Consider the following 70,041-nt stretch of genomic DNA (forward strand, 5'->3'; position numbering starts at 1 on the left):
ATCCAAGATCATTAACCTTTCAAGGATTTATCCAAGTGTTTTCGAGAATTGTTGTACACAATGCTGCAAAATATTGTACAATTTCTAGGGTAGCAGTTACACCAAATCATATTATTTGCAGAGAGGCAACATATGAGCTACATACACACTGCAGGTGCAGCTGCCCATAATCATAATGAGAAGTAGCTGAGATCGGGCAGGTTGCTCCAAGGTTTAAGTCAAAGGATCACTGCAGGCATGTGTGGAAATTTCTCCTCTCTTTCTCCAATCCTGATTCAGTCCTTAGTAATAAATTCTAATATGTCTTGCGTACACCTCTATCCATAAATCTTAATGATGCAAAGAGCACTTCTAAATATTAAAGCTGCCACTGTAAGAATTCAGTATTACCTGCTGTTTATGATCTGACTCCTATTTACAAAAATCAGGCAAGGATATAACTTATTTTCTCAGCTTATGCTGCAGGAATAATCCTGCCTCACGCTGAAAGGGCAGCAGCATATAAAACGAATGCCAGATAATAATACAGATGTTGTAAAGCATAGAATATAAAGTTTTTTCATTGCTTGCAGACTGCATACTTCTATCTCAGATTCACTTCTCACATGCTCTATGATGTGCATTGCTCTCTTGTTCAAACCCTAATAAAATAAAAGCTTTTTTCTGCTCCATCAAATCACATTTTCTGCTAATTAACAAACACTATATATAGAAGAATTATAGTTTCCTTATATTTCCATCAGATTAGCTTTGAAGCAAATGACTGAATTCAGCAGCTGCAGTCACATTGAACTCATAAATTGTTATGCATATCAGAGAAACCAGCACAAAGACATGTATTATTTGTTCAGAGTCAAGGATTTGCAAAAATAAAACAGTGACACATACACAGACACATTTGAGTTTCTTTAAATACATCTGATAGATAGATAACATTACTGATTGCATCAGTGTGGGCTCTCTTAAAGTTCCTCATGGCCTCAGTTGCACATATCCACAGTAGTGACAGAAAGAGTCACAGTCTGCATGCCATAATTGCCATATGTACAAGATTGGACACGACACCAAGTAACATGTAAAAGCACTGACAGGAGGGTGGTGGCAGAATTAAAAAAAAACATCTGCCACAAAATTGCTCTGAAAAAGAACTTAATACATCTCCTTCCACAGTGTCACCTGCATGGCTCCTTCTTGCTTTTTAAACTCTCTTGATTCATTGCAAACATAGGTGTCCTCTTATCCCGTCTACTCCTGCTGCTTTCATTTAAGGCCAGGTACATGGTGATTCATGCATTTTGGCTTTTCATCCACAGACAAACTAAGTTTAGGTCACTAGAAATGGACCTTTTATAAAAACTCCTATCAGAGTGAAGACGTTCAGACACTCTTTGGCCACAGCGGCTTTATTTGCAGTGTAGACAGACAGGAAACGGGGGAAAGATACAGGGAAGACACGCGGGAAAATCGGCATGAGGCCGGGACCCGAGCCCCCACCGCAAAGCGGCATATATATGTGGTCGCCTGCTCCACCACTGAGCCACCCAAGCGCCCAGGGTTGGTATGCTTTTAACAGTTAATGGGGCGTTTTTTTAGTGGACAGATATGTTTTTTTTAAAGCTGTACTGTTGAGAATGAAGGAGATAAACTGCGCTTGAAAACCTACAGTATAAACGTGGACTAGGCTAAAGTCTCTGTCCAGCTCCTTGGAAGTCCACTGATGACTGAACTACTCTGTTGGTTGTTGTATTATTCTTTGTGTGCCCATCTGTTTATACAACTGTATGCAGTTCAGATGCCATCAGAAAGGAAATCTAGACAAAATCCCAAAAAAGAAAAACCCCACAAGTTTGAAATTAGACACTTGTCCTTGTGCAGTTCAAATCTTATTTGTCAAAATTAAAGACCTCCTATTATTTATCTTTCCACTGTAATGTGTTAGTCATCTAATCTGAAAAATACCTACAATTGGTCAAGTTTGCTGGTGCAGGAGCCCAGTTCCCTGTCAGACTGCTTGCCTTCCAATATGCAAAAAAAATATGGTAATTTTTTTTTAGTCTTAATAGGAAGTAGCAGACCTCTGAACTGGGGCTTTGTTTTTCATTTGTTTGTATTTTTCCATCTTGACATTGAGCTCTTTCGGCCAGTGTATTCTCACTGAGGGTTGTTATCCAGAGCACTGAGCTCTCATTTCATCTGTAACACAGACTGCCACTGAAACATGGCATAGGCTCCACTGGAGCTCTGTTAGTGCGTGTGCACGGACAGTTTGTAGGACTATGTGAGCATCTGTATATCCCTCCACCTGCGAGTTGTTGAGTGGAAAGATGCCATACTGCGAATAAGATGGGCTTGTCAGCAGCTGCGTTGTGGCCCATTGAACATCCCTTTTGAATGCAGCCAGCTCATCCCTTCTCTTTCCACCTATCCTTTTTTTCTTTCCTCATTCCATTTACCCTCCATCGCCTTATTCGCCCTCCCTCTTTTCTCCATAAACCTTTTCTACCTTTTCTTGCAGTCTACTCATTGTCCATCTTTCTTCATTTTACCTCTTTTGATACATCTGGCAGGCCTTCCCATTGATTCCCTTTTTCCAATGATTCTTCTTTGTGTAGTTTTTTTTTCTCATTTTCATGATAGTGCACTTATACTCCCTTCTTTCCTAGCCTCTCTTTGTACTTTCCCCCCTCTCCTTGTCTTATTGTGTATTTATTCTGTTCCCTCTACTTCTGTATTCCTTTGGTGTGTACGACTTCTGCTTCTTATTCTTTCAGTTTGGTTTTGTTTTGTTCTTCTTTATTTTTTTTATTTTGCTTCTTTCTCTCATCACTGTTTTTCAGTGCTGTGCTGTTTTCTTCTCTCTGTCTATGCCTTTAGCCATTTTTCCCATTTTCCTTTCCTCCGTTCACCTGTGCAAAAGAAAAAAAACTCCAATGTAAACCTACATATGCAGGAAGTACAAAAGGGAAAAAAAGGAGGGCATCAGAAATGATGTAACAAAACACAGTACAGGCTAGAACTACAACTTGGTATAAAAAAAATTTTTAAATTACAATAAAAAAGCAAGTCATGTGGTTTTTCACCTTAAAATTTAACTTAACCCTCGTAATGTCCTCCAGATTGTTATACAGCTTTTGTCCTCTGGGGTCAAAACCCCTCATGCTTTGACTGTCTTTTACCCCAGAGGACAGCAGATGTTTTTTTTTTTTAATTAAATTAAATTGCCTTCAAATTTATTCTAATCATAAAGATCAATAGTAGTGACATTGCAACACACCTTTTTCCAAGTTTCACTAATGCTCGGTGAGTGGTTGGCAAGCTGCTAGTGACCAAGGCAATCATAAGGAGATTTTTGGTTCAGCACTTTCCTTAAAGCCAATTTTATCTAGTGGCAGCCAGCAATCACTCACCTACAGGTTGGGGAATACACATTTCCTTAGTGACTGGATCTTCCTAGAATGGTCACCAACCAGTCTCTAGGCCTGTATCTCTGGATTTGAATACCACTTAAGTACATACCTTAATCACACCAAACCTGTGTTTGAAAAGAAATGTACAACTACCAAAGTTTTAGACAACCTGACTTTTTGATAAAGTACATGGAAAGACCAATGATAGGCTAGGGAGTGGTGGAAAAGAATAGGTGTAAATGGGTAATTTAATGGGTAATTAATGTCATTCAGGTCTCTGTCAATATTAATTTGTTTTTTCAGACTGTCTGACTGGATTATCACAACACTTTAATGAGCTATCATTATCTGAATTCGTGACACCTGTGCTTTCTCTGCTATTAAAATCAAAATGTGAGGCATTTTGATTGCAAAGGGCGTTAAGTGGGAGGAGAGATCTGTCATAGCAGCATATCAAAATGGCTGATGGCTTCACTATGCTAATTGGTAGGAAACAGGCAGAAGATCAGTGGGTTGTGTCTCTTTTAGGCAGGTCCCCTAAAGTAAACTGACTTTTCAATTATGTTGAGTGTTTCAATTCAATTCAATTCAGTTCAGTTTTATTTAATAGCGCCAAATCACAACAAGAGTCGCCTTAAGGTGCTTTATATTGCTTTATATATTGTTTCCACATTAATAATAATTGTACCATGTAATGTTTCCAAAATTGATTATTCTACTATATGTTTTTTTCTGATTCATAATTTACTGAGTTGGTCCATTAAGCATCAAGTAAATGGAAGTTCCCAGCTATAGTGACACATTTAAATTGTTTGTTCATGTGGATAACAAAAAGAACCAATAAATTAAATTTGTTTTCTAATCGGTGACAGATAACAACACAATCCCTACATTTACCATCATGCTTTAAAAAAATGCAAAATGGTTATAATAATAACTGTTTGTCAGTCAACTGAGAACCTAATCATTTCTAAGCAATTTCCATGGGACTGATTGTGAGTTGTAACAAACACAGAAAAATGGATCTCTGAATATTTCCACCCATTCTTTGCCTCACCGTCTCCATTTCCTTCTCCTTCTTTGTTTTACCCGCACCACCCACCCCCAACCTTCTGTCTGTGTATTGTCTAAGCTGGCCTTTTGGCTCTGCTTTAATCTGCTTCTGCCCTAACATCAGTCAATCACCAGCATTCCAGCCTGCCACCTGTCTCAATTTCAGTCAGTACATTGTGTAACATTTTACCTTCAGCTGGTCCTTCATCTTTCCTCCTATCTCTTCCCCCATCTGTTCTCTCACCTGTCACCTGTCCCTCGTCCCAAATTTCTAATGCTTTTTCAAATTTATCTTAAGTGTTCTAGGAAAAGCATACACTTCCTAATGTCTACATTCAACACTTCTATTAATGAAAGTGTCTGTTAACTCTCTGTGTGTATTTATGCTTTAAGTACATTAATAATTTGTTTAATATTTACATAGTCCTGCCTTCCAACCTATCTATCAATTTAATCAAGATCAGCATTGACCATAGAGGTGGGTGGTGGCTGACTACTTTATCCATGTTATATTATCATTATGCAGAATTGGAAAATTATCTATTTCACATATACTTGACCTTGAACGAGGCCAGTGAGATCTGAAGCGTACGAAGGGTGCGGACAGCAAATAAAGCTATCCATCAGGAGGGGTGAGGGAAACAGAAGCGGAGCTGTTTGGGGTGAAAAGAGTGATGGGTGGAGATGTGGGAGAAGAGAAATGAGGGAAGGAGGGCTGGCAGACAGGTGAAAAGACAGAGAGGGCTGGTGATGGGAAGAGGGCAATCGGTGGGAAGAAGGAAAGGATGGGGGAAACAAAGCAAGAGGAATGAGGAGGGAAGAGAGCGAGAAGACTGCTTTAAGGAGATTTTTAGATAGAGTAGATGAGACAAAAAGGGAGTGATGATGAGGAAGTCACAGCTATAAGAGCAAGAAAAAAAGAAAATGTGAAGAGACCAGAAATGCTTACAGGGTTTGTTTTAGCCCGATCTGATTAATGAGGTTGTTTACTGGCTGTAAACAGTGCAGGATGTAGAAAGTACAGATCAATTGAATGTCACCCTTAGAGAAAAAACACAGCACGCTCCATAAAGAGCAATACTGGCCCCACCAACTCTGCTCCATAAAGACCTATAAGAGCAAGGATGTAGAAAGTACAGATCAATTGAATGTCATCCTTAGACATACTGGCTCCACCAACTCTTCTCAACCATAAACACCTGACAGAATCACAATACACCTGACAAAAACACGAATCAAATGACAGTGTTTTTTTGAAACACAGATCACAGTGTTTGATTTATCTCAGATTGTGCCTCCTTTACTTTTGGCGTTAGTGTATGGGTGTAAGTATGTTGGAGCTCTGTTATATGAAACTTGACCTGTTTATGAGGCACTATAACACAGGATTTATTCTAAAGGCTAAATGAAAACCTAGCAGGAATGGGGCCTACGTTGGCGTAGGTGGATGGATGGAGTGATGAAACGGTCAAATGCAAGGGTCAGTAATCACAGACTGGTGCACTTTTCCAACATTACCAAACCCAATATTTACTATGTGTACTGAGCACTTGACATCAATACTGCCGAGTATAACAAATGTAGATTTCATTCTGTGCCAGCTTTCGATACACTTGTTCTCAGAGAAATTTAAATCAACAGAGAAATCCATTTTACTACTGCTCTCCTCACAGCTTACTGCCATCAGGGTTGTTTGTTGCTTTGCCAAGTAAAGCTTAAAGTGTGTTGCAAGGCTATTGACTGCAGTGCAGCCACAACTCATCAACTGAAACTATGCCAAAAAGGCCCAGTCTTCTTAAAATGTACTATTGAGTAACATCCTCGAGTCCCAAAGTGTTGTGAAGTGGGATTAGTTATTTCTGACAGACAGTTGTTGCAAAAAATTATGCAACAAAATACCATGTTCTGAAAAAAGCTCAAGGTTTTGCTTACAATAAGTTTAAATTCTGACAGCTTACAGTGAATTTCTCCAGTGCAACCAAGGTGCAATTTATTTGTTTTGTGGTAAAAAAAAGAACAAAAGTTTTGCAAAAGGACAAAATTTAACACAGCTTTTTTTTTCTTTTCTTTTTTTTTACCATTTACTTCACAACTGAATACAAACAAGACTATTGAGTCACTTACAGCTCACTAAACATCAAACAACTTGGCTTAAACTAGATTTCACCAAACCTACAAGTAGGTTTGCAGTAATTGCAGTGACACTATGAGCTCTACCATGAATTACACTTTGGGAATTTCTGCTTTAAAGACAGAAGGTGGCACTGTATCTTCCGGTCACTAGGGAAAAATGTGTATTCTGCAACCAGTTGGTGTCTGGTTGCTGGAGGTTGTTGGATTTTGTCTTGTGAATAATGGAGCAGCCAAAAGTATCTATATATATTAGTTTTTTAGTTTTATAAGGCAAGTCTTTATAGAACTTGCTTCAGGTTTTCACTTGATGTGTCTTAATTGTATAGACGCACAGGGAGGTGCTCCAAATTTCATTGGCAACCTGTACAATGATAAATAAAGGTATTTTATTCCATTCTAATTTATTCCAAATTTAAAATGGGAGCACAGACAGGGAAAATATTTCCCACTGGACAAAACTGCTTTGACTCTATCGACTGTAATTTATCAAGGTGCACTCATTGACTGTATTCATGCATCTAGCAAACAAAGATACCTGCTAATTAGTGCTAAATGACATGCTAATAAAATAGAAAAAAATTTACTCACCAAAACTGAAGCAGAAACTTAATGGATGGGCTGTATGAGAGAGGTTTTATTAGTCAGATAATTACAATTAAAATGATCCAAACAGCATCAGCATCAAAACATGGTAAAAGGCTGCAGTTCCTGTCACTCCAGTTAGCAGACAGCTAGCAGCTAGAGCCATGTGGGTCAGCATCCATGTGTCATTTAAAGAGGACACACGCAGAAGCCCATGCACCTAATAATGCAAACTTTAAGACTTATGAAAATATAAACGGCCCCATACTACCACGGTGAGTCATAGAATAATGCACCTCTGTGCAGTTTTTTATGATGAAATAAAATAGTTGTAGAAACCAAAACCATTTCTGACCAAAGTTATAAACCTATTTATTTCTGTTGTAACGTTGAGCATTTTAACGTGAGGGTCTGTGAGGACTGCCTTGCTTTTGATGTGAGTTGTTTTTGTCTTTTACATTTGTCCTTTCTTTTGAGGCCATTTGGTATTAAACTTACAAACAACATGTTATAATTAATCTTCACCTCACTTTGCCAGATTCAGTATCATCTCGCTCTCTCTCTCTTTTCTTTTTGTTTTTCCAGCTTTGTTTTCAAGTCCTTATCTCCCCAGATACCCCCCTTCTTCATCCCGTATATCTCGACTAGCTGTTCACTTATCTTGGTCTGCTTTTCAGTGTTGCTATAGTTACTGATGTTAGAGAAAAGGACAACTGGTGTGAAGTGGCAGGGGGGCCGTGAAACTGAGCGATTTAAATGAAAGCCAGGTTAGGACCTGCTGGAGTGCTACATGTGATGCCCAAGTTTAATGCACACAGTGAAGCATACAAACATTTAGAAACGCGCAAATAAATACAAATAACGGGAAAGGTCAAAATGTAGAGGGCGTTAATTAGCACTACATTAAAATAAGTGCTGTCTCCTGTTTTGTTACCAGAAAGGAGCCACTTATCTGGAGTATAAAGTCGAAGTGCATTGTATGTCTGTATACGTATGTATGACCTTGACCATGTGTGGGTGGAGGTGAAGATGGAAGGCTTTATTCTGCTGTTTCTATTGTTTATTGAACTCAAATATTAAGCAACACTCTTTCATCCCCTCTGCCCCATCTGCCCATTCCTCCTCCTCCTCTTTGTCTCCTTTGCCCTTTCATTTTGATGAAACACAACACTTTTCATTTCTACCCCTCCGTTCCACCTATATCCTTACCTCCCACTTTGCTCTCTTCACCATCTCTTCTTGACATGCTTTCCCTGTTCACTTCCGCGCCATCTGTCTGACCCTTTCCTATCAGTTCTTCTTTTTCTTAACCTCTTTCTGTGGTCTATTTCTGCTTATACATTTTCTCCCTCTTTCTGTAATTTAGATTTTCATCACACTTTGCTCTCTGTCTGTCTCTCTCAGACTCACTTTCATTTTATTTCTTTTGATGACTATCTCTCTTTTTCACTTTCCCATCTTTGTCTCACAAACGTCTCTGTCTCTGCACTGCTTCAGTCTCTTTCTGGCTCCCTGCCTCACAGACTCACACAGTTCTCCCTATTAGCATTCCCCCAGGGTGGCTAGACTCCACAATGTGTCGTGTGTCACCTCACCAAAAGGCAAACAATAAAAAAATGAAATGTGCCTTTGCATGGAGGAGAGAAGTTTTGAAGAAGAATGAAGGGAGACGGGCAAGGGGGAGAAAGGCTGTAATTGAATGAGACAAAAAACAAAAAAAGACTGGCCCGTGGATTGGAGAAGCACAGACAAATCCATATATATGAATGGTACAGAGAACAGACAAACGGATGCATACAGTATGAACAGTGAGTAACTACCCGTTTTCCTCTTCCCCAGTAAAAAGCAACCCTGCCCAGGTGGGCTGCAGTGCCGCTGCATCAGTGTATTCTGCCAATCTATAAAATTTGGAGAAAACCTGCAGGGAAAAAGTGATCCCCTCAGCTTACATTTGGATCACAGTTTGTTCTTTTAATGTCAGACATAGTTTGGTTTTTATCAGCCTAAGAGTTATGGTTTAATGCATGAGCGAGACGAGGCAGATTTCTTACAAGTCAAAGTTTTGTTGAAACAGTTTTATCAATTAATTGACGCTGACTTTGACAATCTTAGCAATTTATCAAGAAAAACATGCAACACATCCTCTCGGGTATATATTTGGTGCTTTCCTCTGTTATATGCCACAGTAAACTGAATGCCTGAATTTTAAAAAGGAAAGGCGAAGCAGGCAAACTCAGACCCTTGGAAATTGTGACAGGAAATTTCACTCAAAGAGAAATTGATGATAATAATAATAAAAAACACCAATTTGATACATATTTAAAAGGATCGTTATTTGCAGTTTTGCTGTTGCAGTTGCATGTAATTGCCTCTGAATGTGCGATTACACAGCATGCTGTCAGACTTTTTTTTTTCATCACACCATCTCTGAAAGTACAATATGAACAAACGTACCAAAGGTACTTTTCAGATCTGCAGTTAGCTAAACAATGACTGGCACAATCCTGAGAAATCCTGTCGTCTTGTAGGGTATTTATGAAATGCCCAAGAAGTGTATGTTAGCTGTGAATACAAAATGCGTGCATTATTCCCTGTGAGTGTGATCTAGTTTTGTATCTAATTTGGACCTCATTCTTGTCTTTTTACAGTAAAACTCTGGTGACAGTCGCACTCCTTTCTCATTTGCTGGAGAAAATATGTATACTGCAGGAGAGCCGTGTCCTAACTGTTTGTTGCTCATATTTTCATAAAAGTGCCCACAAATAGGCATATGTTAGGGTAATACACACACACATTCGTGCATTCATCTTGTCTTTAAACTCAAAATCAAGCATGCATTCAAGGTTTCTTTTTCTTACACACATACACCTCATCGAACATAAGAGATAAGTCACACTGTGATATAGAGGGGGTGTCAGCGTGTGCATCATGTGATGTAATTCAGCAGCGTGAGTTAGTGACAGAGTGAGGAGGAGAATGATGGTGGGTGATGAAAGGGCGAGATAAAAAGAAGATGGCCTGAAAACACAGCACATGAACGCAGAGAATTGTCACACGCCTTCTCTCTTGGGGCCCAGAGATCACCTCATCTTCCTTTGAGGCACTTGAAAGAACACACAACGTCCAAGCAGGTCTCTCAGAGATAAACGCATACACACAACGATGCTTCTCCCAAATTCAGCAGCACACAGACCACCCACATTTTGACAGCCACATGCAGGCTTACAGAGATTGCAACTACTATAAGCGTGTCTGCCCCACTAAGCTTTATACCTGTATGAGGCTTTAAATTACAACATCAATGTGTCATATTTTATCTTATTGGATAAGTGGAAGAGAATAGATGGATGGATGAATCTGACACATTTGACTTCAAACAGGAAAGCTGCAACCAGGAGCAACTTTACAAACCTGGAAAAGCAATGGGGCACCGATAGTGTGTGGTTGTTTGTATGCTGCAGTAATGTGCCCTCCTACAAATGTTCGTGCCCACACACACTCACATACTGACCTTCAGTGGATACCTTAGTAGACAGGTGGTGGTGCCATTGCCTGTTGCTAAGCAATTACCAAGTCCATTACCCCTGCAACATGTCCATAATGTACATATTTTTGTGTGTGTTTTTATGTGAGCTTTCACTAAAACAGATACAGTCGAGTGTTTCTTGCTACAAAGCACTGACCTTTCTGTTATATAACTGCCTCTTAGGTCAAATCCAGTTGTTAAAGCTGTTTTTGGTAGTTGCAAAACAGATTCAGTTGAATTCATGCCTCCTTCTGAACTTATTTAAGCCTTTTTTTGGTCATATGATGAGCAAGCCTGTAACACAAAACACTGAGATGATAATGCACCATAAAGCTCCAGGTGTCTACAGAGCTAGCTGATCATGCTCTTTGGGTTTATGGCTTCCACATTTACAAATCTGACCCATTGCTAATATAAAAACACCACTTAGGTGCAGTTTTCAAGGATAAATGTACATGCTTTTGGTATCTAAATATATTACTCAGACTACATGTATTATACACTCACCGGCCACTTCATTGGTTACACCTTGCTAGTTCAAGGTTGAACATGGTTTTGCTTTCAGAACTGCCTTAATTTTATTGTGACATAGATTCAACAAGGTACTAGAAACATTTTGGACCATCTTGATATGATAGCATCACACAGTTGCTGCACATTTATCAGCTGCATGTTGCAAATCTCCCATTCCACCACATCCCAAAGGGGCTCTCATGTGTTGATATCTGGTGACTGTGGAGTACAGTTGAACTCATTATCATGTTCACAAAAACAGTTTAGGGTGATTTGAGCTTTGTGACATGGCGCGCTATACTGCTGGAAGCAGCATTCTGAACGTGAAAATATCCACCCCATCATTACACCACCACCACCAGACCAGTGGATCCATGTTTTCATGTTGTTTACATCAAATTCTGACCCTAGCATCTGAATGTTGCAACAACAATCAAGATTCATCAGAGCAAACAACATGTTTTCTATCTTCTGCTGTCCAATTTTGGTCAGCCTGTGTGAATAGTAGCCTCAATTTCCTGTTCTTAGCTGACAGGAGTGCACGCGGTGTGGTCTTCTGCAGCTGTAGCCCATCTGCTTCAAGGCTGAACGTGTTGAGCGATGCTCTTTTGCATGCCTTGGTTGTAACATATGAGTCACTGTTGCCTTGCTGTCAGCTTGAAGCAATCTGACCATTCTCCTCTGACCTCTAGCATCAGCAAGACATTTTCACCCAGATAACTGCCATTATCGGGATATTTTCTCTCTTTCAGATGATTGATTTGAGTTTCAGCAGGCCATCTTGACCTTGTTACATGCCTAAATGCATTGAGTTGCTACCATGTGATTGGCTATTAGATGTGAAGCAAAGTCATTCCATGCCTTTCCTGCATTCACTGTTGTTTATTTCAAGTATTATTCTATAATATCTTAGGATCTTTTTGATTGTTTGTAAGAGCATGGGAATTAAGAAGTGAGATTTATTGTTATGTGTGCTTGCATTGAAGTCCAGCAAGACTTCACTTTGTGCTTCATTTTATGTGTGTGTTTGTGTGGAGGGGGGGCATCATACTACCAATCCTGATGTACACAGCCTGATATACAACACACTAGCTAAATGCAGCAGCATGCATTGGTTGTAAATAACCAGCAAGCTATTAGAAAAGGTTAGACAACTGTAGCTGGTGAAACATACTGTAGACTGAAGCACATGGACATATATAAGAACCACCTTGAACCCTTGCATTTACATTTACAGGTACATAGATGAACAGGCACCACAAGATGTTAAGCAATCCAACCCTTCCTCTTTCACTCACCCTGGAAGAGAGTGAATGTGATTCGATAGCTAACATAAAGTAGTCGAATACCCTCCCCTAGCAGTCAGCCTATTGCAGGAACCTATGTTTGCCCTAATGCAGAAATGATTGGTGCTCTGATGTGATTACCTTTCCCCAGTATTCAATTAAAATCACCCCTCTCTGAAAAAAAAAAAAACACACCAAGGCAAAAGGCATTACTTACCCTGTCTGACTGCTGCCTCCTCTCTTACCATCACTTTCTTCCCTCAAGTTCATTTCACCTCTGCTCATTCAGTAAAGCAAAGGGTAATTAAAGTTGAACTTATCCTGCACAAACATATGCCTAGAAGTGATTAGGTACGCAAATAATACTATGCACACAATCAAGAACAATCAAAAGATAAATATACATTTAAGAACTTTTTCACAGTTATGAGTTCATTGGTTAGAATAACTCCTGCTGTCTTTCTTCATCCCTTTAGTTGTTTTATTCAAATTGTTTCTTCAATTATACAAGCCAAAGTAGACTTCTAGTCCTGATAAGAGAGCAGTGCTTGTCTCAGTCAAGCCCTTTGATGTGACTCTGAGATTGTGAGAGTCGTTTGGGCTCCCTTCTTAATGTTCTCAGTGTCAAGTACTTTGATCAGCACTTGCTGTTTTAAAGTGCTATATAAATAAAATTGTCTTGTCTTGGCTTGGTTCCCTAATCATTCAGAAGATATCTCAGTTATTGTCACAGTTTGCTGTACAGTAGGCAGGTTTTGGACCCAAGATGCAGGACTCTGAGAATAGGAGATAGGAGATTTACTGCATCGGCAGAAGAGTAGATGGCACTTATCAGGAGGCCAAACCTGATGCCAGCAGAGGCAAAGACAGAGCCATGAGGAGGTCAGACAGGACACCAGCAGTGCCGCAGATGGAGCTCTTAACAATGGAGAAGACCCTCTGGAGGTTGGACAGGATGAGGTCAATATTGCTGGAGGTGATGGGACACTCAGGTGGCTTGACTGGGAGCTAATGACAGAAATGTGGGCTCTTAGAAGATCTTAAAACAAGACCAGTGAAAATGGAGGAGAGAGATACCTGCAGGCGACACAGGACCCACAGGCTCAGGTTCAGGCTGGTTCAGGGCCATGCACCTCAGGCTCCACTCCATGACTGGGGCTGCTCCGCAGGACTTGCAGTCCCCTCTGAAACCTGGAGCTGCGCAGGAGCCTCTGCTGATTCCAGATGTTGAAGCTGAAGCTGGGGCCTGGCCACCCTCACCCTGGGAGCAAGAATGGATGCCGGGTGCTCAGGCTCTGTGGAGGCCTCTGGCGGAGCAGAAGTCTTTGGACAGGCCAGCTCAGGAACATTAACGTCAGCCTGTGGGGAGACCAACACATAAAAAAAAGCTGTACAAGAAAAACTAGGAATCTCCAGGAAACATGGAACTAGGAAACACCCAACACAATGAGAGAGCACACGACAGGATGAGGGGAGACTGATACAATATACATACACAGGATGATGAGGGAACAGGCAACAGTTGGGAGAGCAGCTGAAACTAAGCACAGATAAAGAGACGAGGGAAGCAGAACTAAACCCAAAGCACACAAGACAAGAGACTATCAAAATAAGACAGGAAGAGAGCCACAAGTGAATAGGGAAACAAGATTAACTTGACAGAGCGCAAAAGAAAAGCACAGAGACGAGGACTAAGCCAGACATGGAAACACAAGGGAGGTAGGAATAAACAGCAATCCTCAAAAACATCCCCAAAAAACTTCAAAACCTAAAGATGAATAGCTGGGGTGACAGCTGCATGTGTGCATGTGTGAAAATTACTGCCTCCGAAAAGCAGTTTATGCATAATATGTAGTAGTTTTTCAGATTATCTTATTAGTCTGTGTTTGATTTATATGTAACCAAATAGCATTTTCTTTGAACACCAAACCAAACTATACCATGCATGAAGAATGACTTTGAGGAAGGCTTTAATAGGTTTTTTTGAGGAAATAGAGATTTTTGTAATTTTGCTTATGGCTGGTAAGTGTAAGAAAGGGAATTTAAAAATAGTATCATGTTTATATGCTAAATATACCCAATATCTAAGCACAGCACAGAGAGCTAAACTGCCATTGTGCGAATGCTTGTTTTTGTTTTTTTGCACAGACTGAAGAAACAAGAAATGTTAACTGGTGAACTTTAGGTGGATTTTATTACTATTGGACATTTGGATATTCATTTTATCACTTTTTGATCTACTGTTGTTTTAGCAAGTTTCAGTATGCCAAACGGTAAAAAGTCATATGACAGAACTTAGCTTTCTCTTTTTATTTGCATACGTTTGTGTCTGTGTCTGTTTTCTTCATTAGATTCTTTACATACTCGTACATGTCTTACATACATGTCTTTCAAAACTTCATTTTATTATTACTTGCATATCTTTCTGCTTCATGCTCATACACATGTACTCATCTTGCTCCTCTCTCTCTCTGGGTAAGGGCCCAGTGGTAGAAGTGGTGGTTTATGGTTTATGGCTGCTGCCTCCAAATGGGTTGTTTTATTCAGAGATGGGAGGAAGTTGCTGCCTTTCTCTACTGCGTTCTGAAGCCTTGCATTAAAACATAGAACACAAGCACACATACACACACGTGCACACAATTTAGAAGGATGATTTACCACCAACACTGACATTTCTGTCTTAAATTCAGACACATTAGACAAGAAAAGATGAACTGAGATGGACAGACTGACAAGCATTCATGTACGAGTGAAACAGAATAGAGACTAACTTCTGTAGTTACTGTGGAGTTAACCATCGCATGTGAGGATGTGCTTAAAGTCAAGGTCACCCCAGCGGGCTGCATTTCCATAGCTGTTGTCAGCTCACATGCTGACAGCTACGCATAGACTTGTGAGCAGAAATGGAAATTTCTCACTCTCTCTGTCTTTTTCTTTATTTGCATTCACTTGTGCATCCAGATGTGTTGGTTCAAGTTAAAATGCAAAACTGTGAATGTGCATGTTTATGCATGCACAGAATGGATGTAGTAGGTAAGTTCATGCTTATGTAAATAGTTACAATACAAGTGTGAATATTCATCAGCCATGTATTGGTGACAGTTAACCATGTACCTGTCACTCACAGTCTCTGGTGGTTACAGCTACAAATAGGCACCCATCCTTGATTCAGCGGCGTTTGCTATATTCTGCCTCTCATATGATACTTGTTCATTGTTTTGTTTTTATTCACACATTTAATTCATGCATGCTTGAGTTTATATTGATGCAGTGTGTTTGTCTGAGGGTGGGGGGGATGCACTGATTTATTTATTGCTTCTGTCCCTAAGAGATATCATGTGCACAGGATAGACTGCAGCTTGTCTCCTCTGTGTGTTTATGACCTCCAGTTGATGTTCTTGTGGCAGAGCTCCCAAACTCTCTGCTTTAATTCCAGCACAGGTCCTCCTGGAGAGGCAGGTGCACTAAACATGACTTATCCCTCACCTGAGTCCCCTACGATTGGACACTAATTGAACTTCTGTGTGTGTGTGTGTGTGTGTGTGTGTGTGTGTGTGTGTGTGTGTGTGTGTGTGTGTGTGTGTGTGTGTGTGTGTGTGTGTGTGGCCATGACACTGAAATTGAAATGCACGCACTTTCACACATATATCTCCGGAACTAATTTCAACTCCATTCTCGTTCTGTGATCTGGAGAGCAAAGACAAGTCATGCAATAGCTCAGCATGGAGCCGTAAACACAGCAGGTGAAATGGTGCTCAGAGAGCACACAACTCTTCCTGAACTCCCCAGGAATATTCAGATAGTTTTCATTTTCCACTAGATTGACTCTGGGTGATGGCCACTCGGTATGAGATTGGGACATAGCAAAATAAAATTAGGGGAGCCGTACTGAGAAAGGGAATGCGTGTTTGTGTTTAACATTACCATTCCTCTGTCTCTTGTTGAGGCGAGTTATAAGCAGATGGTTTTCATGAGGAGTGACAATATGCATATTTTCTTTCTTGCTGTATTGCATTAGAGGGTTGTGGTGGGAGGTGTAACCTGTTGCCTAGCTATCATCTCATTTGCCTTTTTTTTTCATTACAGCATAATAATGTATTTAGTAACCTGCATTATCTAGCCTGCTTAGATTTTTATAGACCCTGCAGGACAGAATAATAGTGCATGAGACATGCTGGAATGAAGTCAGGGTTAGAAAAAAACAACAGGCAAGTATTTCATAGTTTGAAATAATGGCGAGAAGGACAGAATGCCATATAGAAAGTCAACAAAATGAGTGAATTTTTGAAGGAAAGCTGAGGAGAGGATAAAGATAAAGGATAATTGGCTGTTCAAAAAGTAAAAGTACGGGAGCTTTGGCTTCCTCTCTATATATAGCTGGCCTTTATTGAAGGAAAACTATAGCTGAGTTCATCTGTCCTTCAAAATCATTCTGTTTTTCTCCCTTTTCAATATAATGTTCTGTCACTTTTGCCTTTATGCCCCCAGCCTGTTTCAGGACATCTATGTGTTACGCCTTTTCCAGTGTTGCTACAGCTTCTGTTGTGGTGATAATTCTAGATATAGTATTGCCATAAGGGCGGATTGTGAAGAGACAATCCCCCCTGTTAAAGCCTACTATTCTTAGCTCAAGCAATCACAGCACTCTCATTATTACTCAATAGGGTGGATGCATGCAACTCATCATTTCTCATCATCTGTACATCCCCAGGCAATAAATGCACACATTAAAACTTTGCACATGCGCATTCACATCCCCTCTGCTTATTATCTACTATTGCAACTGATATGTTTTTGTATTGTTACAGAAGTGAAAGAAGCAGCAGGGCGGGAGAAGGGGTTCATCAGTACTCACTGTAATATCTCAGCACTGTTAAAGCGCCTTAGTTTTCATATTTAGCAGTGTAAAATTAATTTATCTGTTTTAGATATTCAGACTGATACTTTTATTGTGTTGGAATAATAATCTGCTTTGAGAGAACATCTGGGGATTATTAAAGACTATGTTAAGATACAAACATACAGAAAAAAATTCACATTCAGGTTCAAGGCCATTTATGTTATTTTAAGCAAATTATTTAATGTATAATAACAAATAATAAAGGCATTTATTTATCCAGCCAATAGAAGCTTGTGGGATGCACACAGCGATCACCTAATGGGCCTTCACTCAAATTATACTCAAGGCCAAGCTCAAGGTCACATTTGGATGAGCTGCTATGGTTTAGAAAGACATGGCTTACTTACAGTTTAGTGAAAAATTGCTGTGTTGAAAATAACACGAATCTTAATGGTATAAAGTGTAAAGCAGTTAAACAGTATATTATTATCAAAAGAATACATTTATAAATGTTGTATGAACTTTAAAGATAGAGTCAAAGCAATGAGTTGTCTGATACAGTGAGATGAATGGTTCTAAACATTTTAAAAAACTCTGAGACAACATCACAGACAGCTCTAAAAAGAAAAAAAAACATCTGGGCCCGCTGCTGCATCAGTCTGGTGATCTGTAGAAAGTATGACGTGAGACTTTTTATCCACCTTATCTGAGGCTATCTGCAACTTTGCACTGCAGGATTTAGCTAGAAAAAACTTTTTAGATTAAAAAACCTTAAGATCTTTGGATTTGTCTGAGTAGTTCAGAGAAACAGAATGAGACAGAGAGAGATAATGAGAAAGAGGGCCAGGAGGAACAAGAGGCACAGCTCCTCAACTCTCCCTCTCCCTGCTCCCCCTGTCATGAGAGTGTGTTCGTGGGTGTGTTGGACAGGCAGAATGGCTTGTTTATGGGCAGATTAATTGCTTTTATGGCCTTGTTTCACCCTGTGAATGGTGCTGGGTGTTTTAATGAACACCCACACTGCCTGCCTGCCTCATAAGCCTGCTATGCCATTCCCACTGCTGATTTTTAGAGCAAAGCCAAGCTTTAGATAGAGCCCGGCAAAGCTAATTGCCTAATGCTCACTCCACAGCGAGGTGCACAATCACATTTGTGTGTGTGCGCACGCGACTGTGCACCATGCCTTCTTAAGAGGCACAGCACAGGTGGGTGGTTCAACCCAAGGCCCACAGGGCTGAGGGCGACCAGCAGCTAACTGGACCGTGACTTTAATAATTTCCTGCTGAGCTGAAGTGAAGTTAGCCAGGCTTTCTGCAATCTACTGTTAAGCTACTGTCATGGACACAAAGATGCTTAAAAAGACTTCCAAAGAAGGGGATACAGTAATAGCTTAGAGAAGGAGGTGAGAGGGGAACATTTAGCATTTACACTGAAGGAATTAAGAAGTGGTAAGGACATTTAACATGGCAGCTTTACATGGATCAATTAAAAAAAAAAGTCAGAGAAAGTCTCCACTTGCTAGTTCTCTGCCCATTTATCACCTCTTACAATGTATCTTTATCTTTCTCTTTTGTACTCTGTTCTTTTCTACTGTCTTCATCCCCATTGCGCACTTCCTCTCTCTCAATACCTCTCTCTATGCTCCTCTCATTAATTAGGTCTGCAGGATTTCTCTTGCTTTTGGCTTTCTACTTCATTAAGCCTGAACGGCAATGAACCATTGCTAATGGACAGTCTCAGCTCTAACTCACAACTACAGCCCAGCTTTAATTGTTTGCTTTGTGTATAGTGTGTGTGTGTGTGTGTGTGTGTGTGTGTGGGTGGGGGGGGGGGGGGGTGTGGGGGGTGGGGGGGGGGGTGTTGGGTGGTGGTGGGGGGGGGGGGGGGGGGTGGGGGTTCATTTTCACTCCTCTGAACTGAGCGTATGTAAACAGGTTTTATGTGTCATTTATTTGGTCGTTTAAGCATGTTTAGAAAATTGCAAAGAAAAAAAGCATGTATACCAAAAAGCCACGTGGACCCTCAGTCTATTTACTGCATCATTAAAGATTCAGAATACAATTTTTTCATGCTAAAATCACTTTTATAGTCAAAGAAGACACAGCAAATCCTGTGAAAGTGTGCCGAGTGTCCTGTTGATTAAGTAGGACCTGAGAAAATTACTCAAGTAACAAAACCCTGGTATCTCTGCTTTGGCTTGGATGCTACAAATTTTAAACATAAAATGTGCATAATTAACTCTTCAGGCTGGAAACGTTTTTAACAAAAGATGCAAGGAAGTTAGATTATTGGTAGGAATCAGTATCTTTACAGCTTGACTTGACAGAATTAAAGTCAGGATGACTTGGTAGAGTTTGCAGCCTTTACTTTAAGTGCAATACTGAATCATTTAAATACACTTCAGAGGTCTTTAACAAAACTTGTTCAGGCCTTGTTCAGATGCAAAATAAAGATCTAAATAGGACCACCTGAACTAAAAAGCCCTTAGGGAGCTCATATTCCTTACTTTGCATCTCTTTTACTACTCCCTCCACAACTACCTTTACAGTCCCATTAAACAACAATGCCGATCCTTCCATTTGACCATAATGCCTAATAAAAAAGACTTTATGGTTGCATACATTTACCTTCAGCTCTTTGCATATATATTGGTTTTCACCCAACAGTGCAGTCGTTAGTACAGTGGTGTTATGCTCGGCTGCCATGGAGGACAGGTAGTATTGAGCGGTGTTGTAAAAGGAGTTGCTTTATTGTGTGTTTGTTCTGGCATGTTAACGGCTGGCTTTACCGCTCTGATTATGGTCCACCGGGAGCCTGCTAACTACAGTACACAGGAAAAATGCTGCTTGGAAAAAAGGACATGAAAAGCGACAGTGTACCTTTCCTCAGGCTGTGTGTGCCTTCAAAGTGAATCAAACAGATTCAGCTGTCATAAGGCACATTGTTCTACTCTGATCTTTCAGGTGAAAAGTTCAGGCAGAACTTTCTCACAATTAAGAAAATTTCAAACTCGGCTGAATAAAGTGATTAAATTCTGTCATGTATGCAAAGGTCACCTTTATGTTGTACGTATTCAGAAAGTGAAGTGTGATGCATATATATGATATATATGATATTATATCACTATTATATCCCTATTGTCAATATGTAAAGGACACGGTAATATCAAATGACCCAACTGCATGCATGTTTAAGCAAATTTCCCTGTTTTCAGTGTGATTTTACAGCTTATGGTTTAAGTCAGAGTTTCTAATTTGATAACTGCAAAGAAAACGCTACACTGTTTTTCCACAGTGGACCGGTTCCTGCTCCAATCTGACACCACACAGATGCTCAATCTGTTGCTTCAACAACTGGGGACCTCTGTGTGTGTCTTTGTGCCTGTGTGTTTGTGCATGTGTGTATGTTTTGCTCACAATTTGTCTCATCTCCTACAGGTGGCATTGCCCGCAGCCTGGCCCTTATCCAAAAAACTCTTTTGACATTTTAGATTCAGTTAAATCATTTTCTTTCACCTCTTTTGCCTGTTAAGATTATCATTCCCTCTTCATTTATTACTATTTGTGTTAGCTAGCAGTGATGTGATTTTTCATCTTTTCTCCATGGCATTATATCAGTAGGTTGTCTCCTTGCTCCATTTCCTCTTTTTCTTGCAGTCCGTCCTCTCTGTCTCTGACACCGTCAGTTATTAGCCTAACTCCCAAAGCAGAATGAAGGTCTGTGTGTGTGCGTACATTCCTTTTTGTGTGTGTCTGTGTGTGTGCACAGCAGAGTGCCATAGAAGGAGTGCCAGCCAGCTCTGATTGCAGGGTCACTCGGGGACGACATTGCCAGTGTCTGGACACCGAATCCCCATGGACATTAGCAAATCTGTGCACACTCACACACACACACACACACACACACACACACACACACACACACGGATGCCATAAGACACAGTGCCTTGTCGGGAATGGCTAGAGATAACAGCACCTGTTCTCAGGTTTTGATATCACTCCCACACACAAATACAGAGAGTACCGACAGGTTCTGTGTCCCTGTGGCAGAAGAGAGCGATGAGGATGTGAGTGTGATGGCAGAGATGGCGCCGGCTGGCTGGCTAGGCCAAAGAACCCCGGGGAGGTTTGACTGATAGAGGCTGCCTCCAAGCTCTTTGGCTAGCCTGTGTGTGTTTGGGGGTCTGTGTAGCACAGCAGATGGTATGATGGTGTTTAAATTAGTTAGCTTACCATCAGTGGAAGACCACATTATGACAGCTTTTTGGCTGAAAGGTGATTGGAATAACTTCTAGCCTCAAGGTTACTAGTCTGGGGGGGAACCTCCAGCTGAATTTAGCAAGAAATAATTTATGCGTGTCTTTGTTTGTTTGTATGATGGCTGACATGTTATTGATACATACACAGTCATACATCAGTTCCTGGGACTGAATTAAAATGAATGTCTGTTTACTCAAGCACTAGACTAATATTTCAATTACATACTGTATGTTTTAATACTTCACAGTGATTAGAAAGACATACTGTGCAGTGCCTCTTTTACAAAAAACATATGAAAAGCTTTTACAATATTTTCATAGATTCAAATACACAAAGTAGTCTGTGTAATATAGTTAATCTTGGCTCTGCTTTAACCAACATGCTCCATGAATTCATCAGTAATAACAATCTAATAATATATTACAGGAGTGTGTAGTACTCTGAGTTCATTTTTATGACAGTAGTGAATACCTTTACTAGTATTTAATTGTTTGAAGTACATTTTTCTAATTGTACTACACAAATGTGTGGCTCTTGCATTGACTTTTATTGTGATTTCTAGCTACCGTACCTTTTCTTTACTTAATTTTGATGTATGACTTGGTATGTTGCAGCATGTTGTTGCTCTACACAATTTAAATTGACAACAATTGCCTGGTTAATTTGGAGAGGGTGTGCCAGACTTACCTAAGTTCATCAAGACAGCCAGTGTTTTTAGCTGCCCAGCAATAGAGTGACAACTGGAATCTACTGTTAGTATTTAATCTCAGGAGGATCATCACATATTGGAGCGGAACACCAATGCAGACTGTGGAGGAAATGTGAAAAACAAACAGTGGGCTTATAAGAGCAACAGAGCTAAAAATTTGATACAGCAATGGAACTGAATATGAGTTTGTGTTTTAAAAGCTCCTATGATGTCTTTGTGTCTGCATTTGTCTTCTCCCTGTACCTGTCACTGTGTCTCCTGACCTGAGTTAAGGGGGCATTTAAAGGAGCAGGGGGATATTTAAATCATGTGTGTGAGTGTTAGTATGTGTGCATAGATCAGTCAAAGGCAAGAGACAGATTTACACTCATACAGGAGAGATGAAGGCCACTTCCCAGGAAGGCCATTTCTCTCTCTTCTATGCTGCCCTGGCTAGCTGGCATTGGTCCAGCTTAATTCTTTCGCAGCCCACAGGCCTGTTCTTTCACCTCCACATCCCTTCTTTCCTTTGCCAATGAAGAACATATTTTCCAATTCTCTTCTTCTTTAACACTTCAGCAACGTCCAAACACATCAAAACAATTTTAACAGAAAATGATCTACAGTTGTCCTGTTTTCTTTTACATAGCATGTGAACACATTTATGAGCCTGTAGAAAAAGTCTGCAACATCCAATAAAAGAGTAAAATATGGAAACTGCTTTATGCATATTCCTTTATTTATCTTAAATAATTAGTGCTTCTGATTGATCAACCTTCTGTTTTCGGTGTGCAAAGCAACACAAACATCACCACAAAGCCTTCTACAGTCATTTTTTATCCTTTCTTTGAATTCATGTCAGGTACTGTAGAGCCATTCTTTACAGTCCCATTTTAGAAATGTGTTGTGCAGCAGGTATTAAAGTATTATACTTAACAAGGCAGTAAGGGAGTAGGCACTCCATTACACAGCTGTGAGGCAATAAAAGAATATCATAAAAGCAAAACAAAGCAAAAACAGTAAAGTGATTATGTAAAAACAATAAAAAGTTAATAAAAAAAAATACAAGATAATATCACAAGTGTGGGATCAGTTAGTGCAAATCAGCATGCCAATACCAACAATAAAAACACATTCAAAAAGTGGTTTTGCCCTCACAGTATACTGTATAGTGGAAAACTGCCTGTAAAAAAAAAAAACACTTGTTAATCAGATATTTTATGTATTATATCAAATTAGTGGGCAAGCATCACTTGTTTCATAGCATATAACTGAAACAACTATACGTAAAATTGAGAACAAAGAAACTCATTTTGCTTGATCTGTTTAACATCATTCCCTGATTCAGCCTGTACGATGTCGTTTGAAATGCTAAACATATTGTAAGGCTTTCCTCTTCATATGGCCACATGTTCAACACACACACTCTACTAGAAGCAGTGGTTTAGCTAAGTCAAAATATGAATATATAAGTAAATGCCATGCGATGGACTGGCAACCTGTCCAGGGAGAACCTCTTAGCCTATGGTAGCCGGGATAGGCTCCAGCCCTTGTAACCCAAAGTTTGAAAAGTGACTAAGAAAATTAATGAATGGATGGACGGGTAATTATGAGTAGTAGTTTGTCATAGGACTGACCCATCCCCCCTCTACAATCAACGGCGAATGTGTGGAGAGGGTCCACCCTTCAGTTTCTTGGTGTCCTCATCTCTGCTGATCTCTCTTGGTCAGATAACATCACAGCTGTTATCAAGAAGCTCAGCAGCAAACTTCACCTTCCTGAGGGTCCTCAGGAAAAACAACTTGGACTCAACCTCTGCTTACCTTCTACCGCTCATCCACTGAGAGCCTGCTGACGTACTATATCACAGTATGGTATGGCAGCTGCACTGAGGCAGACGGGGGAGGCTTCAGAGGGTAGTCAAGACAGCACAAAGAATCGTTGGCTGTCATCTCCCCCTCCCTACACCCTACATCTACACCTCCCACTGCCTCAGGAGAGCCAAAGTCATCATCAAGGACAGCTCACACCCTGGTTTTGAACTGTTTGACCTGCTGCCCTCTGGCAGGCAATACAGGAGCATCAAAGCCAGAACAAACAGACTCAAGAACAGTTTCTTCACCAGAGCAATCACCACCCTGAACTCACACACTCACCCATTCTAACTGTGCAACACCCACATCTCTGTGCAATATTATATTATTCATACTCAACAATATCTATCACTCCTATATTGTGTAATATCCAATATTCATTCACCAGTGTAATACTCACCATCTTCATTATTATATGTATACACTTATTTTATTTTATTTTATTTTATTTTATTTTATTTTATTTTATTTTTTACAATGTATATATTTTTATACATCATTTATTTTCTGTATATTTTTATACATTCTGTTATTTTCTGTATATTTTTTAGAAGTTCTATTTTATATTTTAGGAAGTGTGACTTCCTACTGCATGGCACTGAAGAGGAGTGGCCCTCCAATCTCATTGTACATTATGTATAATGACAATAAAGGCATTCTATGTATCTATCTATCTTCTATCTATAATAGCTACAATCTGAAGGCAAGAGCACAAAATCTTAATCCTAAAGACTCGTTTCTTGTAAGTACTGCTGAGCTGAGCTTGTCTCTACCGACCTGCCCTCCTTGTCAAGTTTATTCCTAAATGCCCTATGAACAGGTCTCAATACCATTTCATAGAAAGTGTATACCTGTATTTTCATCTATCGAGTGATCCCTACATAGATACCTACACACATGACAAGAAAGACCTCCCAAGCAACTGCTAGCTCGCTGTTCTCTGCTTATTCCTAATGCCAGTATATTTCTCACAGTGTGATTGAATCGTTGATTATCCCCTTTATCATCTCCACTAATTGTGTGCTTTCTCTTCTCATCACCTCCTTGTGCCTGTCTTGTTTTATTTTCATTTATTTTTTGCAAAGTGGAGTAAAGGGAAAAAGATTGATGAAGGGAGAAAGTGGTGAGGATAGAGAGAGCAGGCGAAGGAAGGGAAGCTAATGAAACAGTCTTGTGGTCTGTATTTGGCTGTCTTTAGCTCTATTTCCTCTGTTGTTATTTTCCTGGGGGTTCAAGGTCTCTTCTCCATCAGCATCCGTCCCTCTCTTCCTCCCTGCTCATTCTCTCTCTGCTGTTCCTGACTTCACCATAAATCCACCAACACACACACACATACACCAGTACCAATCAATACAAGCCTGCTTGGCACTGCCAAAGCCTAAAATGACTATAGATTTTCTGTCGACTCTGCCACTAAATTATGCAAACCTCTGGTTTATGTTCCGGTACATTTTTGGTATTCCTTTTCTAAAAATGTCATGGGGGTTTCCACGGAGCTCAGGATGGAAAGATGGTTTCAAACAGGATCTAATAAATTCTTCTAAAATGCACATTGGACTTTTGATTTTGGTACATGATAATTGCAAAATGTTTACTGCTACAGATCTTAAAATCAATACCATGTATTAAGGTCATTGTAAATATCCTGCTGAGGTCAGAATTTTGTTTAAGTGGTGAATAATGTGCTCGGATATTTGTGTTGTAGTTTTAGTTTCAAGGATCAAAACAGTGATGAGAAAAATAAAGTTAAGGATTAAAGACTTAAAAGGTACAGTAATTTTTTGAGGTTATTTTATTGAAAAAAGAATGTTGTACTCATAAATATATATTGATTAGTGTGTAATTATGTTGTTCAAAAAAACTGATGCGTTCTCATAAACTTACAATTAATCCATTAATAATAAATACAAGCAGGCGCCAGTTTGTGGAAGCCACCATGTTGCTTCACACCATCTTGAATACAGTGGCTGAGATGGACATCACCATTCAGCCTAATCACATTTTATGCATGTGGCTAGAGACTTTTCATTTAAAAGTCACAAATATTTCTTTCAAACTATTTATGACATTTAACACTTTTACATGTTCACTTTCTCCTCCTTTTCATCTGCCTTCTGCACTGCCCGTATTTCCACCTCATCCTCTTCTTCCTCACCTCATCACATCTCCTGAACTGAAGTCGGTGCTTTAACACATGAAAACATGCATTAACATGCTTATTTATTTCTGATATTGTCTCAGTTCCTTATTGTCAGCACACTAGACATAGGCCCACTCATCTCCAGACAGCAACAGCTGGTTATAAGCTAACATTATTCCAGCTAATGTTGCAGCTAATACAGTTTGATTACATTCTCACATCATATAAAAGTTTATTCGCATGTCCATATCCAACAATGTTAGAGCCACTTCACAGAAAAATTAACTAACATCGGCTAACAGCAGCTAACAAAGGCTAACAGCAGAGTTCTTGAGATTTTTCAGGTAAAAACATAAAATACTCCAAAAATATTTAATTGCCACATATCCCTTTTTTTATTCCTGATTTGTTGCTAAGTGTTGATATTATCAAATACATTAAAATATAGCGTATGTGCAAAATTGTTTTCATACACAAATAGTCAAAGAAACACGCCGTTGGCTAATGATTTTAATCTCTCTTGGCTGACATCTAGCAATAAGAGTTTACACACAGAACCTTTAAATATAACCCACAGCACATAAACTACACTTTTTAAACTATGTAATGTTAATCTATTGTTATGCTAAATATGGGAAAGTGAGCGCAAAGAAGTAAAAGTTGACCATGTTAAGTTGACCATGGCAGCAAACCATTAGAAGCTGAAACTTACCTTTTTAAACATGCAGCCAAAGCTTAACAGGGAAAAAAAAAAAAAAAAAATATATATAATATATATATATATATATATATATATATATATATATATATATATATACAATTGAAAATTCATGAAAATTCATGGATAATAACAATAATTTTAGCATTAAAAATATAATTTTTATTAAAGAGCTTGTGCATATTGGCAGGTTAACCATTACCATACATATCTATGTTTCTGGCTTTCTATGTGTGTTCGTGTGTGTGTGTGTGCGTGTGTGTGCTTGTTTCTGGAGTGGGGTTAACAGTTTGTCTGGTCAGGCTTGTGGACAGTGCCATCAGTAACTCGAAGGGGAAATTGAATGATCGGCTCGTTCAGTCTCCCCAGCAACTCCATTACTCGAAACCTCAAATCAAACACACACACACACACACACACACGCGCATCTTTATACTCTGCTTTCTTGCCATCATTGTCACTTGATTCTCTCGTGTCTCTTTCGTTACTCAGCTTTTTCCATGCCTCCCTGACTTTATTTTTTAGTGTTCATTTCTCTTTCTTAATTGCATCTTTCATTTCATCCTCTGCTTACCTGTCTCAAATTCCCAAATGGCACTTTTTAAAGACTATTAAAAGTGTTTGACTTGATGTGCATGTGTTACACTAATTATATAGCAGAAAAACTTACTGTCTGTCCAGGAAAGCATTACGGTGAATTTGGAAATGCAGAGGTGACACTGACTCTCAAAACAATGAAAGTTCAAGGGAGGAGTGGGTTCAGTGGGAGCTGCAGCTGTGCTTTCATTGAACCTTATTTCATTGGAGGTAAACGGAGAGGAAAAGACGAGCTGAAAAAAAAAAAGAGATGGGAGGAAAAAAGCTTCTTGAAACAGTCATTGATCACTAGTCAAAGTCCTTGATTCTGCCTAATGAGCTGCTTGTTCCTTCTGGGAGCAGAGTAATGAGAAAAAAACACTTCCTGTCACACGAATTAAGCAAACAGCCAAACAGGATATTTTTATAATGCTAGTTTTATAATGTAGTAAGACAGTGTTTCCTACACTGTTTTACATATACTATGTATGTACTACATTATGTAAGTTAACACTTAGGCCACTTTTCTCTTGCGCTCTTGCATATTTATTATGTGGGGAGCTATATGTAATGAATATTAAATACGTGAATAAAAACACCACAAAACCACTGGAGTATGGAGATTTGTTTAATGTGGTTGTACATGTAAGAGGCTGCATTATACTGTAATGCAGTAATGGATCAATCTAAGAGAAAGTCAAATATAGTGAAATTTAACTATGTACACACATCCACCAATACACTTTGATGAAGCTGATAGATGCTCAGTGCCCTGATGTGACCCTCTTGCCTCATCAGGAAGAACTGCTCCACTTAAACATTGTTGCTCCTTTGTAATTGAATTAGTATGTTCAATTATGTAGAGGCAGGCCTGTCCTCATTACACAGCACTATTTAAAACTCAAGAATGGAGCCAAGGGGAGAAGAGCAGCTGGCGAGGAGTGAGAATAGAGCTAAAAGTAAATTTTAGTAGAGGAGTAAAGTTTTACTGCTCTAATCTCCAATGTGATTGCCACATCTGTACAGCTGTGGCATCGTTACGTGAATGATGTCCTTTGCGTCTTTGCTTTACCCGGGTCTCTCTGTGCTTCTGATCCAAGTGCCTGGAAAATGCTGAGCCAGCTGAACTGGCAGAGTTCTTCCAAAGCTTACTTTGCTAACTTTTCAAGAAAACATTAAGCGAGCCAAAATGCTGCCAAACCACATGCCTCAGAGGTCCCTGATCTAAACGCAATGATCACACATCTGGCACACATTAACTCATATTTGCACACTCACACAAAAAAAAAAACTTGCAGGGATCCCCCTGTCTCCTTTGTTCATCTCCTCCTCCTCCTCCTCCTCCTCCTCCTCTCCTCATCCTCCTGTTCCTGGCTGCTTGACTCTCTGTTTGTCTCTCTTGTGTCTCTTTCACACAGATTCAGCTCAAGAGCCTCCAGAGTGGCTACAAGCATGTTAATAATGAAGGTTTCCAGCTGCATAGGTGAGTTTGCTTACATGCACACTCAGGGTGCGATTTGTGACAAAAACTGGGTGGGGGGGGGGGGGGGGGGGGGGGTCCTCATGAAAATAATTCAGATATAATTTAATCCTGTATATATAGAACTTAACCACAGCATTTTACAAGGTTATTGCAGTTTGAATTAAATTAACATGCACAGTATTCTCAGGCTAATTTTAGAATACAAATGCTCTAACTTGCAGGAATTAAAAACCCGTTCCACTTAGCACTGTTTGGCCAGATGTGCCATTAAATTTAATATTTATTATGAAATAAGCTCAAATTTTAACAACACAAAATGCTGTCAGTTTAAATAATAATGAATACATTTTCCACTACAGTAATTCCTACATATCAGATGAAAGAAAACAGTCTAATGGCAGACAAATTTTAATGACAGGCTTTTCCTGCGAAGCCTCATCTCACTCTCATTCACTCATATCTTTAAATTTCCGTACAGCGAACAAGTCGACCTTGCTCATTTAGTGAGATCAGAAGCAGACTTTTGAGTTTGGAAGTCAATAAATGTGTGAAAATGACTCATGGACTACATGAACTTGTGAATCATGTTCAGGTTAGGGTTGATCTTTTCATTCAAGAGTGTAGCTGCTTCTCTTTATCGGCCCATCACAGCAGCTGCACCACTACTTGCAAGCCAGCAAACCATGCATGTAATTTCTTCACAGACCTCGCCATAGCAAGGCTCTCTAACTGCAGCAGCTCTGGTGCAAAACTGCAATTTAACAAGTTGAAAGAAGAAGCAGCCAAAACTCACCTGTTTGGGAATTCTAATGTCAGCAATCAGGCAAGTTGATCCAGTTAGTTTCTCTTATTCATTTCACTCTGAAACAGCTGTTCTCAGTGGCTTAATGAAAAGTTGGAACGGAAAGGATACGGATCAAGATGCACAGAGATCAGGATGCAGCATTAAAAATCAGAAGGGGGGAACACATTTTATCCCCACCAGGAATAAAAATTTTAGCAGAGGCCAGAGGGGCAGAATCCCCCCTGCCCTGTCAAATTGCACCCTGTGCACACTCAGTGTGTGTGTTGTGTGTTGTCCTTTGAATGTCTTTACCCCATTCCCTTCTTCTTCTGCTCAGTAATCATCTGATTTATGAACCTAGACAACAACATCAATGTCAATCTGCCACCAATTGAGACCAAAGTGTTGATGTGAGTATGTCTTTTATCTGTGACTAAAAATGAGCATTTAGATACTTTTACTTTAATTGCATCCAATAATAAAATATTATTAGTCCCAAATTTACCTTTGTGTTTCTGACTTTAGTCAGAACTTCCCATCCTAAGGAAATTATTACATCAATTTCCATTATTGCAGTCATGAGATTAGCTTTCAGTGAGTCACTGTTTAAAGTGAATTGTATTTATCTTATATATGTAGTATCCAGCGGGCTTGGCGTGACTTCCTGCAGCGACAGGAAGTGAGAAAAGGAGCCCCTCCCCACCCTCCCTCTCCTCCTCTGACAAGATGAGCATGTCCATCAGCATGCTGACCCTGTCCGATGGCAGCACCCCAGTAAGTCACGCCCATGTCAAACAAATTTTCTATTAAAAAATATATGGTTTTGGGCAAAACGCTACATGACAGTGACAGTATTTCAGGAGGTTGCATGTCTGAGGATGTGTGTGACAGATCATGAGAAAGGACCGCTCATGGTCACATGCTGGCTGTTGCAGTAGTTTTGTGTCATATGTTAATGAGGCTTTCTATATGCAGACTGGTGTTAGAAGTATGTGACAGTACAGTGACAAGACAAACCCTGTTGATTTACCTGTTTTGTGCTGCATTCCTTGGTCATAAGAACTCATCTGAGCTTCACAAGCACAGTCGCGAGCACAGACCAACATATTTAGTTAAATATTTATAACCTTCTGTGCCTTTATTAAACAGACATATTAAACATTTCCAGTAACATCTTGGATTTAATAACTGAGAACTGAAACTTTTTTGGCAGCACTAACCTCAACCCTGCAGCTGTAGATCAAAGCTGTACAATTTTCATTTCACAGTTAAATTTGACAATTTTTCCTTTCTATTCAGCTCAGCTAATTTTGGGGGTATTCTATCCAATTAGATCCCAGAAAAAGTCTCGCCTCTAATTGGGTTTCATTGTTTAAAACTTGTGTTGTTGGTTTACTTCAGTGTTTAGGAATATTGTATTGCTGCATTAGCAACTTCTACTGAGCAGCAACCATAACATTACTCTGTAGGAATTCATTTTCTCCAAATTATGAAGCTCCCTCTACTGTACTACTCTGGGGTGAATGCCAATGCTGTGTGTTGGCTCCAGTCAATTCAACCTCACTTCATCATGCCAAGAAACATCTTGGGAAGCACTGGACAAGTTCAAGGTGCTTAAACTGTAGTTGTGTACAGGTTTCTTCTATTAATTATTTGTTATAGACACTATACCTATATGGTAGACTGATGAGCAGAGAGTTAATAAGATTTTCTGGCTGCTTGAAGCCTGTGGGTGGAGGTTGAGTTTACCTCATTTAGCATTTTGTGTTGCGCTTTTGGTGTCATTTTAGCAAGGCATTCACTTTTAGTGAGAGTAGTCATTGTATTGACTTTCTAATTCTCTCCAGCTTTATGCAGATCAATCAAATGGGAAACGTAAGTGTTGAGAATAAGTCAAGGAGCTTCAGCTCACACATTCCAATCTTTTATTGAATGGCGTCGAATGATTTATAACTCTCAAAGACTTAAGTTCTTCTTAAATTAATTTCCATGTGGGCACAAACACTACATTGATTTGTCTCTCATGAAAACAATGTGTTGTATTTCTTCTGTTTCATACATGAAGCTCTGACTATATTTATACATAAATGCAGAAATTCCAAATGTTTTCTTACTTTTCTTGCCACTGTATTGATATGTTGTTATGTGAGTTATGCACTGCCTTATATGGAGAATATAAAAATGTGCTTATGGTCCCACTTCTGTCCACAAGGGGGCAGTATCTTACAGACAATTTCTTTGCTCTACAAACTTACAGCCAGCCTCTTTAAAGAGTAAATACACGGGGATGTGTCTCTCTTAAACACACACTCTCTCAAAGCAAGAGCACGCTGAGAATTGAAATCAGTAGAACAGCCATTCTCATTCAGCACACTTCCCATCTTCCAGTTTAACCAGACCACAGTAAATCCCCGGGATTTTCTCTACTGCTTCTGTTTGTGGTCATTATAATTCTATACTGACGTTGTCTACAGCCTTCTGGCTGAATAGCAAGTGTGTGTACACTTCTCTACTAATCTCTGGGCCTGAAGTCAACAGCAGGCTAAATCTCAGAGACGGCTGGGAGAGTTCTGCCATTTGAGCACACTTAGGTGGTACTTGTCCATCAGTCGCTACATAGAAAAGCGTTTACACTGAAGAAGACTGTTTGATTTGGATTCTTGTGAGTAAAAGAGGGTCAAGTGGGTTATGAGTGAAGAGAATACAGACTGCTGTGCAACAGAAGTAAAATCTGCTGGCTTCAAAGCTGTCATGCTACCTATAAAACGGGCAGCTGGTGGCCATCATTCAGGATGGATGCTTGTGGATAATGTCATCAACCACTGTTTAGGTTTGTATACACGGCTACAGCACACGCACACACAAAGAGACATTGGTTATATTTGAGATCCTTTGGGATGGCAGGAGAAATGCTTAGCTCAGTGACTTCAACCTGCTGACAAGAGCAGATGATCATCACTGAGAGAGAAAGAGAGAGTGAGAGTGTGCATGTATTAGACCCTAAGGTCATGGGAGATGGAGGAGAGTGGTAGAGAGGAAAGGAAGATGAAACGCAGACGTCGCCTCAACCGGTTGAATGTGCTGATACTGTAGATCTGCCCTCCTGCGTGAGAAAGAAAGAGTCAAGCTTCTCCTCTCTTGTGATTTCATGGCTTTTTTTTTTTTCTCCGCCTGATTGATCACAATAGTCCAGTGAAATGTGCGCTGTTATGTTGAAGCTGTCCCGCTTTACACACTTTTTCTCACTTTCTGTCCATTTCTTTCTCTTTCTTTGATCATCCTGTCTTTACAGTAATGTTTTTGCTGGATGTGACAGCTCCACCCTGTTTGAATTTCCAACAGTTTCATTTCTGTTGACCCAGCAATTCATTTTCAGCATGCATCAGTGTCTGTACATTCAAGGATACCACACACACACAAGGGAGAGAGTCATATTTTCTTGAGACACAGTGATGTGGAAGCCATCTCTAAAGTGATTGAGTTTCTAACCTTTGTGACTACAACATCAGTCTTTGACGAAACCTTGCTGCATTACGCTGCAGCATGTGTATGACTTTGTGTGGGTGCATGAAACCAGCTCTTTGAATGTTTTTTTTTTCTTTCATGTGTGTTTAAGAGAGATGAGTGTACTATTCTCAGCACAAAGATATGGTTGACATGTCACTCTGCTGTGTAATTTATCTTTCACACTGCAACTTGGCTCACTAATTGCCATGGCAAATTCTGCAAAATAGAGTAGCTCTGGATATCTCTCTTTATGATCGATCCCTCTGCTGTATGGCAACACCAGAGAGGGTGGCAGAAAATTATAGGTTTCATTAAAGGGGAACCTAACAAAACTCTAGCTTTTATGCTCAGATATGAATCAGCTGTCTACATTTTATTGTTTCATAATATTGTGCCGCATCAACACGGCTAGCCAGACCACCAGCGAGTGCACACACATGAGTGAAGACACGCGCACGCAGACGCAGGCACAAGAACACACAGTCCAGTGCAGCTTCAATATTAGATTGTCTAGATGATAGATGTCTTTTTATAACCAGATATCAATCAATACTGTTTTGGACTGGCTGAATCTTTTTTTTTTCCTGGTCCCCCCCCCCCCCCCCCCCCCCCGGTTGCTGCTCAATTACTTGAGAAATGAGAATGAAAACAAACATCCAGAGAAGAAGATCTAAAAATTAAACAGGAGATTTTTTATTTTTAATTGTTAAAAATCCAAGGTCTTAATCCCTGACAGAATATGGTCCATTTATAGTTCAGTTTTCTGCCTTGTTTCTTTGGTAATTGGTGCTTTAGCGTGTGGGAGCTGTCCATTGCTTTGGTGCTGATCTGTGCTCTATGATGTAGTAGCAGAGTTTTGACACTAGAGGGAGGGCCTGTATTACAGTGGAGTTTTTTTTTTCATTCATTCTATGTTAAAAGAACTTCTTCAAGAGCTTAGAAGAAATATAATTCTTGTTAAATGCTTCTCACTGTGTATGCTGAAGTATATAATTTGTCTGTTTTGCATAGTAATCTGATTCCTTGAAAGAACATCTAGGCGTAATAATTTTACATAAATTCAACATCACTGTGTAAAACCAGAATATTATAGTACAGTGCTTGTTAGTAGAGAATAGCCATTTATTTTAATAGAAAAAATAGAATAGTGTTCTCCTAAATATATTTAAATGTATATATGAGTGAGCTGGCTGATGAAGGGCACAGAGGGCCAAATTAGTCCATCTGGCCTGCTAAGGTGCAGTGAATTTGGGCTGAGCAGAGGCGCACTGCCTTCTCTGTCTGCCAGCTGTCATATGTCTCCATCTCTGCCCCCTCCATCAGTGTTCGCTTAACATTCGCTTCCTCTTTTTTACGTCATATGTCATTAATTTTCCTTTCCTCTTACATATTTAATGTCTTTCTCTTTCCTGTCTCATCCTTTATGGTTTTCTCAGAGACTCTCTGCATCTTTCGCAGTTTCAATGTCTGTCTTTATCATTTGCTCACCCACATACTGTTCTCTTGGCTTTATCAGACCAGGCAGCAGCAGCAGCTATGGAGGCCTGGTAGTAGAGATAAAAGAGGTTAGGCAAAGTTTAGGGAACTTTCGTGGACTTACTGTATGTCTGCTCTTTATGTACAGCATGAAGCAGGAGATGACTTCACAGAGATGAATCATTCACTAATATTGCACTGCCTATTTAGGTCTTCACGTTAACTTCTGGTGTGTTTGTAGTTGTCCTTAAATAACCCTGACTATTCTGTAGCTGACTCAAATTCAATATTACACAAAGCACTAGAACTTCAGCAGATTACTGAGCCAGTAGGCTGCCCAGGCTGTACCCTGTATCAAAGCATTTGACCCCTCACATTTGTTTCACCCATTTAATCCAGTGCAGGACACAAACAGTTGCCCCGTCGCTGAGCTCACATAATTTTAATGCTTGTATGATGGAGCTTTCAGATTTACTACACAAGTCAACCTTTCATGACTGTATATGGAAGAAAGTAGCAAAGATCACCTATTGTATTACTTGGATAGAATGGTTATTACACATAGGCACCAGTATTGTTATTGTATAAATGGCTGCCCCTCAGGCTCACTATGGCCCCATTCTGTTGTATTTACTGTACATTATGCTCATAGTAAGCATTCCCTGAAAGGTAGACTTATTCCAAGGTCACACTGTATAACATATGAATATACTTAAATCACTGAAAGTGCTGCCAAAACAATACGTCAAATGAAGTCAGTTTCTTTGTAGCCAAGTATCACAAATTTATCTCAAAGAGCTTCAAAGTTTAGATTATCAGCTGCAATACTCAGACTCAGAAAAGAGGGAAACAAAAAGTTACTTATTATGTTTACTTATTATACAGATATTTTTACAGCAGTCCTAGTTTTGTACACTTCTTGTTTTAATGAAATGAACAGTTTCATATAAACCTTCAGTTTCCATGAGGACATACTTAACTTTGTTTTTAAGAAGCACACAATTATTTCTTAATCATCACACTGCCTGCTAAGGCAGCAGTCTTTGGCATGCTGTCACCTTCCCAAACATTACCTTTTCCCAATAGCTTTCCTCTATTCCCCTCTACTGTCGACCAGAACATCCCTGCACTGATTTATGGTAATTATGCAAATGAAACATAAGGCTTTGGAAATTAATGCTAACCCCCACCAGTCTCTTCGTCACTTGAGGATGGGTGTAACTGGAGCCAATGCTTTTACAATCCTGTTACTGTAATACCAGGGACAATGCAAAAAGGCTAGGTCAGGAGATTAAGGATTGCCTTGAATTAGTTTAGGTTTATTGAAGCCTCATTGAGGCAGTTCATTAGGAAGGAAATTGATTGAAAAGGCATCCTACACATGGGTTTATACTCTTATTTTTTTATTCCTCGGGAGTGATGCTGGGTCTGTAGGCTGCAGATTTCATTGCCATAATCCCTCTTGTCATAATCTCTCACCTAGATGAGATGTACCACATAGTAACTGTGTAGGTCTGGGTGTGCTGGGTTTTTACTGTCTGAGGTGGATCGAATGATGAGCCTGACACAATGCAAAAGACTGCCGTGACACACCAGCTATGGCATTGATTGACAGAATCATTTGTGACCCCGCACCAGTCCATCACCACCTTATGTGGAGACGGCCTGACTGTATCTCGAAGGTTTCAAAATTTCTTGGCTGTAACCAGGCAAACTGACTTAAAACAATATTAGTATCTAATATGTGCTCCAGCTCTAGTATTTTAACCACCCTGCAGACATGTGAAGGACATTCATATGACTCTTATAATTATGTATTAGGGAGATGAAGCCTTCTGTGTAATAATTTCTAATGGAGGGCAGTGAGGTCTGACTCTCTGTTAATCACCTGCCAGCAGCATGTCAAGTCAAACATGGGCCCTTTCACACCTGGGACATGTCATGTCATACACTCCTTGAAGTGTGTAATACATATTATGGCCATGTGACATTCTGGGCATGATGTGTGTGTTTGTGTGCGAATGTGATGGACGTGGAACTACATGTACACTGAGACTTAATTAGTCAAACTCAGAAGTTATTTGATAGATGAAACCTTAAAAAACTAAAAAGCAGTTCACGAGTTCACAAACTGCACGATCTTGCAGTGGCATTTAACTTATATTCACATATTTGCAGAGACATTGTTTACAAATAATAACTGCCCTTTCTTGCGTGACGTCATGTTGCATTTGTGTTGTATATTAGAATCCACAGGAGGTCACTGTTCTGCTTTCCTGGGATAGACTACCCAAATACCTGGGAGGAGTCCAAGTCCAGTAAAAAAAAAAAGAAATAAAAAAACCTTTATCAAAATGGATCTAGTATTTACTCTGGAAGGTATTCATTTTATTGACTATCAATTACTTTATCAGTCTGGATTCAGAAGCACGATGCACACAGATTCAGAATACCCTATCCTGTTGGATCTGCAGGCACTCTGATGTTGCTGTTGTGTAGAGGACACTCATAGTTTGCAAACACCCCCTTTCCTTTCTGTCTGATAATGCCAGTCAAGGGCCTCTTCTTTGAAATTAATAGCTCATTATCAACATATTTGTAATTAAAAAGAGAGGTGAGCTGCTTTTTTTTATTACGGTCTCTTATCGCTCTCTCTCTTTCTCCCTCTGTCCCTGAAGTCTTGCCTCCCTTTCCTTTTCTCCTTGAGCCTTTTTAATTTCACAACACTTTGAATTAAATATTAAAGTGTTTCAGGGTGACATCAGACTTGTGAACAAGCTGCTGGGTTTCTCAAGCCCGCCTTCTATTTATAAAATGTCATCCCTTCCCATGTTTTTCCCACTTATTTTTTTTTCTTCAAATTTCATTCTCAGCTTCCTTTACTGGCATGGAGTGAATGCAGAATGAAAACAGCAGAAAGCGATGACACCGATTAAAAAAAAGAAAGAAAAAATCTGCTAAAATTAAACAATGCTGGCTTAAAATCTTTTGGGACCTTAAGGAGGAATTTACTCCCAGGCTTGTATTTGAGTGACTGCATTAATACTATAGTAAACATAGTGCACTGCATGTTAATGTGAACTTATTGTTGTGCACTGTTGGCTAATATACATATTTGTTTTATGATTATATGTTAACTAGGCTTAACATTTTTTTTTCAGACCCCAGGCATTTGTTATATTTTGTTATGCTTTGGATAGCATACCTATGAAAATCACACATCACGGCATATCTATGTAGAGGATATCATTATGGACAACAGCAGGTCCCTCAGGCTCCTCAAGTAGCTGATGCACTTGGTGGAAATTTCACCTTCACATTGTTGCATCCTTATTGGTCTCCTTATTAAATAGAACATTGGAACTGAAATGGAGGCATCAATTATTATTGGGCAATGCAAAGATAGAAAATAACAATTTTGAAAACCACATGTGTAATTTCACTTACATGCATTTTACTATTTAAATACTTTTATTAGAAAAAACAAGTATGTTTTTGTCTACTGCAGCGTATATCATTTATTTTCTTCTTCTTTTTATCTTTCCTTTCCTTTCTTCTCATACCAAGAATTCCTTTCTGTCTTCACTGATCTCACAAGCACATGATTTCACTGATCTCCTAATTAAAGCAGACATAATTGATCATCAAGGTCTGATTGGAGACAGCAATGATTTGAAGTGCAACAGAGTGATACAGTTATTCGTTATCTGAGCTCTATAATCTATTGATTGGGGCTTTTCAGAGGTAATCAAGAGCAGCCACGTGCTGTAAAGTATAACACTTTATTCTGAAGAAAGTGTCCATCTTAGATTTCTCAGCAGTAAGTGGATCTTTCAGCTGATGGACACAGGACCAAATTTAATTCTGAAAGCTGATAAGCATGAACTGCAGTTTCAGTCCAGTGGGACTTCAAAAACGGGGAAAAGAAAGGCATCTTAAAAGTTTTTGAGACGAGTGAATAAGAGGGTGAAGAAAAGGAATAATAATAAACAAAAACATGTCAAACAAAACATGTTTTCATTCAGATTTTAAGTCATTTGTTCAGTTAGTTTGTGAAATTATAATAAGTATGATTTATAATAAATCCCTTATGGTTTTTACACATTCTGTGTAATTGTTTTGTTGCCTGTTCTAAAAAAAAAAAAAAGTTGTGGAATGAATAAAAATATTGACTGTATGTGAGTAATCTACTTTGCATCATTTACTTATTTAATTCTTTTTTGCATCTTTCTATATAAAGGCTGTTGGCAGCATTTACCCCAGAGCAATGGCAGTCTCATTTTGGAGTGGTGAAACATATGCTATCACATCAGCCGCTACCTGTTTACAGAATGTAACAATAAAAACTGCTGTAGCTCATTAACATTAACAGTGTTGCCACTTAGGCAGCACTGAAAAATGTCACATGAGTAGAGGTTAAGATGGAACTGCCTCTATTTCCCTGTGCCACAAGTTCTGCCTGCCTATAACTAGCACTAGTAATGGAAATGTTTTATTAATAGGGGAGTGCATGCTCTCCACCCCAAACATAATCCCTGCTATTCACACACATATGCACACGCGCATCACAAATACGTGTGAATACACACAGGCATATAGGAAAGAAAGAGGTGAATGAAGAGTGTGTTACCATTCATTTACACTTGACATGGTTTTGCACATAACTCATACCTCGAGAGCTGGAAGGCGTGTGTGTGTGTGCATGTGTGTGTGTGTGCGCACGTGCGTGCGCGTGTGTGTGTGACACTGAGAGCAAAGGAACAGCCTGCAGCACGTTTTATATCCAGCCTCATTTACCAGATTCCACTCCTCCATTATCAGCTGGGTCATTATCCTCTCTCCTCCCTGCCCTGGCTGCTCACTTCAGCTGGGACTCAAAGTGGCACACTAAAATATCAAAACATCACTTACTTTCACCTAGAATGCTTATTATTCTGCACCTTCTTTTTTTAACATGTGAACCACAAAACTGAAAATAGTTAACTTCTGAGTGTGTATTTGCACATATGGGTCCAAAGTTTTTGTCACAGTGTTCCTGCTGCCATTAATTTGGCCGTGGGGACATGTGTCTTCACGTCTAAGACCAGTGTGGTTTGCAGGCTACACTGTACTGTAGTACTGTAGAGGCTTACATCAGTGTGCAGAAGAGTATCAAGATGGGGTGATAGACGACTAAGATTAGATTAAGTATTCAACTCTGCTACGAGCAGAGTACCACTCAATTTCATACCAGTCATGTTCTTCTTTCATGTACATGTACTGTATAATGCTCTGTTGAGCATAATAGAATGCATTTTATCTGGCACAGCTAGTCATATAGAGGTGCTCGTGAAAGGACACATTTGTCTGTGTACACTGGCAAAGATAACAGGAAGTGGAGCACCAACTGGCTGTCTCACTATGATAATAATTACTTAGAAAAGATCGCTGAAGTGAGTAAGGAAAATCATTTCACTCCTGTATAGAGAATTCCTTTCTTTGATTTTGTACACTGCTGCTTTTTCCTCTTTCTTGTCAGCATTCCCCCACTCTGCTTCTGTGATTTTTCACAGCCTGGTCCAAACTTATATTTCAGAGAAGTTCTCTGTGTTGTTATTCAACTTGAACAATCCCACTGCTTATTCAGCCCTGTGAGATCCCACTAATAGTCACAGTGGCTGCTGAGGCGTGGAACGGTAGGTTACACTAAACCAACTCTGGAAATATAAAAGATGGCATGCATACCAGAAGTCAATTGTTGTGTGTGTGTCTGTATGCATTTCAGTGTGTATGTGCTCTCTCAGATGTGACCATCTAAGCTGTGATTTTTATTAAAATACTGAACATGCAGTCTATTTGAAAAGGAGAGAGTGAGGGAGAGGAGGGGGATTTTGTTTCTCGGTTTATTGGTTTGGCATTTAGAGACTGGAGAAATCCTGAGGAGAAGAAGAGAGGGGAATGTATTGAACAGAAGGGAGATAAAAGGGGGAGAGGAAAAGCCTATTCTCCTTCCCACTGAGTGGTCTGGTCCCCAGAGAAAAACAAACTGATTTGTGATTAATGAAAAGATGGAGAAGAGGCTTCCTCTCCTTTTTTCTTTCTCCCCAGTCCCTTTCTCTTACTAACCTAAATCTCTCACCCAGAAAAATCCATCTTGGTAATGATGTATGTGTATTGGGAATGATTAAGGAGCAGATAAAGAGGGAAATCAGTCAATAAAATGAAGACAAAAACATTTTACAGTGTTATCATCACACAACCACTTTGTGCCCCATGGAAATAACATGCTATCATGAAGTAAACGCCTCACCTCTTGCAGACATCTCACCCGTCTCCTGTGTAACGCTCTCTCCACGAGTGTGTTTAAGTTTTGTCTCGAAGTTAGCCAATAAATGAGCTTCAAAGTAAGCTCATGAAACTCCGTACTTAAATGATAAACTACACAATGTAAGTTTCAAATATAAAAAAAGAGAGAAACTTTGAAAGGAGACATGGCCATAAAGGGATAGAGGGAGATCCTGAGCTTTATGGAGTATTTTCATGCCTCATTAGCCCAGTAAAAATCAGCTTTGCTCCCTATCATCACCTACACCACCTCATCACACAGTGCATATTCCTGTGCTGCACTGACATTACAGGTCATCACTTTGCCCCAGTTATTCTTCCAAAGACAATGAGGAAGGAGGGAGTTAGTTATTTAAACTGTACTCACAAAGAATAAATCAGGGAGCATGGCAGGAAAAAATGTGAAAAAAGCAAGTGAAAGAGTTGTAAGACATGTAGAAATGGAATAGGGGTGAGCAAAAGTATCATAATTAGAGAAACCTGGAAGATCGGAAACCACCGTGCTGTACTGCACCTGCCTGTCACAAGGGAGACTTCACAGCAGCTGCGGTACAACTCCTTGTTCACATGACATTACCGGGGGAAAGCAAACCATTTTTAGTAAATCAAGAGTGGGGACAGGCGGATGGAGGCGTATAAGGAGAGATGGCAATTAGGAAGAGAAGCGGCAATTCTGCTGAAAGGCAGGATGTTCAGAAGACAAGCTCTGATTTTACGCATAATTTCATGGCATGCTAAGGTGAGCAGGTGAAACTAAGTGCTATGCAGAGGTGTGGCAATAGCATAAAACTACAGCAGCAAATGTAAGGAAAGTAAAGCACAATTTTGAGCACTTTAAACAGGGTAAACCGAGAACAAACTAATGACAGAAGTTTAAATAAAAAGCTTCATCCGTTCATTTTCAAGCCACAATACAGAGAATGAGATTTTCATGAGAACTTAATACACTGTACAAGAAAAGTTGCAAAAAATCTATATATCAAAGTTATATGATTAAGTGGCATTTACAGTTTTCTGAACTTTTGACTATCATTGTGGACTTTATTAAGATTTACATGAGAGTTCTGGCAACTTGAATTTTCTTTTTCACCTAACTGCAATAAGTTAAAATAAAATTCTAGCTTTGATTGCATGTATTTCAACCTTTAAAAAAAAATTCTGGCTTCAGTAACATTGTTCCCTTATTTCCAGTAGCGGATTCATCTTCAAAGATTTTTATGCCTGATTCAATCCTCCAGATTTATCCAGGTTTGGGCCCTAGCCTGTGGATGAATGGGAGCACTGTGTCAGGAAGGGTGTCTAGCATAAAAATCTGTGCCAAATCAAAAGTTTTATAGTTAGACTCACAGAAAATATTGTAATTAGGTGAACAAGAACATTCAGGATCCCAGAACTAAGGGTTAGTGAAGTCAACAGTTGATAAATTTCAGAACACGATTGAATCAAGTTACCTTGATATTTTGGTAAATAGACTAACTACTAACTACAAGCCTCACTCACCCATTCACACACATTTATACAAGCACTTTTTTTTATGCCTAAGCACTTTTGACCTAACATTCACACACTCGCGTTCCAATAGATGCATCGGGGGCAACTTGGGGTTATTTCCGAAGGATACTTTGACATGCACACTAGAGAAGCCAGAGATCAAACCGCCAACCTCCAAAGTGATAGACCTAAATGTCTTTCTCAGATACAGTAACAGTCAAAAGTTTGGACACACTTTTGACTGGTACTGTATACTAGCTGCTTTGGGGGACACCATATTGATTCTGTTCCAAGGGGCTTCTCCCAGACAGTCATGGCCAAAATACTCCCAAGGGTAGTCTCTTCAGGACTAAGCTTAGTAGTGCTTAAATCACATAAATTTTAAAGTTCCTGACTCAGCTACCATAACACCTGGACATAAATTAAAAAAGCATGAGGGTTTTGAAAAAAATATTTTTGGGGATGGGTTGAAAAAAAAAAAAGCGCCATGTCCAAGATGTTGACACTGAGCATTTCAGTACAATAAGGTCAGGTAAAGATTTTGGTATCGTGTTGTACAGACAGACAGTATAGAAGATGGCTGTAGCTACCATGATGTCACCCATTGGTTTTCTGAAGTGTTTCCACCAGTTTTCACCATCACCATCTTGGGTGCAAAAAAAAAAAACCCAGATGTGATGAGCAGAGGCGGGCCTGACTGTGAAACCACATGCTCATTGGCTAATGACTTTGATCAACAAGTCATTAGCCAGTCAGCATGTGTTTTCATACCACAAATAATCCTCCAGTAACCAAGATTTTCAAAGTAGACTTTATTTTTCATTCGATATGATCCAAAATGAGTGAGTGAGCCCAGCAGGAAAATGTTTGCAGAGACCAAGACAGAAGACCGTTTTCCCATAGACCTCTATTGAAGCTTTGCTGCAACACAAATTGGAAAAGACCTGTGCCTTCAAAGTAAAAGTTGTGCCTTATAAAAAATGTTGGCAGCAGTGCTGAGGCACAACTTTTACTTTGAAAATGAGCCTTCTCCAATTCTGGTTTGTTTTGGAATTTCTCAAGTTGTGCTATCGCTCACCTAGTAGTTTGCGAGAATATGCAGACAAACGTGAAAAACTACAGGCAATCGTGGCAATCTGCTAACAACCAAAGCAATCACTAGGTTTTTAGTATAGCACCTTCTTTGCAACCAATTTCACTCAGCAACAGCCAGCAACCTCTAGCAACTACTGCCAACTCAGAGAATACACATTCTTATCTAGCAACCGGCGATTGTCATCATGTCCAGTATGGTGGACAGCTGTCGAATAATGTGCACAATTCTTACAACTACAACTGTCATCATCTGGTGGCTCTCCAGTAGGATTCAACAGAAGGCACTAACGCATTTTTGTGACCCGGAAGCTACGCCCATGTTTTTCTTCTTTTAGTTTCAGAAAACCCAGAGTTCATACAAATTTGTCAAAGGCAGGACCAGACATCAGGTTGTAAAACTTTTAACCCCAGTTGGTGTTTAATATCCCCATTTTCACTATAGTCAAATATGTCAGCCAACTGATATGTCTAACCTGCAGTTACTCATCACACTAACAGCAACACTTAACACAGAGTTGAGCATTTTTTTGTCTGCTTTTTATCTAGAATTCAGATTGCGTTTCTATGTGTGTTTAGTAATTTTGCAAATGTTGCCTCAAAGACAGACGGTCTACTCTAAGTGTATACTGAATGACAACAGGCATTCTGTGCCAGACTATGTTCAATGTCTGCATATTTGCATCAGCTGTCTAGGAAATGATGCATGCAGGATTCAGAGAACAAACAGAGAATGCCTGACAGCTTTGATATGACAATGCTTTTCCTCTCATATAGAGCTCCACTGTTTCAAAATCAGTCATTCACTGAGTTCACAAACTGTGAAAAAAAAAGTGTCATGTGCAGGAGAGAGTATGACAGAGAGGACAGAAAATGTAAGGAAAAGAGGAGAAATCTTTCTAAAGAGTGTTTCCTGAGCAATTCTTCAGTGGCTTCCCTCTCCTGTGGGAAGAACACAGGTTTTGCTGAGAAAAGAGATCACATCGGTATTAAATTGAATGCATTTTAACTGCTTTGTGGGAAGCAGAATTAACTTGGGACTAGCAGAGGTAGAAAGTTCAGCAGGTACAAGGAAGAAGAACTAACTAGTATAGAGAGAAGAAAGTTTTCCAGTTCCAGTAATGTTTTATTAATTGCAGTTATGGAAATGAATACTTCACCAAACATCAATGCTATAGGCTCTTTTCTGTCCAATATTTCTCTTATTAATTTAGTGGCTCTTTAACTGCCCACACACTGTTTTGTTCTTTGGTGTAGATAAATATTTCATTTGATGATTTCCATTTCCAGCAGGCAACTATCCCCCTTCATGCCATAAAGGCTAGAATATGGAAATGGCACGAGTTGCTTTGGCACAGTTAATGCATTCAAACCACCCAACATCAATCACAATATATATGCTACTATACCACCATTCTTTATTTGCATACGTTTAAGAGTCTTTTACAAATTCAGTATTGTGCTCTTACAGGCACTGTTTGAATGGAGAAATGCACTCTACATGCATAATGCAGCGCAAACTTTTTATTTAACACGATTGTGTCAAGTTCCAGTAAAAATTAGAATCAAAACACGGTGACCATATTTCTCTCAACAGCTCAGCAAAGCAGACATTAATTTGTTGAATATAAGATGATTTAATTATGCAATTGTGGAGTTTGGTGGTACAAACGTGCAGTAGCACTGTCCGCTGAAGATCATAACTACTTATATTTGATTAAAAATAATAATAAATAAATAATTATTGAATTATTACAAATCAAAACTCAAGTTAAGATGCAGTTTTCATGAGATACCCCCAATTTTGACACTCCAGTGATATTACAGCATTTGTTGACTTGGTTAAAAAAAGAGAGAAATGCATTTTTTTTAAATTTCTATTAATTTGTATTATACGTGAAAAACAATGAAAATAAAAGCACTGCCAGCAAGGTTATTACATATTAAAAACAGAACAAGAAAAAATGAGGAGCAGCTGAAAAATGCTCATTTTTATTTTAGGGTGAGGTTCAGATCAACAATGACTTCATCTGGTTGTTATCCAGTACTCTAACACCACAATCTGTAATAATAATAGTAATAATAATAATAATATAGACTTACAGTGTGGGGAAATAATTATTTGATCCCTTGCTGAATTTGTTCACTTACAAAGAAATGAACAGTCTCTTATTTTTATGGTTGTTTCATTTTAATGGAGAGAGACAGAATATCAACCAAAAATCTAGAAAAAAAAAAAGTGAAATGAGTATTTGATCCCCTATAGCCCAACCAGAATTTTGGCCCCCTGTGGATTGGCTGTATGCCCATGTAACACACAGATTACAATCAATTAATCAATCAGTTACAGATAGTCCTGCTCCCAACTCATTATGTGTATAAAGTGGTGTGCTTAATACACATAATGAGTCCATAGAATCAATTTATTCCATTCCAACCTCTCCAACACCATAATCAAGACCAAAGGGACAAGACTGTAGACCTGCAACAGGCAGGAATCAGCTATGAGACCATCAGCAAGAAGCTTGGTGAGAAGGTGGCAACTGTTGGTCCAACAATTATTTGGAAATTGAAGAAAAATAAAATGACCCTTGGTCTGGAGCTCCATGCAAGATCTTGCCTCATTGGGTGAGAATTATCATGAGAAAGGTGGTGGATCAGTCCAAAATCTACACAAGAGGAGTTTGTTAATGATGTGAAGGCTATTGGGGCCACAGTCACCATTGTTAACACACTATGCTGTAATGGATGGAAATCTTGCACCACCTGCAAGGTCCCTCTGCTCCACAAGGAAGATATACAGGCTTGGGAGAAAGTGCTGTGGTCAGATGAAACCAAAATTGAGCTCTTTGGCATCAACTCACTCTGCCATATTTGGAGCAAAGGACATGCTAACTATGACCCAGAGAAGACCATCCCCACAGTCAAGCATGGAAGTGGGGTTGTTTTACTGCTAAAGGTCCAGGACGATTACACTGCATTGAGAGGCCAGTGGACCAGGCCATGTACCGTAAAATCTTGGACAAAAACCTCCTCCCCTCAGCCAGAACACTGAAGATTGGTCGTGGATGGGTTTTCCAGCATGACAGTGACCCAAAACGTACTGCCAAGGCAACAAAGGAGTGGCTAAAGAAGAAGCACATTAACCCTGTATATTGAAAAACTGTCTGAAGCAGAACTTTCACTCAGAGACGGGAGAGTGTGACATTGAAGCAGCGATAACTACAAGAGCCGTACAGGAAGTGTTTTACAGACATCAAGTTCATTATCAAGGCAAGCAGCCACATATTCAAATTACTTGTTAAGTTCTGTATGTGTGTGTGTGAATCCTTAAATGCGTAAATGTGCTGTTAAGTAAAACTGCTGGACCATGCCTTCACATATGTCTGGCCGCGATGCAGCCGTGAAAGACAGTTATGCACAAACATTAGAAACACAAAGTCTTATTCGATCTTTGTAATAAGAAACCTGTCCGCATTTCTATGCTTCTGATTTGTGGAGCCAGAAAGGTCTATCTGCGGTAAGAAAAAAAGTGAAAACCAATCAGTGTTTTGAAAGTACACGAGTGCACTGTGGCTGCACTCTCTTAACAAGAAATCTACCATAAATCCAATCAAAGAATTAAAATGCTTGGTGTTTAGAAATAGTTGAATACATTATTTTTTCTGTTCCATTTTCATCATCATTACACAATTTTTGCTGTATCATTGTTAAAGCAACATGTTTTGCAATTTTGCAGTTATAAAAAAAACCATAACAGGTGTCCTTAGCAGTTTGAAACTTTACCTAGAAGGGATTTTCCATAAACAAGTGTCATGTCAGTGAACCAATGTTCATCTCTTCACAGCTAATTATCTTGTAGGAGAGAGCACAGAGCACGGTTGTTTGGATCAGTTTCAATGAGCATATTGCATGTGCTAAACCAGGCGCTGTAGGAAGTGGAAATCACCAAAGGACGCAGGGGAATCTCACAGGCATGGTATAGTGAGATTGTTCGTGATGGGTTTACTTTGGTGTAAACTGGCTGAGCAGTAATGCCATTTTTTCAGAGCCGTTTCTATCACAAGTTGCTAAAAAGCATCTGGTGAGATATGTGTGCGTTCTGTGTTTTTGTGTCCCTGACGTATGTACTTTTGATCAGCTGTGATATTTAATTACACTGAAGAACACCCTGAACATCTGAATTGTTTCAGCTTTTTTTTTTTTTTTTTTCCCCATTTCCTCCCCTATGTGTCTATAATAGAAAACAGCTGGCCATATCACAGGGAGCAATAAAATGTCTTATCCCAAAAGGCTTTCTATCATAGCTGTTTGCATTCATGTTGAGCTCCTTTGTACAGGCTGATGCTTTATGAACACAGATGTTCACTTAACACAAAGACAGACAGATTAAGAGGATAACTGTTCATTTACAAGTTTTGAAATTGTAGACTGTTGTCTTAACATATACACAACATTTACAGCATAGAAACTAGCAGATGTCAGAGATTAAAGTAAATGGGACAAGAGAGCCAAAATGCATTCCACTTATTTCCCACCCAACCCAAGCCCGTGTTGCATCGTAGCTACAGTACAAGCGCAAAGGGTGGAGAGAAGATGTGAGTTATTGAATTTGTAATGAATGGTCTCAGTGACACCACTAGCTGCCAGATTGCATATTTTAGCTCAATCCATCACTAAAGGGACATTTTCAAATCTTACCCTGAAGCTGAAATATGAAAATCACAGCTACTCTGGCTGGTTTTAAGACTGAAGCCATCAATTCTCTGGCCCCCATCTTTTCACAGCCTTAATTACATGGTATCTTGTGTGCCATCTGCCCTCCTGTCCAAGCCTGGTTGTCATTCAGTATAAAATGAGTGAGATAAGCCAGTTCTTATTAAATAAGAACGAGATAGACTGGGGAGATTACAATATGTGTGTGCAATATGAGCTGGGTGGAATAATGTCTATATTTGGCGCTTGGTGTTTATGAACTGCTTAGATGTGGAGTCATGCCACATTTATATAGGATAGCTGAAAAGAAAGAAATGAAACCAACCTCAACAGAGACATCTGTGCCACACAAACGTTGTGTGCTCTGCTATCAGAAACTTGAAATACTGCAGTATTTAATACTTCAAACTGTATAATAAAGGGAACCCAGAGGACTTCTTATTACTATAACTCATTCAATAAATGAAAATTACACATGGTGACACATGTATGAGAACAACATAGACATTCTGTGTGGGAAATTGTGTTTTTAGTGAAAGAGAATTAACGCATATTTTAGGAGTGAATGCTCCTCTCACTCTTACCTCACTTCTTTTTTGCTCATCACATTAGAAGAAAGTAGAAACTCAACAGATTCTGTTACCCTTCTTGTCAGCCAACAGTGCAACTTATAATTGGTGGAATTGATCAAATGAAATGAATAAGCTGATGCAGCAGCACCATGCAGAACAGAATAGTGTCAGAGTAAAATTGCGCACGTACAAATGAATGACATTTATGAGATCAGTCATTTACACGAACTCTCTCGCTTCCTAGCTCTCACAGAAAGCAGAAGGCACCTGCAGAGAGAGGAAATGGCTCACTTTTTGTGTGTGTGTGTGTGTGTGTGTGTGTGTGTGTGTGTGTGTGTGTGTGTGTGTGTGTGTGTGTGTGTGTGTGTGTGTGGGAAGCTTGTGGGAAGCTTGTTCTTGCTGTAAATTCCCTGAAAACAGCTTATTGATCCTTTAAAACAATATCTCTGTTATCCCTGAAATGTTGCAAAGCCCTCGTCCAGTTCTATATTCCCACTGAACCAAATCAACCACCCCCCCACCCCAAAATGTGTTGTGTGTGAGCATGTGTAGATGGTTCTTATGGGAAGGTGTAGGTCTCAAAACGTGCAAGTGTTATCTCTTTAACAGAGCATGGAGCACCCTGTGGCGCTGATCAGCTGGGCAGCCATCTCTCCCACAGCACGACATATACTAGTCAGAAACACTCACTGCTTTGCTTTTCTCCAAGAGTTAATCCAAGAGCTGCAGGTATCCCATAGGGGAAAACAGGTGGAAAGAAGGATTAGGGCGAGGAAAAGAGATTTCATGACTGTGCATTTATTGATTAAAATGACTAGCTTTCCAGTCTTTGTAATCAGTGTCACTGAGACATGCATGCCATCCAGCCAAGAGGTTTATATTGTTTGTGCCCCCAAACAAGGTTAAATACTGTATGAAGACTGGAGTGATTAAATCTGACCTATAGTTCATACTCAGTCCATTAAATACATTTCATGAATGAGACTTAACTTTCAGGATGAGATCAAAAGTCAAACTGTTGAGTCCTAAGATCTCCTCCTCCCCTCCCTAACTTTGTTGATGACCTTGTAGGGGATAAAAAACAAGCATATGAGTTTTCTTTCTTACAGGTATGCTTTCAAGTGCAGTGAGATACACAGGGCTACAGCTTCCAGGAATTCAGTTATTTTCTTTTCATTTGGATGAGGTATGCAGACCCCGTGTCCATCTCTGCCTTCTCCAAAAGCGTCTTCTCCCTTAGGCTTTGTTCCCTGAGCTGAAGACACAAACGACCGTCAGGGCTCTGCCAGTTTCACAGCAAACAGTGGCTTGTCACTTCACAGTGCTGAAATCAACTCGGATAAGAGGATTATGTGACTGTGGACGACTGAACAGAACATTTAGTGTTGGCGCCAAGAAACAGCCCGATCAGCAGCTAAGGGTTATTAGGCAGCCTACAGACTTAAAGTCCTCGCTCTGTCTTTCATTTACTGTCCTCGACTCCACAATCAACTTCTTTTGCCTCTTTCTCCTGCTATTTTCCCAATTCAGCTTGAGCTTCTTATACCCATTTATTTACACCTCTATCATATCTGGGCCGTTGCACTTTATCTGTTAAAATCAGTTTCATCTTCTTCCATTCTCATTATTGTTGGTAATTCATCAGTTTGCCAGCATGGCAGTTTGCATTAATCAGAAACTTGTCTAAAGTGGCTAGTAGTAATAATATGTATGTGGGTATGTGAGTGTGTTTTTTCTCTCCTCTTCTTAATGTCGTCAATTTTTTTAGCAGCAAATATATGTTCGCCTCTCCTGCCTTAATGTGTTCTGAACTGGCTGAGTGCTGTAAAAAAAAAAAAAAAAGAACCATAATTGTACCACATCAGAGAGCACGAGGAAAGTGACTACCCCCAAAGGACCTGCAATACCAGAAAAGGTACTCACACAGAGAGAAATGCCAATGACACAGTCACTGCATTGTTCATCCAGTGGAGCATCAGTCATGCTGCTTGAATACTGTAGGTGATCTTGGAAGAACCCATGAAATTCAAAGGAACAGAAATATGATTCACTTTAGGTATTTCTATGTTTATCATAGAGCTTTTTATTTGTTAATTCAGAGTTAATTTTATAGTTCTGCCAGTTGGTCTTACATTCACAGAGAAACTGGCAAAATGTTTTACCTTGGGGGAGGGAAGAGAGCTGAATGTCTGGTTCTCTGCTTCTTGTTTTCATCTTTTATTTGTTTAAGCAATGAAATGATCACTGCAAAGCATAAAATTTAATACTGTTATTTGTTTTTTGCCACCAGACATATTTGATTTTAGATTTAGGCAAATGATCGTTTGCTTATTGAGCAAATTGAGTTTTATCAAAACCGCTTTGTCTCAGTTGTAGCGCAGCCCAAATATGCCACAGAAACGGAGACATGAACTGCTTGCATTAGCAAGCACTGAATACTCTTCATTGAAAATAAAGTACTGAGGGAATCTTTAGCATTGACTTAACTGTCAGGTGCTGTTTTATAATCAACACTTGTTTTAAAAATGCAAAAGCTGCCGTGTTAGGGAGGTTTGGTTTAATGAAACAAAACAAGAGGAAGAAATTAAAACATTACCAAGCACTGCTAAATTTTTCGACCACAAACTGCTTGTCTGTTATGTTATGAAAAGATCCTGCATTAAAGAATCTTACTTAAAAGTACTGAAGTATGTTAAGCAAAAAGAGCTTGATCAAAAGATCCATAAGTATTCACAACTAAAACCCATCTTGGAATCCCACCAGCGGCAACACCATCAAGCTCTCAAACAGTATCCATAGCAGAACTTCATGTTGGTCTCAACTATGCAACCGTAAATTTTTTTGATAATACCTGCCACAATCTGTGTTTCTAGGACCACATTTTCAGTGATGACAGAGACATAGGCCAAGGAGGTGAAAATAATACCAGCTATGCCAGCCCCAAAAAGTATATACTTTTAATACCCCAGATGAAAACGCAACATAAAACATGAGGTCATGTTGCAGTTCTCCAGTTGCACCTACCTTTGAATGCTCATTGTCTGTTTATGCCATGTTTATACAATAGGTAAAATACCAAACAGGGGGAGTTTCGACTAAAGAGCAGTTGGGACAGCATCATAAACAGGGACCGGTGGTCTTTTGGCTCCTTTCCTTTTGCCTCCCTTGTTTAGCACTCATGTCTACATTTTAAGCTCAGACGCACACAAGAACAGAAAGACTCCCAGGGTGAAAACAATACCAGCCTTGCTGTTGCAAGCAGCGCAGAATTCCTGGCAAAAAAGGAGCAACTTGATCATTTAGTCTCCATGCCCTGCTTTTCCCAACTAGTTTGAAATTAGTAATTTCCAAATCATAAACTAACTTTCCTCCCAAGAGCCTCCTTCTCCGATGCACAGTCATTGTGCTTTGTCATGAGGGCGATGTTTGTGCGTTGGTCCAAAAAGCCATTTCCTCAGCTGACATTTATTTTGATGCAGTGTTACAAATGTGGTGCAGAGCTCTCTCAGTTAGTGTTTGGTGAATCAATGCTGTTTCATTTAGCTTTCGTACTGAGTGTTTAAGGGGACTCTGGAAAACACAAGTCAAGTTTGTTGCAATGCCAAGAACCTTCACTAGTCTATCATGATGACAACACATTAACTTAAACGCATTAACCCAGAGATGAAATAAAAGTCAGAGCTGGGGAATCAATCACACAGCAAATGGAATAAGTTTGTTTATTTGTTAAGATGAATGAGAGGGAGACAAATGAGATGGTGTAGCCAATTATGGCTGATTCTATGTACAGGGGAGAGAAAAAGCAATGCATCAAGTAGATGAGTGACTGTCTAATATTTCACCTTAAATGTTCACCTTAAAGACAGATACCCTATTTCACAGATAAATAGCTTTTACACAAACAATTATGCGTCGTTTAATAAGCATTTAAAAATCAAAGCCTTTTTTTTATTGCCTGTGATGTGGTTCAGCGATGCCTTTTCTTTTCTTTTTGTACATGTGCACAAGAGCACATTCATACACATTTCATTTTTGAGCCAGGCTTTCAAATTCAAAACCTTGTGCTGTCTTGTCTGTGATGTTTTGGCATAAAAGAGCCAGTCATTTCTAAGCTCTAGTACGCACTCAGTCAGACCCCCACAAGCCATTTGCTCACTCAGTAGGGTGCCAAAGGTATTAATTCCCTGTTCCAGCAGCATTTTTGACTCCAATCATTTTTTCAGTTGTGTCTTTTTTTGCGTAATTCAGACGAGACCTAAGAGAGCCAAATCATCACCTTTTCTTCTCACTTTCAGGTCTGCGGTGTTCTAACTGCTGTTGTGTTCAGTGCGCACATGTCGACTGTGTTGTTAACATCACATTAGAGTTGTTTTTAGCCTTTACTGGACTGTTAGTGCCTCATGTTAACCAGCCTAAGCGCCGCAATATGTTAGTTTTATTAAGAATCATATAGACACAGGCTTTCTTTAATCTTTTCTTCTTTTATGTGAAGTGACATTCCCAGGAAAATAATAACTAAAAGGCTTCTCTAAACCCAAAAATGTCATCTATGGGTGGAAAATAATTTTCAGAATTTCTATCTTCTCAGTCCGAGAAAACCAATTTCTTCTTTATTGTCATGTTTCCACCAAATGAATTGAGTTTTTCTTTTCTGTAGCTGTGAAAACGTTCTAATCCTTATTGCTACAGGGAGAAAAATAATTGAGTCAGAGAGAGGTCAATAGACATCCACACTAAGATAAAGGCCCACGCACAGAAACTAGTTTTGTGACACATGTACTGTACATGCACACAAAGTCACAAAGTAAAACAATACGTTCGCACAGAGAAGCTCTTAATACAAATATAGACACATACCTATTTCATTAAATAAATGCACACTTGTTTATCAATACCCAAGCACATGTAGATTATTTTTCAATGTTATTTTCATCAATGAAATGAAATTAAATCAATTTATCTTTTTTTTAATTAATGAGTTAATTAGTTAGACCTAAGGACACAAAATACACATGGGGCTGACAGGAATTTAATTTGTTTTGCCAGTAATGGTTATAAAGCACAGTACTTCAGGAAATGGGAGTACTTTTTTGCTAAATTTTATGGGAGTCCAACCAGTAGACAAGAAAGTGGGCCGAGAGACCAGCTGTGCCATTCCTATTGCCACTTTAAATTCCCATTGTGTCCAAATAAACATCTAAAACTAAAAAAAAAAAATTTTTTTTTTTTTAGATTAAAATCTCTTTTCCAAGAGAGACCTGGCCAAGAGCAAAAGTTACAACACACAGCAATCTAACAAATGACTTTCAATCAACAATCTAACATATATGCAATGCAAATGCAATAACAGATAATTTCAAGAGTGATGTTAAAAGCAGTCACATTGGCCACAAGACCTATTTTCACATTCTCTTAATAAAAGGGGCATATTTAAAAGTCTTTTTTCCATTCTAATTCCATTCTGACTTTGGGGACAAGCATTTGTATAACATTATGAGAGCCAAGTCTATGCTGATTATGATACACATATTGACACATATAAGAAGGAACCAGCCCAAGTAGACATTTCTAGATTAAAACTAACCAATGAGAAAGTCTAAATAAAAACCTAATTATGGTTGTATTGTGGGACAGTACATGCTTGAGTATCTTGTAAAAACACCATGCTTTATGAGCACAAGACAACAACATGCTCTCTGGACCAGACATAAACAATGCTATGGCCTTCGTTAGTAATGTGTGTAGGGATGTGAATAATCATCAAGTTCGAGCCCCTGGCTGACTGTGGTGCCAGGGGAAATCAAGCTGAACAGCAAGCAGCAGGGAGCCTTCCATTCCATTAGCTAAAGTACAGGTAGATCAGCCCCGCCTGACTCCCGCTCCACAGAGGCAAATGTGTGTTTGCCCACATTTGCAGGCTAGTGTGTGTGCAGGCTCGTTTGATGTCCGTGTAGCAGGAATACTGGGACAGCTATGGCCTTGCTATATACTGCCTGCCTTCAGCTCCCCAATATGCAGCCATTAATCATTGAGCAAACCCTATAAATAACTTCTAAAGGGATTTCTTTTGTGTAAGGCTGTGGCTGTAATCAAGCAAAAGAAGTACCTTTGTGGTGTATTTTTGTTGTCGTTATTTTTATCCTATTTCCCTTTCTTTCTCGTGAGCAGTACAATTGAAGGTTATTGTTAAAAATTTCATCCATAATTGTCCTTGCCTCATCTCTCCAATGAGCACTCCTTTATACTTGTGCAACAATATGTTAATTGAAGGTGACAGCTGCTAGTAGTCATGTTTGGAAACATGCATGTGCACATTTTTAAATTCATTTTTCATGATTATATGTGTGTGTTTATGTGCATGTGTGCCTGCGCTCTTCCATATGCTTGAATGTGGCTGCTCTGTCTCTGCCAGGTCTCAGTCATTAGGATCGTATCCAAGTCACAGGAAGCTGAACCTCTCATCTCTCATTTAGCCTGATGGACACCCACTTGGGTAAGCACAGAGGGGAGGCACGTCCTGCTCTGTCTGTCCTTCTCACTTACTCTGTTTGTTTGAGCGTGCAGGACTATGCGTGCTTGTCCCTGAATGACTGAAGGGCACTGAGTGTAGAAACTCCCATTAAAATGAAAAAAAAAATCAGGTATAGAAAAACTGAGAAGATAAATAATACAGTAAGTTATTCCTGTTGAGGCTGATGCCATGCTGTGTCATTAGCTTATGTTACGTAAATGGAGAACAAGATTTTTAAAGCCTATTTACACAGCGTTCTTTAGCTATAGGTTCCACATCTTCTACAATAGATGTTGTAACAATGGTTTAACTTACAGTGCTAGTACATTCTTGGTTTAAGCCTAGCATTTAAAGGCTGTGAAAGAGTGGCTCAAATATTGTAGTGGGTTAGACATCTGCCTAACAAGTGAAAGATCACAGTTTGTGTCCCTCAATTTGCATCTCCCCTGGGGGAGAAAGGGCATCAAGAACAAAACATTTACCAAATCGAACATCCGGAGCTGTGCACTGTGGTGACCCCTTGTGAATAACGAAGGAACCAAAATGGAGAAAAATTAAAGATAGGAAAAAAAATAAATAAAAGCTTTAAAGGAATAATTAGACATGTTGGGAACTATAATTGTTTGCTTTCATTGTATTCCAGCTACAGCCAGAAGACAGTTATCCTAGCTTAGTACAGTGGACCGTGGTAACCTCGATGTGTACACCAACCTGCAACCTCTGATTGAAAAATTCAAACTGATTTATCTTCTCCTTAAATGTCTACTTTGGCACTGGCTACTAAATTGTGTCACTTCTAGATTCTAGATGTTAAAAGGCCCAGTCTTACAGCAGAAATCAACATGTTTTGGGCCAAGTTTACTAAGTGGGGCAAGTTAGTGCTGTATTTCACAATAAAAGGAGTGGAGTAGAAGGTGCTGCACTAATTTATGGCAGTTCATTTCAGTAATGACTAGCATTCTACAGAGAGCAGTTCAAATTAGTTGGTCAAAAAAAGAGCAGGGCACAAATAGTCTGTAAACCAAAATAAAATGTAGGCACAGGATCTCTAACGTGGAATCAGCATGGTGATTTATATCAGGGGTAGCTACAGAAGGCCCAATATGTTAGCCTAACTGTGCCGTTAGAAATTGCTGCGGACTGTGTGCTTGGTTTTGTAGGCTGAAATAGCCGTTTGCTGAATAAATCTGAACCTCTGAGTATCATTATTTCATTCATTTATTTATCATTCATTTGATTTTAACAGATGAACAGTTTGGTTTCTAACTTAGAGAAGTAAAAGAAAAAAAATGTGCATCCACACTGCTGAGAAAGGGCATATGCAAAACACGAGATATTTGCATGGTGCACCAATCTGAAACACTGCGTACGGTAGCATTCACCTCACTGTAAAAAGTAATTTGGCTGTCAGTAAAAAAGACACACATTCTCCCCCCTCCCTCTGAAGTCCAGCTTAGTTCAGCTAAGTTCTGCTCTGCTTCATCAAAATGCAAGTATTATTTAAAAGCAGAAATGTGTGGGGCTCAGGTCTAAGCATGCAGTGTGAGGACCCAGTGAAGAATTACAGGACAGAACCAAAGTTTAGGCTCAGTGCTCATAACTTTGAGCAATCCGCCCATGTCAGTAATGCACTCATGATGCCATGGTGTATGCTTTACCGTAGCTTTTGTTTTACAGTATATGCTAAACAAATCTTCTGGCTGTATCTTTATTAACAGACAGATACTGTATGACTCAAATATTCAATGCAATTATTATGAAGAGAGTGAACAAGCTTATTTCCCCAAAAAGATCAGTTAAATAAGCTTTCATCGCTTCCATTTAGTTCTGGAGCAGGATTAGCTTGCAAGAAAAATGCTCATATTCTAACAGTTACCTGTCCTCAGTGTATTATCTGGTCCATATTAGTGATAGCACAAAGCACAACAAAAGCTTCAGGATGATCTGCCATCAGCATAATTCATAAAGCTCCGCGGGCATATCAGAGTCAAACATATGCCAATGCTGTTTAATTACTACACTGAGATAATCCACAGGTAATTACTCCTTTTTATTAATTTCCATTTTTAATGTCCCCATATCCATTCATTTGCTTTGTTGCAGCTGCTGAGAGACTTGGATGGAAGGCACTATGTATTTGGACAGGTTTCATTAAAAATTTTGTGCAGAAAGGAGGAATTAGATTCATGTAAATAATGTGGTAATTTGCCAAAACCTTAGGCTCCAGTATATTCTATATCCAGATGCAATATTCTTGGCTTTGTGCCTCAAGCAATTATGTATCATCGCTACATGCAGCCAAGTCTTGGTTCTTAGTGTAATAATATGCTTCTTTTTCTCTTTATCTTCTCATAGCCGCATTTGTTCTATTTTAAAATGTTTTGTCCATTTGTGTTGGTTGAGTCTACCACCCAGTCTGTTTGTTTGTTTTATGGCTGGACCATCTCATTATTTAGCAGAGATGCACTATTATGAAATATTATCTTTGTTTCTTTCTGTCTCTTTACAAAAGAAGAAGACTGTAAGTACGAAAAAAAAAAAAGGCCTCAAACTCGTAGTACTTGGCAAAAAACAACTAGAGAACTGTAAAAACATTGTCTTGAGAAAAGTGAGGAAACACAAAGGCAACAAAGTAATTTAGGAGGGAAAAGGTTGTAGAGAAGAGGGCATAACAGGGTCGTTATGTTTCACCACAGAGTACATTCCTTGGACATCATTCTCCTGCTTCCAATTAAGCCCTCCAAAAACAGATCTTTGCAGACAGGAGGGAGGCACTCAGCTAAGACCCTGAATGTCTCCCACTGGTCCAGTTTCCCCAGATAAGTAGTGGATCAGTGCAGCCCCAGTGCTGCTGTGTCTGAGACACTGGTACCTTCTTTGTCAAGTTGAGGAAGCTCCAGCTGTTCTCGTGCTATAAGGAACTGAGGAAGCATCTTTTACCCGAATAAAATCAGCTTGCCTGGAGGGAACAGGAGTTTGTGGATTTATAGCGGGCACTTTCAGCACAACTCTATGCCCTTTGTTTGTCACATGTTCACACATGCAGATATCCACAGAAACCTTTTTTGCTCAGGTGTACACAAACACACACACCACCAACTAGAGCACAGTTTTTATCTCTTAACCTAATCAACCAATTAAACATATGTAGCATGCTTCCTCACAGGATGTGGTACATGTGTCCGTACAATACAGACATCACCAACTTAGACCAGCTGGGTTTTTTTTTCCAGGGGATCAAACGTTTCCTTGTCTTGCATCATAATAATGCCTTTCAAGGTGTGCGGGAAACTCAACCATGACTTGGCTCTTTGTTGATGAGTCATCCTAATCATCCCACTGTCCAACCTTGTTTTTCCATCCCCTGGGCTCTTCCCATATATTAGTGGGTCTGCATTTACATTATAGCCTAATAAGTGTTTCTCGGCAAGAGATTTAAAACTTTCATTGTCTTGAAACCTCAAAATGAATACTAATGTAGATGGATTTGATCAGCGGAGATGCAGTTGATTTGAGTTTCCTCAATGTGCTCAGCACTGCTGGATGTCAAGTGTGTGTGTGGTGTGTGTGAGAGAGAGAGAGAGAGAGAGAGAGGGAGGTGTTAACATCAAGTACGCTGCAATGTGTGTCCTGTAAGATTGTTGCTAGGATGCACATCTCTCAGAAGGAAATGAAATCTGGATGATGTTACAGTAGCAATCAATTAATCCAGCATGAAGTCAGGACAGAATCACACATCCTCGCACACACATGCACAGCAATACACACACACGTATGTGACTGGCCTGTATTTCAAGCCGTCCTTGGGGCAACTTTGAGTAGATTTTCATATTATCGTGGCATATTATTCACTCTGTTTTATGCTGTGTTTTTATTACTTTTCTTTTTTCTTTTAGATAGTGATCTATTTTATTGTAATTTAGTATTTTTAGTATTATTTGAACCTGTGACTTTTGTGCCTGAGTTTCTGGGGGTATGTTTTTGCATCAAGCAGGGGTGTGCATTCATTCATATGCAGGAGCAGCAAGAAGAATTGCCTGTATTCAAAGTTGAACTGCAAAGTGAGAACACCCACAAAGTAACACAGTTAGCACTGAGTATATGCTGCAAGTCACTGGCCTTATTGAACCACAAAACTGAATGAATCTAAAAGCCAGACAGCTCTAGTGGCTTATGAATAATGATCTCTAAGCTAGGTAATTTGATTTATCATCGCATACTTTTAGCCAGAGTCTACTTTTTCTTCTTTGGTAAATTGATTCTCAAGGTTAAGAGACAGCAGTATGATAGTACTCTGGAGTTTTTTCTTTTATTATAACTACGATGTAAGCGGCAGAGATTCAAAGAGGTGTAAAAAAAAGAGACGGACATGGTGAACCAAACTGACATGACCATGACATGGGTATAATGGTATATATCATCATCACAGATTCACTACTTATTTTTATAGTAGATTATTTGATAGTGATCACTTTGTCTCCTTTACTCCTCCTCCTTGGTCCAGTACTTTGTGTATTGTGTTTTTCATAAATTCTGTCACCACTTCTCTCAGACATTACTTCGACTTTTGATGCCTTACCCACATAAAACATCAGTGTGGCCAATGAACCAACACTGAGGCAGAAAAAAAGAATTGGATGAACACAGAAATGGTTTTAGTGGCACTCTGCTGAACCACTGGTTACTGCTTTTGGGGTTTATGGCAGGTGGGGAAGCCTTGTCAAAGAAATTGGATGCTGTAATTCTTCTGACAAACACAATAATGTCAAAGCTCAATGGCTTTGAATCCAGTGGAGAAAAGAAGCCGGTGTCGTGCATTGTGGGATGGATTTCGCTGAGGTGTATGTATATATTGGCAAAGAGTACAAGATAAACAGTGAATATAAGAAGTGCTTGTTCGCTAGCATATCCTCCCAAGAGTGAGGATCCCTTTATACATGACAGAAATATCAAAGGCCTGTTTGATCTCACCACCGGCTTTTCACCCTCTGAAACAAATCGACATGGTTCAGTCTTTTTTTTTTTTTTTTTTTTCTGAATAGCTGCTTGTTGGAGTTTTGATGATGAAATGTTGCAGTCTGTTCAATCCCTCATGCTCTGAATTTCTCAGCTCCTCCCTTTGGTGTTCTTTCTTTTACCAGTTTCCTCTCTCAAGTCAGGCTCACTTCTTTAAAGTTCAGCATCTCTCCTTGTGTGGATGTGTAGCTATTTGCATCTGGATGAGCTCTGGGGCAGCAGTTTCTGTATGGAAAAACATCCGTAGGTATCAGTTGGGAAGAAAGAGGAGAGAAGGGAAAGGGAGAGCAATATGTTGCCTTAGTTAATTCTAAATGTGTGCCATCGCAGCGCCATCCAATCTTACTGCCACACACTCATACTGTTACAGGCTCTTAACCATTCCGTCTGGTCCAAGTTACTCTCAGTGTGCTTAATGTGCACCAATTAGGCCCAGGCTCATTTTGGACTTGGCATGCCTTATTATTTGTCATTTGTCCCATCAGAGCTGTGTTGCTGGACTCATAACTGCTACTTAATTGGCTGGGAGACAGAACACTGGGTCTATATGGGTTCTTATGTTGGTTACTGACTGATGATGATGGCTAGTTTGGGACTGAGAAAGCCTATCTGTGGGGTAATGGAGTCTGAATGGATGGTGCCCTGCAGATGTCTTACGCCTTCTATTTAGCCAGTATAAGCCCTTGTGTCTAGACTGGAGGTGCCTATTAGAGATGTGTCAAATACATGGTGGTGTCTATGTTCTTTGATTAAATGTAAACATGGAAGGTGCAGTGGTGCAGTGGTGCTTTTTTTTTTCTTTTTTTTTTTTTAACAGAACAGACAGAAAGCACTTTGTGGGATGGACACATCAACATAAATCTTCTTTAAACAGGACAGTAAAAGAGTAAAGACTATAATAGTGGGCATGCAGCCATTTTAATTCCTTTATGACCAAACTGGGTGAGGAAACACTCTTTTCTCAGAGGGCAAAATCCCACTAAGTTGCAAGCCACTTTGGCTAATCACAGTTTATAGAGGATGTTTCTTTTGGCTGTTCCAGAAATGCAAAGACACATGCATTTCCCTTCAAAGAATGAAAGTTGGATTTAAAAGATGCTTCATGAGACTTATATAAAATGTATATTACACTACAATTTACCCATGAAGGTGCCCCCTTTTCCAAAACTGTTTGTTAACAACTGGTGTTAGAAATTCCACTTTAAACTTTTAGCGGTTCATTGGCTTCCTTGAGCAAAAATATGCTGTATTCAACTGTTTGGATGTCATGTGGAATGCTGGAAAAGAAAGTGAATGCTAAGCCAGCTTTCCCTGTGTAAATAATGGTTTTAAATAAACAGCGAACCAGAACCTTGTCATCTAGAGCAGATGGACAACACCTCTGCAGATAAGACCGTAAAATGCAACAGATAAACAGCCAGTCTGATAAGACCCACTGGATCGAGCTGTGAATAAGTGCCTCAGTGAACAAGTGGAAGGAGAAGATGCAGTTAAAGAAAGAGTTGATATAATGTGAAAATAAACACACACACACACACACACACACACACACACATACACATATATAGCCAGTGTTGGCTGTTCCCAGAAGTAGAAAAGTAGCCAATATATCCCTGACTACATATTGGAAGAAGAAAAGATGAGAGTGTGAGAAATAAGGGAAGGATTGGTTGAGAACAAGAGGTCATGACTGCTACAGCTTGTATGTAGTCAAGCTGAATCTGTTAATTTCACACTTCACTTCCATGTCGACTCGCTCCTCTTTGGCTTCATAGTCTTACAAGTCCTGTTTCATTAAGGAATATGAACATATTCTCCAGTCCACTTTCCCATGTACTGTAACCATAACAACCAGGAGATTTTTTTGTTTTTGTTTTTGGCATGTTTTGCGTTCTATCTGAGTAGAATCTATTGTTTCATCCTTGTTTTTCCTTTTTTCTCCTCCCAACTTGGAGAGGACACCTCCCCTGAACTGCAGCGGAGGTGTCTTCCCCTAGGGAGGACATAGATAGTCTTGTACCTCCACTTATATACATGCTGTTACTGATTGTTTTTTTGTTTTGTTTCTGTCGTCAGAGGGCTGTAATATGTCGAGAGATTTCCTTGTTGGGGCGTTAGTAGTATAGAAATGGGTACTACTGGCAAGAAATGAACCCAGGTTCTAGGATGGGCAAATGCTTCATCCCCTAGCCAAAACCACTGTACTGCAACATATCTTTGCAACTTATCTAAAATAATGTTATTTATAACCTACAGTTATAACAAAGGATTCTGACTCTTGATGAGAATGTTCAAACTTTAATTATGGGCTCAATTATGTATTTTAATTCAGTTCAGTTCAATTTTATTCATGTAGCACCAAATCAAAAGAGTCGCCTCAGGGTGCTTTATATTGTAAGTTAAAGACACTATAATAATACAGAGAAAACCCCAACAGTCAGCTGACCCTATATGAGGCAGTGCTTGGCTACAGTGGGAAGGAAAAACTCCCTTTAAACAGGAAGAAACCTCCAGCAGAACCAGGCTCAGGTGGGGGGCAGTCATCTGCTGTGACTGGTTGGGCGTGAAGGGAGACACCATGAATGGTTCATTTACCTTACCTGTGTGCAGTTATGCAGCTATATGTCTGCTCATCAATACTACTACCACCCATTAAACCTTGCTTTTATGGTGTTCGGTCGACTATCATGAGACTTGAAGAGGCATTAAAGGAGGTAGAGGGAGAAACTGGGACTCAACAATAAGAAAAAATGAGCAAGGATAAGAGGAATACTGTAGGTGACAAAAGGAAGCATATAGAGAGAGAGAGGTAGAGACACAATAAAAGCAAGCTGTGTAAGTAATATGAAAGCCACTGTTATGGAACTAAAAAGCAAAAAAGGTCAGCTTGTCTGTTTGAGAGAAGCATTCTGCTGTGCGCTACAGCTCGATCTTCTGTCCTCCCTTATTTTCTGTTTCTGTTTTTATCTGCCTGCAGTCTCTGCCACACTGCAACTAGCAGTTAGGTTACACTGGAAACACCTGTATTATGATCAGGAACACTGAAGGGGATTTCACAGTATAAGGGAGGTGTATCCGATTGATGCAGTTATGTATCAGTATACATAATGCAAAGGGTCAACCCATATTCTATCAAAAACAACATTATGCCTTTGTCTCCTCTGTAAACTCATTTTATCCCATCTTCACCACTCAAAGACTGACCTCTGCCAGACAGACAACAGACAGGATTTTACATGTTGTTTTTGTTGCTGTTGTTGTTGTTGTTGTTGTTGTTTCTGTTTTGCTCTCTCACTCTTTCTCTCTCTGTTCCTTCCTTTCACTGGTGATGTCACTGATGCAGAGATAAATATGCTGCTTTAAAGACCATCTCACTGCTGAGGGACAGTCCGCAGTGCGGAGAGGAGGGAGACAGAGGGATGCTTAGCAGACTGAAACAATGTGAAATAGAGAGACAGAAAAACTTAGTTTTAACTAATCTTGCTATAATGGAGCGTACTTGCTGTGTTGCACAACGAACAAAAGGAGAGTCTGTGAGAGTGGGTGGTGGAAGTAGGGATTGGCATTCTCACAGGTCATGTTTTAGATATACATTACTGCTTAATCACTAATAAACTGCCTAAGCTATATGAGATTTGCATTTTATTTATTATGTGATAGAGATTTAAATAATAATCTACAACATGTCCATACACAGACAGATACATGACTGGCCACGCCCATCAGCGTGCACATAGGCATTCATAAACTTCTGCAAACAAGCAGAGAAGGAGAAGCTGGGTTCAGTGTGTGCAGATGTCTTGCAGTAGAGGTGATTTATTGCCCGCCAGCTCATTCCTAGATGAATTCTCCCATGAATCATTGCACCTGCAGTGGTGATGGCAGACAGGGCAGTGCCACTAGCTGCTTCTTTTGTTTGGCTCTGTATGGCTTTATTTAGCAGGATTTGCTATTTCTGCTCTCTTTCTACTATCTGCCTTTTCTCTAAGCTAAACTCTACAAACATAAACTTAGTTTTTCTCTTTTTAGCATGCCATACCAACCATTGATATCCAGCCCCTACAGTAAGGTCCTCACCATCAGTCAGTGGTGCTTAAAAAAATTATCTGCTTGCACAGTCCATCCACATGGCCTCGTTTGTGAGCAGCCTTTCTGAATATAACAAAGCAGTAGTGGGATCTTTTACTTGTAACACTTTTGTCTTTAATGTGTTTTTGAGGCTTTTTTTTTTTTTTTGTGACCAGCATCACCCTGAGCAGAGCGCTCGTATCACTTCAATTAGGTTCCCAAAGAGAAGAAAACAGAAACTGAAGTACTTAAGGGATTCAGCATTCACAGTCCACCATGATTTCTACAACAAAAAAGAAAAAACTCTTCCTGTGCTTATCATGCCACTGCACTCTCTTCTTCTACTCTATCTCTCTTTCTAGTATTTGCCCTGTGACAGACTTATATGACAAGTGGCAACCACTGGAACCAGCAGAACAAATGACAACCTCTGACTGCTTATATATTAGAAAGTAAACTTTACCCCAACTAGCTACACTCTTAAAATCCTGCTTAAATGTTGATTCCAAATATCACATTCTATTTTTTCTTTCCAATTGTACCTGCAATGAATTATCTCAATATGTTCTCCACTGTAGTGAAGATACAGGTGCACAGATGTGTGTTTCAGGCTCTCATGCATGTGTTTAGACATACCAAATGTTAGAGTCATAGAGCGTATGATATTCACTTTGTTGTTTTGCAGCCCAGGTCTCTGTAGCCTATTTGCTGTGTCGTCAGCTGCTGTGTTCTCATCCTCGGTGTAAGTGCTGAGTTGCGTTAGTGTAAGCCCAGATAGACTGCAGGCCCGCACACATATTTGTTTAGAAAAACGCAAACGCAGCTCAACTTGGACGCTCTTGTCAGAGTTTGTAGGGAGTGGGAGGCTGAGGAATTTGCTGAAGGATTTTCTGCCTCTCTGTCTTTAATCACAATACTAATTAAAGTTTACTGGCTAATTGTGGCTGAGATAGTGTTTCTGTATGCTGCCTACTTCTCTGTACTAGTGCCTGGCAAATTACAGAGCTAATGGTCTATTGGTTGGCTCTGCTGTGGACACAGCCCTAATGCATGAACAGTAAAGTGATGGATTACAGTCCGTGTTCATCGGTCCTGGTCCTGCTGGAGCTTCCCATGGGGTTCAGGTTTTTGCTACTGCCCAGTGATGAAACTGGAACACTGAAATTCATCCCACTCACTGCTAGCCACAGCAGTCAATAGCTGTCATTTCATGCTAGCTCATAAGACTTCTTATCAACCTGTAGTATTACACAGCTAATCCACAGACACCCGTATGCTTGCACGTGACATAGATTCCTTTCATGCTTGGCCACTTCCCTTCAGTCAGGTTATAATTTCGACAGCTGGTACTGACAGTCTCATATCCTGAGGCTAGTGCGAGGTGTGTGTAATGTTTGTGCATTCATCAGCCATAACAATGATTAGCAGGGTTAATTGGGCACAGTGAGGCTCTGATTATGCTGCGGGATAACAAGGAGCTCCTGGAAAGCTGTCAGAGTACTACTGGAGTGTTGAGGTGTACGCAAGGTCTGTCCTTGCAAATCCCAGCAGATCAAGTCAGGGCGATGCACAGATCTTCAAACGAGGAGTAGCTCTCCGTGTCTCTGTGTCTTTGTCTATACCAGTATGCTCTAACTTTGTTTTAACAGTATCGCCTTGCCTGTGGAATATCAGTTCTGTTTTGTGCAGTATACTGCAGTATGCTTCCCAGCTAAGGACACTCAAAATATTGTTATTAAGATGCTAGCAACCTTGCAGGAAGCCGCATTCTCAAGCAAAGAGAAGGACTTGCCAGGGACATAAAGTACAAATTGCATACAAGCATCATGTTGTATTCCCGATCCCACACACCAGAATTCCCTTACTCTATCATCCTCCTGCATGCTGGGGGCTCAACTAAATAACAGGGTTTTCAAGGAGCATTCCTGAGAAACGAAAGCACACAAACTTCTTTTGAGATGCTTTTATTCAATAATTGCAGGCGCTCGTATTTAAAGAAATCGTCTAGTATGTGTCTTCGATGTGGAATTCTGAGGTTACACAGTTTGTTCCACACAAAAGCACAGGGGCATCTCTCTCAGAAGACAAGCCTCTTATAAGCACAGTTTCTTTTGAATGTTCCTCTGTGTATATGTCTTCTCGTGTGTGTCAGGGTGCTTGTGTCCTTTGCCTTTGTAATCGGATCTCTGTGATGTCTTGACTGCCTGACGAACCAAAGCCCTCTGCAGGCAACAAATGATAAACACAAGGGTAAAGAGAAAGAAAGCGAGAGACCTATTTGAATTAGGGATTCATCTTTCTTTGCTGCATACTTTGAAGCTTTGGAGAAGCCTGGTGATTGGATCAAGGATGCTGTAAGAAATGGGATAAAGGATGGGAGGGGAGTGATGGAATGAGATTTTCCCCTCTCTGGGAATGTGGGGATGTTCTAAGGTTTCTTCATGTCTGTTCGCTGACATTGACACTAAGCTTGTCACCATGATACTACTCTGTGTACATATGTATGTGTGTAATGGGAGCTCAGGCTTATATTGCATATTATCAAAGACCTTCTGATATCTGTGACCATTTGACAGATCCATACACACACACACACTGAGGCACATGTTTCTAATGGCAAATCATTTTTAAGTCCTCCTCCACCATATCAGAGCCTTGATTGAATTAGATCAGCGTGTTTTGGCCTTAAGAGGATTTCCTCACATGCATTTTGTATGAGACTATAATCGGCACTGTTGCTATCACTGCTGCTATTCAGAGGAGAGGATTATTAGTACAGATTACACAAGGCTATTTAAAATATTCTTCAAAAAATATATCATGTGCTCATAAGCCACCCACAGTGTGAGCAAACATTGGTGTCAGAGGGAAAGAAATGATAAAACAGCAACAAAAAGCAGAGAAGAAAGTATTGTGCATAGCTGCTTGGCACCGTTGCCCCTTTATGATTTATAATAACTTTGATCCAAAATGGGAGATTTTTTTTAAATTTTAGCCCAGTTACCCATTTTATGCTGACCTGAGTCTTTTCTATATATGTCTCCACTTAAACATCCACTGTTAACTACGTGCCTGTGTCCTTACTGCAGTGCCCTGCCTCGCCCCACTGTCTGGCGTATTGATCAGGACAGCCTTAAGCTCCCTGCATTGAAGCTCCCTGGAGCCCAGATGCTCCACACGGCTCTCAATGTGGATTAGAAACGTTTACTGAAAGTAGTGTTGTGTTTTGGCCTTGAGTATTAAGCAAAAAACCTCTATACATTCATGCTGCTGATGAGTACACATACCTGTGCAAAACACTACCATTCTTTATTCAAGCTTTTTCAGCGTAGTTTTTTTTTTTTTTTTTGGCTTGGGTTCTGTCTTTTATCCTGTTGTCTGTGTTTAATTCTCTGGTTAGACTACAAGACCAAGAGCGAGTTTATCTCTCCTCTCCTTCTCTCTGTCAGAGCCCCTTGGTGAGTGTGTACCTGCCGCCTGTCTCTCTGTGTGCCTTGAACTGTGCTTTGGAGTAATTACCTGGAGAGGGAGAGAAATGAGAGGGAACACCTAACCTTTAAGTCTTTATCAGCCCACAGGCCCAGAGAAGACAGCACAAACACATGCAACTGAGATAAACACACTCACACAGAAAACAGTAATGAGACATACAGAGTAGGCCTGCAACAATTCATCAAGTGTCTCAAATAACCTGATGACAGAAAATCCTCGACACTCAATGTCATTGCAATTAAAAATGCTTAATGGCTCAGTGAATCTGGAGTAAAAATAGGATGGCAACTACAGTACAAAGAATCAGTGGTTACCTGGTGATTGCATTAAATATTTTGCATTCAGTGACCAGTAGTTATACTGATCAACTACAGGTCGCCTGGTGGGAGACAACCTGTCTCCAAACAACCACACTCCAACTTGGACAGACTGCAACTGATGTAAGACAAATTGACAAAGGTTTGCAAATAATTGCTATCCAATTTATAAAAACGGACAAATTGCTAACATGTCGCAATTAATCAACGTCAGTGTGAGCCGATGAGTGCAACTCGTCTGTTTTCAATATGGACTCAACTCAGCTGTTTGCTACAGTAACAGGTTGTATTCTGGATTTAAGCAACCATTATAAAGGCAACAAAATTGCAAGCTCATTGCACATGACCACAATAATTTTAGTAATGCAACGGTCTCCAGCCACTGTTTTCTCTAGTGTGACTATAGCACTAAGTCAGGGTCCTACCTGATGACAAACTTTCACAGTCTTCCACTGCTGACACTGACACCAGTCTATGAGCTGAGGATGAAAACCTTCCTGAAGACATCGCTGTGTTTGTGCTCTGCTTATTATTCAAGAGTAGCAGCCCAAACAAACTTCAAACCACCTGTCAGAGTGCGCACGAATACTTTCAAACTAGCGGCGACATAACCGTGTAGTTCAGATCATTTTTACCAACTGAGTGGTGTGTGACCATCCAATATGTTTTCTGGCTTAGCGCACACCAGCACACGGCGCAACCAAGTGAGTTGTGGTTCAGAATTTTTAAAATGGGCTCAATAGCATCAGTGCTCACCGACTTAGTGCTATGAGAATTTTGTTCATTTTCTAACTTCAATTGTTGAGTAATTAGAGAGCTTAAAAAAAATGAAACTTAAAATTTCTTATCCGATTAATCAAAGAATGGCTGACAAAAAAACTCTCTTACCAAAATAATTGATAGCTGCAGCACTAATACCAATGGAAGTCAGAAACTGTGCTGTGCTGAGTGATGACAAGCCATTTCAATGAGGGATTTGGTCACATGAGCCAGGCACATATGGCAGACCTTAATTACACTTGCCCACAGATACACATAATTGATCATGTAATCGGTTAATTAATGTGGCCCCGTCCCACCCCTTGTTTGTGGCTCATGAATCCCATTTGCCTTTACAGGTCATTAAAATGATAAAGGGATGAATGTGTTTAGAAAAGAATATAGGTAAAGTAATAACGAGTGAGGAGAGGCTTGTGTACAGGAGTGTGTGTTTGGAAAATGCCAGGAGACATTTGTCTGTTCCTTTCATTCCTCTCACAGTCATTCACAAATATAAAACTACACATGTGCACAAGAAATCTGCAGGCGATTTTAAAGAGTAATTGTCTGCATCTGCTCCACATAGCCTGTTTCTTCCACCATTTGTTTCACGGTCTTACATTTTCTTACTGTGCATAACTAGTTCTACTCTTTTTGTCAGTTTGCCACCAATTTGTATTCGTATGGCAACCATCTGCATAAATGTGTGTGGACACACACATCAGTCGGAGGGAAGCAGGTGTGTGAATGTGTTGACAAATGAAAATTAATGAGAAAAAAAGTTCCCTTTTTGCAATGGAAAGAAATCTAGCTGATTATTCAAATCAGACTTGGCTTT

The 70,041-nt window shown here is 39.7% G+C and overlaps 1 long non-coding RNA gene across 1 annotated transcript; it reads left to right on the forward strand.

The window, feature by feature from the left end:
- Window positions 1-30,612: 30,612 nt before the first annotated feature.
- LOC115790309 (uncharacterized) lies at window positions 30,613-56,259 on the forward strand. The gene is made up of 3 exons (XR_004020775.1): window positions 30,613-30,636; window positions 55,453-55,533; window positions 56,195-56,259. It is a non-coding gene; the product is annotated as an uncharacterized LOC115790309 (long non-coding RNA).
- The last annotated feature ends 13,782 nt before the right edge of the window (window positions 56,260-70,041 follow it).

This window comes from Archocentrus centrarchus, chromosome 13 (genome assembly GCF_007364275.1).
Source record: "Archocentrus centrarchus isolate MPI-CPG fArcCen1 chromosome 13, fArcCen1, whole genome shotgun sequence".
Lineage (NCBI taxonomy): Eukaryota > Metazoa > Chordata > Actinopteri > Cichliformes > Cichlidae > Archocentrus > Archocentrus centrarchus.